The 70,048-nt window shown below is 37.1% G+C and overlaps 2 protein-coding genes across 2 annotated transcripts; both read left to right on the top strand.

Annotated features, from left to right (window-relative positions):
- Nucleotides 1–20,999: 20,999 nt before the first annotated feature.
- LOC117304530 (xanthine dehydrogenase/oxidase-like) lies at nucleotides 21,000–57,134 on the top strand. Its single transcript, XM_033789049.1, has 32 exons — nucleotides 21,000–21,291; nucleotides 24,416–24,473; nucleotides 24,931–25,027; nucleotides 26,254–26,362; nucleotides 27,258–27,446; nucleotides 28,364–28,432; nucleotides 29,988–30,068; nucleotides 30,346–30,490; nucleotides 31,114–31,281; nucleotides 31,585–31,661; nucleotides 32,277–32,373; nucleotides 33,482–33,588; nucleotides 38,401–38,585; nucleotides 40,967–41,132; nucleotides 41,953–42,045; nucleotides 43,045–43,162; nucleotides 43,398–43,449; nucleotides 44,137–44,266; nucleotides 45,295–45,414; nucleotides 46,664–46,882; nucleotides 47,990–48,123; nucleotides 48,706–48,880; nucleotides 49,417–49,608; nucleotides 50,583–50,728; nucleotides 51,353–51,434; nucleotides 52,349–52,573; nucleotides 53,162–53,236; nucleotides 54,074–54,126; nucleotides 54,718–54,898; nucleotides 55,185–55,373; nucleotides 55,862–56,029; nucleotides 56,599–57,134. The coding sequence occupies exons 1-32, from the start codon at nucleotides 21,202–21,204 to the stop codon at nucleotides 56,647–56,649; spliced, it is 4,041 nt and encodes a 1,346-aa protein (XP_033644940.1). The 5' UTR covers nucleotides 21,000–21,201; the 3' UTR covers nucleotides 56,650–57,134.
- A 1,706-nt stretch (nucleotides 57,135–58,840) lies between these two features.
- Nucleotides 58,841–64,621, top strand: LOC117304537 (carboxylesterase 5A-like). The gene is made up of 6 exons (XM_033789062.1): nucleotides 58,841–58,894; nucleotides 58,994–59,152; nucleotides 60,055–61,112; nucleotides 61,557–61,734; nucleotides 62,723–62,939; nucleotides 64,318–64,621. The coding sequence occupies exons 2-6, from the start codon at nucleotides 59,068–59,070 to the stop codon at nucleotides 64,517–64,519; spliced, it is 1,740 nt and encodes a 579-aa protein (XP_033644953.1). The 5' UTR covers nucleotides 58,841–58,894; nucleotides 58,994–59,067; the 3' UTR covers nucleotides 64,520–64,621.
- The last annotated feature ends 5,427 nt before the right edge of the window (nucleotides 64,622–70,048 follow it).

The following is a 70,048-nucleotide window of genomic DNA, read 5'->3' as shown; positions in this document are numbered from 1 at the left end:
GAAGAAAGTGTTTTCACAAGTTGCATTCTTAAGTATATGGCTACAGGTTTTGAGTTTACAGTTTTGTAAACATTGTTGTGAGATATGATAAATTGAATGTGTGAATGTCCAGTGTGAGAGAGTCTGGGCATTTTGAGGAAAATAAATTCAAGGTGTGCATGTTGAATGTCAAATATAGTCTACAGTCTTTCATCCTAGTTCAAATATAATGCATTTTCCATTATGATACCAGAGTATGAAAATGGAGAACTTGGTGTTCTGTCAAGAAATGAGAATTCCATTTTTGTTTGTTCATGCTCAAACATGCATGATACCATAGCATTTGCAAGAAAAATTATATTGATGTACTTTTGGACTATTGATGGTTGAATTGAATCAGACTACTGCTAGTGTCACTCTGTTTCTGACAAGTTTCTGAGGGTATTTTACATAAGTCTTTTTTACATCACATTTTAGAGGCAGGGTGTACTTTGGGTAAGACCAGTATCCTCACATGGTGTATCCCAACAAGCATAAAATAACAAACCTGTACAAATTGGGGCTCAATCATCCACCAAGGTTGCAAGAAAACAATGAAAGAAACAATTACTCTTTTTGCATAGATTTTTAGATGCCTCAGAAATGCTTTATGTGTAAAGCCTTTCTCAGATTCAAAACTATGGGTGAAAAATTACCTCTTTCTCTAAAACTACATTCTTCAAAGTGTGTAATTTCTAGCAGGGTTTATAACTTCAACAGTTCTCAAATGCTCTTTACCTACATGTCATGCACTCTTTTTTAGTCCTTACCTCGGAGTAACTACCAAAAGTACACCCTGCCCTAACACAATGCTCCGCTACCAACTTTTCTATTCATAGGCTCACTGTTCAGTCCAGCAGGATGACTGCATGATGCAGATATTCATCTATGCATCTTGTATAACCTTATCTGTTTGGGTCGAGATCTCTCTGTGATTTTGTACCTTTTCATTCGAATATAGGGCAATTATTTATGGTGTGGTGAAACTCCTGGTCAATACATGTAGCTAATGGTTCATCTGAAGGCCCCCTACCCCAAGTTTTTTTTTCATATCGGGCATGATATTTTTCCCACCCTAATCTAGTTTCTGCTTATTTTTCCAGTAAAAGTATAGCAGAAAGTACTAAGCCCCCCCCCCCCACCAGCGAAATCGGGCAAAACACTTTCTCAACCAACCTCTGGAATCTGGGTTTATATTTAAGATTGAATTATCTTAAAAATCTACATCCATATTAGACAATGTCATCATAAAAATTCAAATAAAACAGAGAAATATACACTGAGCTCCAGCAAGTCTTAAATGAATTTGGCAAATATTTTCACGACAGCTCTATTTGTAAACCAGCCTTGTACATGTGCTTCCATTCTGGGTTCAACTTATGAGATGGATCTGGGTTCTTAGTTTCCAATGTTTACTTGAAGGGAAAACTCTGTATATATTTTAATATCATAATGGTTTTGAAGTTTATATGTTTTTATTTGCTTCAGCAAAGTAGATGCATATACCTTTGAGCATTTATATGCAATCTTGTTGGTGTAAGGTATGACATCTGCACTACCATGCAGATTGTTGTGGGTTCGAGTCCCACCCAATTTGCCTATAGGTGCTAGAAGGCATTAAACATGCATAGACTGCTGAAGTTCAAAATTTACAGCATAAAAACCCCAAATAAAAAGCCATTCCATGTTTTTCACAAAAGCCTTACTTGTACACCAGCAACTCCTATACAATATGTACTTCATGTATAGCATAAAGTACTAAGCACCCTCCACCAGCATAATCCGGCAAAATACTTTCTCAACCAACCTCTGGAATCTGGGTTTATATTTTTATAAGTTTTAATAAAAAATTCAAATAAAACAGAGAAATGTACAGTCACCTCCTGCAAGTCTTAAATGAATTTGGCAAAATGTATGGTATTTCATTTTAAATGAAGGCGAAGAATTTGCGATGCAAAAGACAAGTGCATAAATCAATGCTATCCAATTTTCACTCAACTGACAGGGCTTCTCAGAAAAAGAGACCTCCAAATTTGATCAATGTTTTCAAATAATCTGAAATTTTTTTTTCTTCTCATATTTGAGTAACATATTCTTACACATATCGTCAGAAACAAAATCCTGACAAGTAATTCTTTTTGGATAACTTTGAAATTAAAAAATCAATATTTGTTAAAAAGGAACAGTAAAACAATTGGTCATTGAGTAAGCGAAGTGACAAAAAAAGAAGCAGTTTCTTGTTAACTTTTTGTTCATTTGCTTATTTTGTGGTACCATGCCAAGTATGTCCACAGAAGCCTAATTGGTACACCTGCAACTTGTACAAGTAGTTAAACTGAACATATTGAGTTAGTTCTGGGTTCAACTCCTCTCATAGTTTCCTAAATTGACTCTCTATATCTTTTAAAATCTGTATTTTCTTCTTCTTTTATGCATCAGCAACCAACATACAAAGCTCTTTTCATTAAATCATTGACAGACAATCTTGGTAAGCTAATGACATCTAAGACATCTGCACTACCATTCAGATTGTAGTGGGTTCAAGTCCCACCCCAATCTCTTTCCCAGGGATGATCAATCTAGCCGCACTTTTTGAAGGCATAGCCCTGGGTTGAGTGAGTACAAAATCATCAAAGCGTTGAAAAATGTTTGATGCCACACCACATCAAAGCATCGAAAAATGTTTGATGCTACACCAAGTATTCTCGCAACACCTCTATTTGTAAACCAGCCTTGTACATGTGCTTCCATTCTGGGTTCAACTTATGAGATGGTTCTGGGTTCAACGTCTGTCTTAGTTTTCAATGTTTACTTGAAGGAAAAACTCTGTATATATTTTACCATCATAATGGTTTTGATGCTTTTTTTTTGCTTCAGCAAAGTAGATGCATATACTTTTGAGCATTTATATGCAATCTTGTTGGTGTAAGGTTTGACATCTGCACTACCATGCAGATTGTTGTGGGTTCGAGTCCCACCCAATTTGCCTATAGGTGCTTGAAGACATTAAATATGCGTAGAGCTAGATTGCTGAAGTTTAAAATTTACAACACTTGAAATGCCTTCCAAGTACTTTCACAAAAGCCTTTTTTTACACCAGCAACTTATATATATACTTATATATGTACTTGCATTGAATGCACTCTAGATGACTCTGGGTTCAACTTATGCTCACCATAGAACTAATCAGAGCACGGTGTCTAACTCTACACTGAAACATGTGAACCGGTCTAAATAGGCCCACTTCTCTTATCTCTTCAGTCTCCTTACAATGAATAGAGCAGGCTATAGTCGAAAGGTTGAGACCAGTTAAGAACTCACTTCGTTAAGTTAATAAAATAACGATCTTATTGGGTAAAGTAGTAGTCCTGGTCGATTTTTTACCTTCCGCCAAGGTAGTAGTTGAAAAGCAGGACAGTTCTTTTCAGAACAGAAAAGTCTCCTGAAAATCTACCTCGTGCTATAGTAGAATATATAGCAAGAATGTTGTCTAAAGAGCGTAATCTACCTGGCAATAAGACACACACATGGTGTTACCACCTCACCATGCAATGCCTCAAATCCCATAGGAAAACATTCTTAAACACATTAAATGATTGAAATTCTATGTCAAAGTACTTTCACAAAGCCTTGTTTGTAAGTTTGTATGCATTATGTACTTCCATTGATCTCACTTGGATGGCTCTGGGTTCAACTTATGCTGAATTTTTCTCCTTTTACTTGGTTGAAAAACTTTTGACTATCAATATTGTTTTTTGGTTTTTATATTTTGTGCTTCAGCGACTTCCCTATGTGAAGCTACTGCAATACCTTTCAGCATTGATAGGCGTGACAAGGTGTGACATCTGCACAACTATGCAGATTGTTGTGGGTTCGAGTCCCACCCAAGTTGTCTATAAATGTTCTAAGGTATTATATAAGCATAGCTAGGTTCCTGAAGTACAAAACTTTCCACAAAATGTGATTGGTTGAATCAAACTAAAACAAAAATTCAAAAGCATAATTTGTTCCGCAAAGACAAACATAGTGTACTTCGTTGTCAGACTTTTTTCGCCAATAGCTTAGTTGTTGAAGGACAAAGTTTTCAGAGTTGTGGATGTATCACTGCATTAATGCTCTGTAAAAGATACTTATGATACTCAGGTTGTTTTCATGATTTAGTTGGTGAGAAACAAAGAGCAATTTTGTGTTTGCATGTTACGGGGTACAAAATGCTCTAAATAAATGTTAACGTTGATTGAACAATGTTAACACTTGCAAGCTAACCATTCTTTTGGTTGCACCTTTTGAGCTTACCTACCAAGCAAATAACTTGAACTAGGCTATGTCTGCCAAAATAACACTTGAGATATTTATTAGTCGAATAGAAGAAAACATTGAAAATTTGATGATTAAAATCATGTTAGAAGTTAATACTCAAGCAAGGAATTCCTCCAATGTTGCTCAATTTATTACCTTTAGTGGCCAAACAATTATTTTCATGTTGTTAGCCAGCAATAACTGTATCAGCTAGTAAAAATAAAAAACATTGTGAAAATGTATCACTCTTTTGAAAAAGACTAAAAGTTCATAAGTCCAAAGGCTCACTCTCTGTTATGAAACTCATAACCAGTTCCAATTCTCCAAAACAAAAAATTCATAAATAAAAAGAAGAAAAAACAAACAATGGAACCAAACAAACAACAAAAACAAAACCCTAAACACCCCACCAAAAATTCAAGTTATTGTTTGTTAAGGGCCTGGCAAAGGCTAAATGACAACACAAAGTGCATTGCAGCAGAAGCAGTCACTGTTCCATTAAATCCTTCTTGCTGTGAAGGAGTTTCCAACAGCTCATTTTATTTTTACAACAACAACAAAAACACAGTCAAAACAAACAACTCAGTTTTTAACAGTTTCCTTTCTAAATTTCAATGATATGTCACCTTTTTACAACTGAATTAAAAAAACTGTTGATGTATATTTACTGTTAACGTTGCTGGAGAAACAGAAACCAACTGTGCTATCATTGGCTTCATGGTGCCTACTTTTGCTAAAGTTGTTTTGAAAACTATTCACTATTGTGTATCTGATTTTTAAAGCTTCTTACTTCTAATGAATTTCTTTTGAATTGCAATGCAGTATGCCAAGGTGGTCTTGCAGCAGCAGTGCTTGATGGAACCCCTCTTGGACGCCATCGTGCATGGGGTTGGACGACCAAAACTCTGCTGGATCAATAGACTCACCAGGTAGACATACAAGGACTGGCGAGTTCTGAAAGTGTCACTTTGGATGGATGTTGGATGCCATTGTTGGATGCTGATGGGGGCTTTGTGGCAACAGCTCCCCATGGACCTGGATCCTGCCATTGGGGGACATTTTCAAGAACAAGACTGAGGAGGACATCATAATTCGGGCATATTCCTCGGGTGGGATTCGAACCCACGACCCTTGCAATTCTAGAACAGTGTCTTACCAACTAGACTACTGAGATCGCTTGGTAGCAAGAGACAGTAGGTAGCTGATATGAAACTGCACGGTAGAAGTTTGACTATTAAGAGAGGTTTTCCGTAAAACCATGTTAAAATCTAGTCTGAGTGTAGTGTTGGTTCTAAAAAGAACCGCTGGATAATGACTCCACAATCAGTAGCCTACGAGGACTGACAATGATGATGAAGGAAGGAAATCAGAAGGAGTTTTGAAAGTGTCACTTTGGATGGATGTTTGATGCTGGCCACAGTTCCTCCTGGACCTGGATCCTGCCATTGGTGGACATTTTTAAGAACAAGACTGAGCAGGACATCTCAAGTGATTGCTGAAGAGTAAAGCACAATGCTTTCTTCTGTGAAGGTACAGAACAATTTGTTTATAAACATTATTGTAAACATCTGAGTTATGACCCATTTTTTGTTCCCCATTGCAAATCTGTAATTTTTGTAATCAGATATGACTTCTTGTGACAGCTGTACTATCATATCAATCTCAATTATTGAGTAATTACTCAATTAGGCACCAAGGCATACTCGCATAACTCATTGAGACTTTACTCAATGAGGCATTACTCTTGGAAAATAAGCTTCATTCCTGAGTAAACAGTTCTAGGGGTTTGTAACTTTTGACTTTGCAAAACAAAGGTTCACAATGTATCTTGATTTGGCTGTGTTCCCTATACCCACAATTCTTTGTTGTCTTTAAACCACTATTGCATCATGCAGCAGCAGCTCCGTGTAATAAATGCGCTCGTGAATCGAAACATGCTACGGTTACAAATTGCGCAGCCGGGTTTCCCATGTAACTCTTTGCGTATAGGTCGCCATTATTCAAGTATGTATTGACTCCCGAGGTCAGGATAACATACTAATATAAGGACCCCTTTTCACTGCTGTTGGTCAGACCATGTCTCTGACCAAAACCAGATTGGTTTGAGACTTGCCCTCATTATGGCCATCGCGTGCCGGACCAACGGGTCTGGCAAATGGATTTAGCAACATTTTACCATAGGTGTAGCAGGCATTATTTAAAACAATGCTTTTGCCATTGTGATTACATTTAATGTTGATTGGCAAGAACCAAAGGAAGAGGGAAATAATGTGACTGTGTGAATGGCATGTAGCAATATGTTGTCTTTTTGTTAATTGGACAACTGAATACCTAGATTTATAATATCTGATGCTGTATCAATATTCTCCATAAGTTATACATATTCAGACTTTAAAGGCATTGGACATTTTGGTAGTTTTAAAGACAAGTGTTCTCACTTGGTGTATCTCATCATATGCACAAAATAACAAACCTGTGAAAATTTGGACTCAATTGGTCGTTGAAGTTGGGGGAGAATAATGGAAGGAAAAAACACCCTTGTCCCACAAGTTGTGTGCTTTCAGATGCTTGAATTCAAGACCTCAGCTGAGGTCTCAAATTCAATTCAAATATTTTACCGAGGAACTACTTCCCACAATGTTTCTCACAATGTTTCATACTATCAACAACTCTCCATTGCTCATTAATGAGTAAGGTTTTTATGCTAACAACTATTTTCAGTAATTACCAGTAGTGTCCAGTGCCTTAATGTACAACTCATAAACAATTGAAATTATTATCAGGGAGGGATTTTGTTTAAAGTAAATTACTTTTACCAAATAAATTTTTTTCACATGAATGGTAATATATCGGGTATAAAAATTATGATTTTTAGTGGCGACTGATCTATTTTGTGTAGCAATTTGCAACATCGTTTACTGATTGTAGCACACTTTGATATGACTTTTGTAAAACAAGTGTGAAGTTATGAAACTCACATATTATTTGGTAGAGAGAATGTGAGACATTGGTTTATGGAAATATTTTTTTCAAATCATAAATAGGGAGGATTTGAAACTTTGCATGGGTAAAGTGTAATGTAGAGAGGTTTTTGGTTAAACCATGTGAAAATCTGTTCTGAGTTGTGTTGGCTCTCAAAAGAACCGATGGTTAGTGACTACATAATCATAACTTTGCAAACATATGTATTATTTGATGGAACAACAGTTTACAAATATTGAAATTAACGAGCCAGTAGTGAAACTTGTGTCCTAAAGCAAGACACTTAACCATTGCTTAGTCTTTCAGATGGGACATTAAGCCCTTGATCGATGTCATAAGACTTTGATATTGTTGTTTATTATTATTATTAATTATTGTCAATTGTCAAAGAAAGCTGGAAGTTGGAAATTAAGTTTTTAGTCTGGATTTCTCCATCTGATCTATTTCAAGGAGGTATGCATGAAGTGTAAAATGTGTTAACTAGTGAATACTAAATTGAAAACCTCTTTCATCCAAACAGTTGTTTTTACGTTTATCTAATACCAAACCTGATGTTTGGGGTCATCTGTTATTATATATTGCAAAGTTCAATTTCACACACACTTGTAAAAATGGTTAGCATGGTTGTATTCTAAAACGCAAATGATGCTGAGCAACTTTAAATGAAACGTGGCCCAAGGTGGATCAAAATGGATCAGCGGCCGATGATTCGATTCAGGGCCCAATTTCATAGAGCAAACAAAATGCAGCGTTTTAGCCAAATCTGTTTCTTTACCTGAGTAACAAGCCAAAGTACCATTCCACATGAACTGTTTCTGACTTGTTTCCTGCTAATTTGTGCCAAAAACACACTTTTGTGTTTAAGACATTTTCATAAAATTGTACTCTGCAGCTCTTTCATAGAGCTGCTTTAAAGCACAAACAGCAGTTGATCACAAAACAAATTTTGCTTAACAGAATAAGGTTACCTGTCAAATCACCATGTCACGTGTACAATACTAATTTTTGTTAAGCAGTTATAAATGTTGAGAGCAAACTCATTTTTGCTCATGCAGCTCTATGAAACTGGTCCTAGATCATACTTTGACAGTTTTCGTGCTTAGCAAAAATAACCCCAGAATGCTCAGGTCTTTTCAGCTATGGGAGGATGTGGGTTAACATCAGAAGTTTAGTACAAACAACCTACTTTTGATCACTTAAAGATCAAAAGAAGGCATTCAAGTCTTAATCATTTATTGACTTTGAGAACACGTTACCCTTCATTATTACCTCTTAAATGATCTTTGTCTAAAAACAATTAAAGTTTATAGTTATTCTCCTCTAAATCTTATTTCAGGTTTTATTACAACCTCTGAAAAAAACTATTAACTGTACACCTGTAAGGTAAATGTAGGTAAACCTTGTACTTGACATATTTTTGTTTTCCAAGTTCCAAATATCACAAGTGTTAAAAATTAGCACCATTTATCATGGTGTCTTTATGGTTTGTATCAGTAACTACTACTATGTCAAACTTGACGTATCCCCCTCCCCCTCCAACCCCAACTGCTGATTCACCAATGAAAAGGGCTACTAAAAGAAACCTGCACATGTATTTTGATACTGCAATATCTTCTGCTGCATTTAACCATCAATAAGACCATTTTATGTCAGACAAGGCATCTGGACATCTTCTCCATCTTCTTCAGGATGTTCAGGTAAATAGAAGATATCTCTGCAAGACATGGACTGATGAAAGTGTGTATAACCTGAGAAACATTCAAGGAAATAACAACATGGCATGCCAGCTTTGGTCCTCATCCTATGTTACATTAAGAATCTCAGTCAGATGAAGGCAATCAGATTTCAAGCATAGTCTATCATGCTCTGGGAACTGTCTCATCTTCATTGTAATAAAACCTGCTTGAACTACTGAGGTATCAGTCTCCACATCTTAACCATAGATAGCCAGAAGATGCTGCCATCAGAGAGGGCATTTGTTTGTACTTACTTCATATCATGTGAAGACATTCCAGAAGTTATCTGTTCTCAAAAGTTGTATCTTTGGTATGACAGGATGCTAATCACAATCCATCTAATAAGTGGAGAATCCAGATGGAAGTAGATGCAAGAATTGGTTGTTTATTTCATGAAGTCCAGTCACAGAGTGGACTGTATGTCATGATTGTTTGATACTGATGGAGGACTGTCATATCTAATAAGAACAGCGATGGGCACCAGGATACCAGTATGAGTTGATGATGAAATGTAATTTGAGACTCCAGACTCAAGTATAGATGCAAGAACTTCATAATTGATACCAACATCGGTTGTTTATTTCATGAAGTCCAGTCACAGAGTGGATTGTGTGTCATGTTTGATACTGATGGAGGACTCTCATTTACTACTGTAGTTTCAGAGCAACAAGGATACCATGGTGAAATAGTCGAGAAACATTTACATTGGCAACACTTCTTCGAAAGAATTATAGATGCAAGAACTGGATATTTGCCTCCAACGTCTGTTGTTTATTTCATGAAGTCCAGTCACAGAGTGGTCTGTATGTCATGTTTGATACTGATGGAGGACTGCCTGATCTAATGTAGCTCAAGTCAAATAATGAGCAACCAAGATATCAATACATAATGATAGTGAAATAGTTATTAGAAACATGTATAAGTGGAGACTCAAGACTGAAGTATAGAAGCAAGAACTTCATAATTGACACCAACATCATGTATATGTCATGAAGTCCAGTCACAGAGTGGTCTGTATGTCATGTTTGATACTGATGGAGGACCGTCTTATCTAATGTAGCTCAAGAGCAATAATGAGCAACCAAGATATCAATAACTGTTGATGGTGAAATAGTTACGGGAAACATGTATAATTGGAGACTCAAGACTGAAGTATAGAAGCAAGAACTTCATAATTGACACCAACATCAATTGTTTATGTCATGAAGTCCAGTCACAGAGTGGTCTGTATGTCATGTTTGATACTGATGAGGACTGTCTTAATCTAATGTTGTTCAAGAGCAATAATGAGCAACGAAGATACAAATAAGTGTTAACTTGATTTTGTTTTAAACTTTTTTAACCTTTTTTTAAACCTTTTTAAAAACTGTTTAACTGTTTAAAATGTTCAATCTGTGCCAAATTTGTCAGATCGGCTTTAAGCACTCAAAAAGTAGCTATGCACAATGAAATTGTGTTTTCCAGTTTACAAGCAAAAGTGTCATGTGACAATGTTTAACATTTTTAACTTTTCAAAATTGTAATTTAAGATTATATGTAAGTGTATACAGTGCATTTGGGGGGGGGGGATTAAGCTTGGTTTTTTGTTTGTTACCTTGGGTCAATTCCTGATGGCGAAGTCTTGGGATGTGACTCAAGATCCAATGTCATACTAAGGCGTGTGGCGAACTTTAATGTGTAGGAGATGTGTTTGTAAATGGTAAAGTTATGTTGGCTCTAGTTCTGAAGGCGGAATTGTAGAGTGTGGGTCAAGATCCATAGTCATGGTTAGGACTGAGGTGAACTTTAAAGCTTAGAAGGGTTGATTGTAAATGGTCAGGTTATCTTGGCTCAAGTCATGATGGCCGAATCATAGAATGTGGGTCAAGATCCATAGTCATGGTTAGGACTGAGGTGAACTTTAAAGCTTAGAAGGGTTGATTGTAAATGGTCAGGTTATCTTGGCTCAAGTCATGATGGCCGAATCATAGAATGTGGGTCAAGATCCACAGTCATGGTTAGGACCGTAGTGAACTTTAAAGCTTAGAAGGGTTGATTGTAAATGGTCAGGTTATCTTGGCTCAAGTCATGATGGCCGAATCATAGAATGTGGGTCAAGATCCATAGTCATGGTTAGGACTGAGGTGAACTTTAAAGCTTAGAAGGGTTGATTGTAAATGGTCAAGTTATGTTGGCTCTAGTTCTGAAGGCGGAATTGTAGAATGTGGGTCAAGATCCATAGTCATGGTTAGGACCGTAGTGAACTTTAAAGCTTAGAAGGGTTGATTGTAAATGGTCAGGTTATCTTGGCTCAAGTCATGATGGCCGAATCATAGAATGTGGGTCAAGATTCATAGTCATGGTCAAGCCTGTGGTAAACAGTAATGTTAATAGAAGCGTTGATTGTAAATGGTCATCTTGGCTCAAGTTCTGATGGCCGAATCTTAGAATATGGGTCAAGATCCACACAATTTACAATTAACGCTTCTATTAAGATTAAAGTTTACCACAGGCTTAACTATGACTATGGATCTTGACCTGCATTCTACGATTCAGCCGTCAGAATTTGAGCTAAGAAAACTTTACCACTAAAGGATCAATGCTTCTAAGCATCAAAGTTCAACACATGCTTAACTATGACTATGGATCTTCACCCACATTTTCTGGCTCAGATTCTGATGGCTGAGTCATAAATGTTGGTAAAAATTCAATGTTATAAGCAAGTGTTGAATTCAAATTGTTAGAAGAAATGATTTTAAATTGTCAAGTTATCTTCCAGTATTGGGGCTGGAAGTAGCTAAATCAATGGGTGTACCTCAGATGCATGTGTGTGACGGAATGTCTTACATGAAGTCCAGTCGCAGAGTGGTCTGTATGTCATGTTTGATACTGATGGAGGACTGTCTTATCTAATGTAGCTCAAGTGCAATAATGAGCAACCAAAATATCAATATGTCTTGATGGTGAAATAGTTATGTGTTACTAATGTATAAGTGGAGACTCAAGACTCAAGTGTAGAAGCAAGAACTGCATAATTAACACCAACACTGGGTGTTCATTTCATGAAGTCCAGTCACAGAGTGGTCTTTATGTCATGTTTGATACTGGTGAGGATTGTCGTATCTAATGTTGTTCAAGAGCAACAAAGATCAACCAAGATACCACTAAGTGTTAACTTAATTTTGTTTTTAATTTTTGTAAATCTTTTTAAAACTTTGTAAAACTTTTTTTTTACTTTTTAACTTTTAAAATGTTCAATCTGTGCCCAGTTTTTCAGATCTACTTTAAGCACTGAAAAAGTAGCTATGCACAATGAAATTGTGTTTATCAGTTCACAGCTTGTGCATTTCCTGTTTTTTGCTTAAGCTGTGTTTTTTTTTTTACCTTGGCTCATTTCCTGATGGCCAAGTCTTGGGATGTGACTCAAGATCCACTGTCATACTAAAGCCTGTGGCGAACTTTGATGTGAAGGAGATGTGTTTGTAAATGGTCAAGTTATGTTGGCTCTAGTTCTGAAGGCCGAATCATAGAATGTGGGTCACGATCCATAGTCATGGTTAGGACTGTGGTGAACTTTAAAGCTTAGAAGGGTTGATTGTAAATGGTCAGGTTATCTTGGCTCAAGTCCTGATGGCCGAATCATAGAATGTGGGTCAAGATCCATAGTCATGGTTAGGACTGTGGTGAACTTTAAAGCTTAGAAGGGTTGATTGTAAACGGTCAGGTTATCTTGGCTCAAGTCATGATGGCCAAATCATAGAATGTGGGTCAAGATTCATAGTCATGGTTAAGCCTGTGGTGAACGTTGATGTTAATAGAAGCGTTGATTGTAAATGGTCATCTTGGCTCAAGTTCTGATGGCCGAATCTTAGAATGTGGGTCAAGATCCACACAATTTACAATTAACGCTTCTATTAAGATTAAAAATTACCACAGGCTTAACTATGACTATGGATCTTGACCCGCATTCTGCGATTCAGCCGTCAGAATTTGAGCCAAGAAAACTTGACCATTTACAATCAATGCTTCTAAGCATCAAAGTTCACCACATGCTTAACTATGACTATGGAACTTCACCCACATTCTCTGACTTAAGTTCTGATGGCTGAGTCAAAGAATATGGGTCAAAATCCAATATTACAAGCAAGTGTTGAATTGAATGGTTAGAAGCATTGATTGTAAATTGTCAAGTTATCTTCCAGCTTTGGAGCTGAAAGTAGCTTAATCAATGGGTGTGCCTCAGATGCATGTGTGTGACGCAATGTCTTGCATGAAGTCCAGTCACAGAGTGGTCTGTATGTCATGTTTGATACTGATGGAGGACTGTCTTATCTAATGTAGCTCAAGAGCAATACTGAGCAACCAAGATATCAATAAGTCTTGATGGTGAAATAGTTATGGGAAACATGTATAAGTGGAGACTCAAGACTGAAGTAAAGAAACAAGAACTGCATAATTTACACCAAAAATCTATTGCTTGTGCCATGAAGTCCAGTCACAGAGTGGTCTGTATGTCATGTTTGATACTGATGAGAACTGTCATATCTAATGTTGCTCAAGAGCAATAATGAGCAACCAAGATACCAATTAGTGTGAACTTAATATGGTTTTTAACTTTTTATATTTTTTTATATATATTTTAAACTTTTTAAAACCTTTTTAAAAAAACTTTTTAACGTTTTAACATGTTCAGTTTGTGCCAAATTTTTCAGATCTGCTTTAAGCACCGAAAAAGTAGCTATGCTCAATGAAATTGTGTTTACCAGTTCACAAGCAAAAGTGTCATGCCACAATGTTTAACATTTTTACCTTTACAAAATTGTCCATGAACTAATGTACATGTATACAGTGTTACAACTTGTGCATTTCATATTTTTTGCTTAAGCTGTGTTTTTTGTTTGAATGTTACCTTGGCTCATTTCCTGATGGCCAAGTCTATGGATGTGAGTCAAAATTCACTGTCATAGTAAAGCCTGTGGCGAACTTTAATGTGTAGGAGATGTGTTTGTAAATGGTCAAGTTATCTTGGCTCTAGTTCTGAAGGCGGAATTGTAGAATGTGGGTCAAGATCCATAGTCATGGTTAGGACTGAGGTGAACTTTAAAGCTTAGAAGGGTTGATTGTAAATGGTCAAGTTATCTTGGCTCAAGTCATGATGGCCGAATCATAGAATGTGGGTCAAGATCCATAGTCATGGTTAGGACCGTAGTGAACTTTAAAGCTTAGAAGGGTTGATTGTAAATGGTCAGGTTATCTTGGCTCAAGTCCTGATGGCCAAATCATAGAATGTGGGTCAAGATCCATAGTCATGGTTAGTACTGAGGTGAACTTTAAAGCTTAGAAGGGTTGATTGTAAATGGTCAAGTTATCTTGGCTCAAGTTCTGATGGCCGAATCATAGAATGTGGGTCAAGATTCATAGTCATGGTCAAGCCTGTGGTAAACAGTAATGTTAATAGAAGCGTTGATGTAAATGGTCATCTTGGCTCAAGTTCTGATGGCCGAATCTTAGAATATGGGTCAAGATCTACACCATTTACAATTAACGCTGCTATTAAGATTAAAGTTAACCACTGGCCAAATTATGACTGTGGATATTGACACCGCATTCAACGATTCAGCCATCAGAATTGAGCTAAGAAAACTTGACCACTAAACGATCAATGCTTCTAAGCATCAAAGTTCACCACATGCTTAACTATGACTATGGATCTTCACCCACATTTTCTTCAGATTCTGATGGCTGAGTCATAAATGTTGGTAAAAATTCAATGTTATAAGCAAGTGTTGAATTCAAATTGTTAGAAGAAATGATTTTAAATTGTCAATTTATCTTCCAGCTTTGGGGCTGGAAGTAGCTAAATCAATGGGTGTACCTCAGATGCATGTGTGTAACGGAATGTCTTACATGAAGTCCAGTCGCAGAGTGGTCTGTATGTCATGTTTGATACTGATGCAATAATGAGCAACCAAGATATCAATATGTCTTGATGGTGCAATAGTTATGTGTTACTAATGTATAAGTGGAGACTCAAGACTCAAGTGTTGAAGCAAGAACTGCATAATTAACACCAACATTGGGTGTTCATTTCATGAAGTCCAGTCACAGAGTGGTCTTTATGTCATGTTTGATACTGGTGAGGACTGTCTTATCTAATACTGTTCAAGAGCAATAATGAGCAACCAAGATACTAATAAGTGTTGACTTAATTTTGTTTTTTACTATTTTTAACCTATTTTAACTTTTTAATTTTTTTAATTCCTTTTTTTTACTTTTTACTTTTTCAAAATGTTCAATCTGTGCCCAATTTTTCAGATCAGCTTATAGCAACCGAAAAGTAGCTATGCACAATGAAATTGTGTTAACCAGTTCACAAGCAAAAGTGTCATGTCACAATATTTAACATTTTTAACTTTTAAAAATTGTCCATGAAGCAAATAATTGTACATGTGCAAAGTGTTACTACAACTTGTGCATTACATTGCTTTTAAGCTATGTTTTTTGTTTGAACCATAATCATAGTTCTGGTGAAGTACAGTTTAGAATGTGTAATGGCCATGTCATCTGAGCATCTGATCTCATGTTCTGATGTTCGAGTTGTCAAATTGTGAGTTTAGATGAAGACATTGATGTAGCTAGGTGGTGGGGGCAAGGGGTGAGGAAATGTGCCACAGGATTTGTTGTGTTTATTTTTTGCTCTAAGTTTTATTGGGGGGGGGTTAAAGTTTATGACATGGCACCATCCTCTCATCTTGCCCCCAGGCGCCACGAACCTTATCTACTTCACTGGATGCATAAATCTATAAAAAAAAAACATATACAAATTTACACAATGCTAACATTTTTAAACGTGTCACTTGTACAAATTTAATGACAACTCTTTGTACTTCCAAGGTAGTTAATAGCAGACTGTTGATAATGTTATGTGTTAAGGAGTTAAATGTTTATGGCAATCATATTATTAGATGTTTTTTTAATAAAGTTTTGTAGTTGCCCTTACTAAGTAAATAAACACAAGTTGGAACCTGCAATTGGCGGTTGTACATCTGCCTAGAATGCATGTATGGAACTTCTATATAAAATTTGCTTGCCACCTTGGACTTCATGTGTGTACAGCCACTGGTCATAGTTAAAGACTGGTTTATTGGTTGACAAGGATATTTATCAAACACTGATGATCGTCAACATCCTCTGCGACTACTCACTGTGCCACAGTGTTTTGTTTGTGAACATGTGTCAATTTCTCAGTTTATTCTGTCAAAGAAAAAGTCTATCTTCAGTGAATGTTCCTAACAAAACTTCAGAGAGGACAACATTGATGTACATGTATGAGCTTCTTCATCTAAGGAGACTTGAATGAGGCAATGGTGCTTGTGAATCAATACTCACTGTGTGGGGAAACAGCACTGTCTCTACCAAGCTTCTCCCAGTAGTTGACTGGATTGCTGCTCATAAGATGCTACCTCTTTCTTCTGATGACGCTATCTCTGATATTAAGATGCTGACTCTCTCTTCATCATCATGATCATGTTGCTTGCGCAGTGGTGTTTTTGAATCAGTTAAAATCACTGTTTGGGGGTGACAGCCTTTTTGTTAATTGGTGGAAAGTTAATTTGATGAACAACACATTGTTTTCTTAGTTTACAAAGTTTGCACTTAAAAGCAGGTTGTTAAAGCCCTGAATCCTTCAATATCCTCCAGATAGTTAACTGGGAGTAGTCAAATGGGATTGAGGGCATGATGGTTTATAATTGTTTGTTCATGCAGTAACTTTAAGACAAGAGACAGTAAGGCAAGAAATGCTTGTTCATCATTGGAAATTGTATACAGATACTTAAAATATGTGCTGTGCTTGGCATGATCTTTCATTTTTTAAAATTTTGGTGCAGAACACATAGCGCACAAAGCATGATGACACAGCAAGCAAATTTCCTGCCTTAAAGTATGCTGACAATCTTTCGCTCAAAAAATGTTTTAAATGACTTAAATTTTGGAATGCCCTCAAACCTCAAAAATGCTCCACTAAAAGCTACATTTTGGAGGCTGAGAGTATTCAAATTAATACAGCAACTATAAAGGTCTTCTAAATTGAAATGTTATATCGCCATTCATACTGTTATGTTGGAAATTTTGTTTAAAACTTTGAACAAAATGTTTTTTTTTAAATATTTTTTTGTAAAGACTGTCTGTCCTCAGTGGTGAAATGTTGTTCAAGAGTCCACGTCCATATTGAGTGCTGTTAAATCGTTGCGGTTGTCGTTATGCTCGGTTTTCGTGCCAATTCGTGTTAGGCGGGGCTGCGTTCAACTTATTCACTGTTGTTCTTCAATGCACTTTTTGCTCTTGCATTATTTCGGCTAAGTTGTGTCTGATTTGCGACACCTACATACAAACTACCAAACTAGGATTGCATCATGATGTATAGCTGTGCGAATTTAGGCAGAGGAATTAGTATTTAAACTAGTTTAACACAGAAACCCAATTGCCGTTCGCATAACGTTGCTCACCTGCTCGTAATATTGCTGCTTGTACATAGTGTGGGTATAGGAACACAAGCCACATTTATATGTTTTCTTCATCAACTTTGATTTTCAGAACTTGATCAATCAGCTGTCACAATTAAGAAGTCAGGTTTGAGTTTGAGTCCCCCTTGGTGTTTGATAATGCGCATATTGTGTACCAATTGTAGTTTTTATTAAGTATTAGTAGAAGTATGCCCACTGCATCTATGCATACAATAAAAGCATTTATTTATTCAATCATGCCTCCTCGTTAAAAACATCGGCAGTACAAAGCCGAGTTATGTGACTTCTTCAGAATCCATTAAAAGATGTGTATTTTTTGTGAAAGTTATTTGTGGGTGTATTGTGATTACTCTCAAATGTATACAATAAAAAAAAACTCTCCTTTACAAACAATTTACTTCTTTTAAGATTAATATTATGCATTTATTTATTTATTCAGTCATCCCTCCTTATTAAAAACCAACAGCAGCTCAAAGCTGAGTTATGTGACATTAAGAGGTAAAAAGACTCATTAGAGTTGCACAGACAATGACATAAAATAGCAACACTGCAGTATTGGGGGTACATACATACATTTGAACTAAGATGACAATAAACAGAAATATAAGTTGGATAAACCATTGAAAGGGCATTATGAGAATGCACAGGGTGTTGTGGGAACCCTCTTATACATGCAAGATATACTTATAGACATGGTTTTAAATCATCTCTACCAATGATCCACAAACTATTTGACATGAAACAAAAATAGGTCGCATAGAGTAACATTCGAGTGTTGCCAAACTTCTTCAGAATCCATTAAAAGATTCATTAAAAGATGTTGTATTTTGTTCTGAAAGTTATTTGTGAGCTTAATGTGATTACTATCAAATTATACAATAAAAAAACTCTCCTTTATAAACAATTTACTGCTGTTAATTTTAACCTGTGTACTTGAAGTGAACTCTGCAGCGGGTTAAGCACATTTGGGTTTCGGCTTTTTTAATAGTGCACGCCATTTCATGGCCTAAAACTTTGAGGATCACTGATTCATCTTAAGTTTTGCTCGCTTTCTGAGGGAGAGAACAAAATATACTTGACAAAATATAGATTTAGCTGTTTCCAACCTGCTTACCAACCAAAAGGACCTTCGCTATAAATGCAAACATTTTTAATGGTCTGACATTTCGACCCTATAGGGTCAAAACATTTGAATAGTTTTTTTAAAATTACACTTTTTAAATTATTCTTAAATGTTCTCCTTGCTCTTGAACACTTTACCAAGAAAATTTCCTGAGAAACAGATTTTTCTTTTTAAGTAAATGGTAACACATAATTTAAGTTGCTTTTATCTTTATGTGAACTCTGACCTGAGGAAGGCCTGTTACTAGACAAGCAATATTAAACAAATAAGATTCAATTACTAAATGTATAACGCAATCAGCAACAAGAAATATTCCTAAAACGGGATACACCTAAGAAAGAGAAAGAGATATTTTTGTCTTTGCTCTTTGAAATTTGGAATAAATCATCACAAGTAAAAAAAAAATATTTAAAAAAATCAAGATTTGACAACTAAATAATATTAAGTAACCTTTGACTACATGTAGATTGCGCTTATATTTGTCGTCTTTTAACAGGTTGCAGCAAATAGACCCTCTTGCAATGGCCGCCATATTTGATGACATGCTGCTAAAGACTTTTAGCCAATGGCTCTGTAACTCTTCGGACACATTTCATCAGCTATAGTGGCCATTGCAAGGTGTCTGTTGAGTGGAATCCATAATGCAAACTATTCTAACATCCTTTAACTCTGGTCAATTGAATGCCAAGTGTTGTTGCAGCTTTTGTTCGTTTGTTCGTTTGTTCGTTTGTTCTTTTGTTCGTTTGTTCGTTTGTTCGTTTGTTCGTTTGTTCGTTTGTTCGTTTGTGCGTTTGTTCGTTTGTTCGTTTGTTCGTTTGTTCGTTTGTTCTTTTGTTCATTTGTTCGTTTGTTCGTTTGTCCGTTTGTTCGTTTGTTCGTTTGTTTGAGTTTCTTTGTTTTAGTGTCTGCTTTTAGTCTTGTTAGAGTTTTTTTGTTCTTGTATCTGTGTGCTTGTTTTGTAAGTGTTTGTTGTCTAGTTAGAGGGGATGTTTGTTTGTTGTTGGAGTTTCTGTGTGTTTGTTTTAGTGTCTTTGTCTAGTTAGAGTTTTGTTCTTGTATCTGTGTGCTTGTTTAGTTAGTGTTCATTGTCTTGTTAGAGTATTTGTTTGTTTGCTTGCTTGTTTGTTTGTTTGTTTGTTTGTTTGTTTGTTTGTTTGTTTGTTTGTTTGTTTGTTTGTTTGTTTTTGTTTTTGCTTTGTTTTTATTTGTGTTTTAGTGTCTGCTTTTAGTCTAGTTAGAGTTTGTTTGTTCTTGTATCTTTGTGCTTTTTTGTAAGTGTTCGTTGTTTAGTTAGAGGGTATGTTTGTTTGTTTGTTTGTTTATTGTTGGAGGTTCTGATTGTTTGTTTGTTTAGTGTCTGTGTTCAGTCTAGTTAGAGTTTGTTTGTTCTTGTATCTGTGTGCTTGTTTTTTAATGCTCATTGTCTAGTTAGAGGGGATGTTTGTTTGTTTGTTTGTTTGTGGAGTTTTGTAAGTGTTTAAGTGTCTGTTTTTAGTCTAGTTAGACTTTATTTGTTCTTGTATCTGTGTGCTTGTTTTGTAGTGTTCTCTGTCTAGTTAGAGGGGATGTTTGTTTGTTTGTTTGTTTGTTTAATTATTTGTTTGTTTGTTTGTTTGTTTGTTTGTTTAAGTTTCTGAGGTTTGTTTTAGTGTCTGCTTTTAGTCTAGTTAGAGTTTGTTCTTGTATCTGTGTGCTTGTTTTGTAGTGTTCTCTGTCTAGTTAGAGGGGATGTTTGTTTGTTTGTTGGAGTTTCTGAGGTTTGTTTTAGTGTCTGCTTTTAGTCTAGTTAGAGTTCATTGTCTATAGTTAGAGGGGGTGTATTGTTGGAGTTACTAAACTAAACTAAACTAAACTAAATTAAATTGAATTGATTAGAGTTAGATTAAGTTCAATGCAGTGGATAATTACTCAAAATAGTTATTAGCATAAAACTTCACTTGATAACAAGTAATGGGGAGAGGTTGATAGTATAAAACACTGAGAAACGGCTTCCTCTGAAGTGACATAGTTTTTGAGAAAAAGTAATTTTCCACGAATTTGATTTCGAGACCTCACGTTTAGAATTTGAGGTCTTGAAATAAACCATCTAAACGCACACAACTTCCCGTGACAAGTATGTTTTTTTATGTATTATTATCTCGCAACTTCGACGATCAATTGAGTTCAAATTTTCAGTTTTTTTTTTATGCATATGATGAGATACACCAAGTGAGAAGACTGGTCTTTGTCAATTACCAATAGTGTCCACTGTCTTTAAGGAAAATTGAATTAAATTGAATTTAATTATTTAAATCAAGGTACCTGTCTTTATCTTTGCAGATAAAGACAGGGCCCAGTCTATGGTTTAAACAGCTTTGATACACAAGAGGGCGCCATACCCTCACACTGATGTATGTACATGTATGAGCATTGTTTGTATTACCTTGTGCAAGCAAGCTTATCCTCCATGGTGCAAAGGTGATTGTAAAAGGCTCCTGTCACTGAAGGTGTCATGCATGTCAATCACTCTTTAGAGTAGAGCCTTCAGCCACTGACTAAGATGGAGGGAACTGGAGGAATTCGTTTTAGTGACCATCGAGGTAGACCATCATGCAGTGACATTCTTGTATTCTTTTGCAATGGAAAAAAGGCAAGTGTTGATTTGTTGTGTTTTTTTCTATGGCCAGGAACTTGTGTGTAGTAGAAATGATAACACTGAGTAACACCCCCTATAGCATGATGTCCTTTTTGTATCATTATTTGTTTTTGTATCACAATTATTTGTTTGGGAAAAACTACTGTATCCTGCTTAACTTTTTCATTCTTAATGAAAGAAAATAGACCTACTCAAAGGAGATTTTCTTTTCGGTAAACTGTAGTGAAAAAAGGTGGCAGGATACGGAAATCCTTTCTCCCCTTTGCAACAGAACTTTAGCAGAAATATGTTCATCCGGCCGTCCGCACTAAAGTCTTTGAGTTGAGTTGTTTTGGTATGAACAAGCCCAAGTGAGATTGTTATATATAATTGCCAGTCATTTTTGGGTAATTTTCAGCTATGTTTTCAAATAATGTTGAAGTTTTTGGATTAAAAAAATGTTATAGTTTTTGGAATAAAAAAAAATGTTAAAGTTTTTGAAATAACAACAAGTTTTTTTCAGGCTCAAACATTGACATTTGGATAATAAAAAAAACTCAAATTATAATCTTAAAGTTTTAAACACAAATCAAACTCTCTGTCACTTGTTCCAGTTAAATAAGCTGAACATATGGAAAACTTTGACCCCATTTCGGACAGAAAATAAGCCCCTGCTCTCTCACACACCGCGTGTGTGCACCCACACACATTCATGAATATGCAGTGCGGTCGCAGCAGCAGCAGTGCACACGATCAAACCATTCCAGACAAAGGGGGTAAATACAACTGGAGCGGAGAATGATCTCGCATACAGCCATGCATGTACAGAGCAAGTAGCCTGATAATTATTTCCAAACTGGAAAATAAATAAATGTAACTTTAGTAATTGTCATGCTTGTTGTGATACCGAATAATATAGTTTAATACGTGCATGTAAAATCACATGACAGTTTTTCATGAAAAGTGCATGTCAATCTTGTGTAAGTGTTGCTTCTGATTAATCTTCATTTTTTTTTGTCACTCAAATTTATTAAAACAGCACAATAATGGAACAAAGAAAACCACCGTTCTTCCTTCGATCATCTTATCGAAACCATCCATCTCTGGATCGGGCTCATACAGTCGATAATGCACACATACACCATCACAAACTGTTACCCCTCTAAAACATAATGAAGTGATCCAACGCAAAGACGTCAATTTTACACTTATTACTGGATATTTAGACAGATTTAACTTATGGCAGTGATCAAAAGAGGAACCGGAACATAAATACTTCTATAAAATCTCTTTACTTGTAAACAAATATGAGATTCAAGCAGTACATTTCGCGATTTCACCGACGAAAAAACAGAGCCACTCGCTTTGTCTTTCACGTGGACGGAAGCATGATTCTATTGGGCTAGTTCCCAGTACAACAAGTGCGTTCGTTGCCTGTGTCTGGGAAACCAATGGAGCCTGACTATACGAACTACTGCATATTCATTGCGGGGTCACGTCTTCAGATATAAAAGGAGCTCAACAATTGGATCGAAAAAGGCCCTATATTCCTCTAGACCAATCAAACTTATTCGTATATCACCAGAAAGAGAATTTTCTCTAGTTTATTTAGACATGCGATCCAGTTGTGTAAGATGAATGCAACAGCTTTGCCGTTCAATTTAGTGAGCGAACTCCGTAAAAACTGAGTTGACCTCCATAGGGATCGACGCTTTTGAGCATTTTTAGCAAGTTTTTAATCAAAAAAGGCCCTATGTTCTCGAGTTGCATGAATTAAGAAAATATATTGTACCGAAAGAAGATGTTATATACTTTCAAATACTGAGCGATCTGGTTTGATACATAACAACACTTTTTGCTAGCAGGGGGAAGTTCGCGTGGAGGGCCGTTTTTGGCCATGTGTTTCACGTGTTTTAACCACGCGTGCAGGGCTTCCGTGAGCAAATGTCCGGAAGTTTTCTATATGCAATTTAAAACATAAACAGTCATAACCCCTGATTGCAATGATGTACTGACTTGAAACTTATGTCAAATATTGCCTCATCCATGGAGATTCATGGATAGATAAAACTCAAAGAATTAATCAATGGTTTCAGTTGAGTGAGCTAAAACAATGAAAAACTTGAATAGGCATAACTCCTTATTTCCATGACCTACTGACTTGAAACTAAAATCAAGTATTGCTTCTTACATAAAGATGCATATGAAAAGATAAAACTCAAAGAGTGCACCACTGGTTCCAGTTGAATGAGCTGAAACAATGAAAACCTTTAATGGCTACACCTTCTTACTGTAACAAATTACCAATTTAAAACTTAAACCAAATATTGCTGCTAACATTGTATAATAATCTATATTAATATATAATAATAATATTGTAGCGGCAGTGCCGATCGACTGCTTGGGGGCACCAGCACGACTCCCCTTCGGAGCACTGCTTTTGGCCCAAGCCGGTCGATTTGTGAGTCTGCTCGCCAGAGAGGGCGCTCTCTGGCTTAGGCCTTCTCTCTCGTGTAATTTCAGTGAATTGTTGAGTGTTTAATAAAGCTCCGAAACAATGACAGAATAGCCAGTTTATTGTACCTTTCTCGTGTCATTAAACTGTGTGCATTGCAACCACCGGTTGACGCTACAATATGAAAAGATAGTCATCATCAAAGATTTTATCACTGATTTCAGTTGAATGAGCTTAAACAATGAAAACCTTATATGGTCATAAAACCTTTTTGCAATGATGTATCGATTAAAAACTGTAATCAAATATTGCTGCTTACATGTATGTAATATAAAAAGATCACTGGTTCCAGTTGAATGAGCTAAATCAATGAAAACCTTAAATGGTCATTATACTTCATATTTGTCAATGTCCCCACCCCTTTGACCATCAGTTGATCAAAAGATTGGATTTTCTCTCAGTCATTGGTTCTATCTGGTGATCGGCAGCTCGCCAATTGCAGCTTCGCTGTTCTAGTTTATGTATGGGATACACCAAGTGAGAATACTGGTCTTTGATAATTACCAATGTTTCCCAGTGCCTTTAAGTAGAAACTGCCAAACATTGTAAACTTGTACAAGTTTTGAGAATTTCGTGGTAAGAACAACAATGACCAATGACCAATGACCATCCTCTATTGAACAGGTTATAGATCACCATGCTGATCCTTCGATGACATTGCTCTCTTATCTTCGAACCAAATGTATCCTTTTTAAGCTTTAAAAGTTTGTTTGTTTTCAAGTTTTGTACTTTTTAGTGTTCTCAATCTCTGCATTGCTCAGGAAAACAGATGCTCCCTCTGTTATTTTAAAATTGGTATAAGTGTTGTTAAAATATGATAGCTTCCCTTGTGATGATATGTGATATCTTAAATCAAAAGTTGCATCCCCCTGGCTGCCGCTTCCCACGTGGTTGTACCCCAAACTTTGGTGTGATCCCTGTTCAAATGCTCGTATGGCTTCTGGCTATAGCACCCCAGACAAAGATATATTAACAGAGATAAAGAGACTGTCAACATAGGGCGAAATAGCTCAGTTGGTAGTCCGGATGTCATTCAAATCCCGCTTAAGTTGTCTTTATTCATTCCCAAAATGATTTTGCTTGCAAATCATTTTTGAATTTGAAGGAATACTCTATATTTCTTAATGAGTTGGTAACAGTGCGTTTAACAGGAAGTAAACTAGGATGCGGAGAGGGTGGGTGCGGTGCCTGCACGGTCATGGTATCCAAATACTCGCCAGAGGACAAGTCCATCAGGTATGATTAGGTAATCTCGGGCTTAATTGTATAGAGCTGCCTGAGCTGAAAATTAACCTTTGTAACTTTCTGCTAACAAACAAAATTAGACCAGTCCAGATGGTACGCATGGAATGAAACTAATTCTGGAATTAAATTATAACTATTTTGTGCTGCTAGCTACTTTAGTACTTAAAGGCAGTGGAAGAAACTATTGGTAATTACCCAAAATAATTATCAGCATAAAACCTTTCTTGGAAACGAGTAATGGGCAGAGGTTGATTATGTAAAACATTGTGAGAAAGGGCTTCCCTCTGAAGTAAAGTAGTTTTCGAGAAAGAAGTAATTTTCCACGAATTTGATTTCGAGACCTCAGATTTAGAATTTGAGGTCTCGAAATCAAACATCTGAAAGCACACAACTTTGTGTGTCAAGGTGTTTTTTCTTTCATAATTATCTCGCAACTTCGACGACAAATTGAGCTCAAATTTTCACAGGTTTATTATTTTTATGCATATGTTGAGATACACCAAGTGAGAAGACTGGTCTTTGACAATTACATATAGTGTCCAGGGGTCGATTTCACAAAGAGTTAGGACTAGTCCTAACTTAGGACTAGTCCTAAGAGATATTAAAAATGTACAGCTAGTCCTAAGTTAGGACGAGTACTCTTCCTAACTCGAGATAAGACTAGTCCTAACTCTTTGTGAAATCCACCCCTGGGTCTTTAATCCTCTTGTAAAAACAGGTTTGTTAGCCACATACAAACGATTTTGCATTTGAAAATGTCCGTAACACAGTCATGCAAAAACAGTTTTGTTTTTGGTTTTGAAACAACATTTTCTATCAAAATTCTTTCATAGAAAAGAAATTTAAGCGAAAAGGAAAACATTTTGGCGAAAATCAAGCCATGAAAATGACAAGGGCCATGTCACACGATGCAATTGTCTGGCAACACTTTCAGGCAGTCTCCAAGAAGAGAATCTATTCACATTTGAAAGTTCACATATTTTTCTTGAGGATTGTAAGACGGTGTTTGAACGATGTTTAAGAAAAAACTCATATTTTTCACCAAAGTGGTCCTCTAATACATTTGAGCATGCACTGCAGTTGGTTGCCTGTAAAAATTGCCTTGTGTGATAAGGCCTTAACCATCGTAATACATGAAGGTCAATATTCGTTATATTGGACCAAAATTGATGTTGAAACATAAACAAAGAGAAGATGGATTTTTGTTTTATTGATAGCCATCTTGCAGTGAATGCATGCCTGACTCCCATCTGTTCTGTACACTGTATGGCAGTCACCACTGTAGAAGGAATTGGAAATACAAAGACCAGACTCCATCCTGTACAGGTATGTACGTCATATACTTTATAACTAAACATCCCATTAATGGACAGGACGCACATCCCACTACGCCACTTAACAATGTATCCAAATGTTTTGTCCTCAATGCTCTTTTAACTGCCTCATCCAGCTCATCATTATAAGTTATCACACAAGCGCGAGTGTAATACGGAAAAATATAGCGCTTCTGCGTCCCATATCCAACGAGGCCGAAGGCCGAGTTGGTTATGAGTTGCAGACGTGCTATATTTTCCGTATTTCCACGAGCGCGCGTGTGATAACGTACTTATCTTCAAGCAAACTTGGCGCGTGACATAGAACACACAAGACGCATGGTAGTGATATTAGCCGTGCAATATAGGTTTTTATCACCACTCCATTCTGCCAATCTGATTGGAGGATTAGCGCGTACTTGAAGATAAAAAAACATATCGTGTGGACTTAAATTAAGTGCTAGGTGTCCTAGATTTTCTATGGTAGACCTCCTTAGTAGTTGTCTACCAAGGTTGGAAAACTATGGGGGGGGGAAGCAATAGACCTAAATTCAAAGAAAAAACAGATAGCCACAGTTTTCAACAGTGTTTACACAAATATTCAAAAATAGTGTTGAATTGAATCGAATTGATTCAATTATGGAATATGGGATGTCATTTGCAGAACTGTTGAATTTTCAACAATCGGACGTCTACAGTATGTCAACTAGCGCAGCTCGTTTATCGTAATTTTCATATAATAGGTGTGGAGTTCCTCTGTATCAAGATGTCATAGGTCAAGTGTTAATGGCCATTGATCCTAGAACTATGGATTGGGGACTTGTTATGGCAATGTCATGCTGTAGTTTTTGTTTGTTTTTTTGTTTGTTTGTTTTTTCCCCAACTGTTTGTTTTTCACCGTTTTGTAGGAGCGTCTCGCAAAGGCTCATGGGTCTCAGTGTGGTTTCTGCACTCCAGGCATTGTTATGTCCATGTACACCCTACTCAGGAACAGACCACATCCTACCATGGGGGAGATAGAGGGTGCCTTGGAGGGGAACCTGTGTCGATGTACGGGGTACCGGCCGATTCTACAAGGCTTTAAAACATTCACAAAGGTATACTTATCATCTTAAACAATCGCGCCTATTAAACTCAAACAGGGCTAAATTTCATAAAGTTAAATAACGGTTGGTCATCAAAGTTGCAAGAGAATCCCCTGTTGCACAAATTTGTGTGCGTTCAGATGCCCAAAAAAGGCTTCAGACTTTGTTTTAATCGTTGTTATTTATTTCTTCATTACCCTGGGGAAACCTCTCAGTAAAACAGTGTTTTCCAGAGGTGCCCAGCAACTACATACACATTACAATTTTGAAGACCTGAAGTGCTAATATTTAAGTGAGAAATTACCTCTTTCTAAAATATGTTACTTCAGAGGGAGCCATTTCTCACAATGTTTAATACTATCAACAGCTCTCCATTGCTCATTACCAAGTAAGTTTTTGTGCTAAAAATGCTTTCGAGTGTACCAATAGTGTCCAGTGCCTTTAAAGGCAGTGGACACTATTGGTAATTGTCACACACCTGTCTTCTCAATTGCTGTGTTTCAACATATGCACAAAATAACCAACCTGTGACAATTTGAGCTCAATCGGTTATCAAAGTTGCGAGATAATAGTGAAAGAAAAAACACCTTTGTCACATGGAGTTGTGTGCTCTCAGATGCTTGATTTCGAGACCTCAAATTCTAAATCTGAGTTCTCAACATCCAATTTGTGCCAAATTACTTCTTTCTCGAAAACTACTCCACTTCAGAGGGAGCCGTTTCAAACAATGTTTCATACTATCAACAGCTCTCCAATACTCATTACCAAGTAAGTTTTTGTGCTAAAAATACTTTTGAGTGTACCAATAGTGTCCAGTGCCTTTAAAAGGTAATACGTTTCTTAAAAAGTTTACTCGCACTATAAGTCTTGTTGTCTTTCCTTTCTGTTTGCAATACTTTTGAATTGATCTTTATGGTTCCAATGTCTAGGAAGGATGCTGTGGAAAAAATGGCAAGAACTGCTGTATGAGTTCGTCGTCGAATAATATAGACCTCGGGGTGAGTATATCAAGTAATGTAGCTTTAAAAAAAAGCAAAAAAACAATAATAGTTGGTTCTTATATCAACACTTCTCACATCAAAGGATTCACCCAAAATGCACATTATGGGCTTTGTTAACGGGGAAACATTAGCGATGCTGGAAAATATAATATGCATGTTCAGTAATGTACCACATTGTTACATTTTACAAGGTCCCATGCAAGAAGCACAAGGGCAAACCCTTTCTACTGTGTTCTTTATATAACAATAATAATGATCGGTTTTATATATTCCATGACACTCAAAGGGCATCTCATGAATCCTGTGCTGCCAAATATGTAGTGAAATAAGTTCTATCCCTGGGTGGAGAGAACTGCAATTATAGTTAAGTGTCTTGCTCCAGGACACAAGTGTTGAGACCAAGCCCCAAACTCTGCTGAACAGAAACACCAGAGCTTTAGTTCGGTACTCCTACAGATCTACGGATCATAGTATGTATTTGCTTTTGTTTTCCCTTGCCCATCTCGGGGTATATTGTCAATGTATTTTGTTTTTTACTGTTATGGCAAATAAAATGATAATAATAATAATTACACTACACACCGAACCTAATATTATGGCTTGACACCTCATCTGTAGGAAGAAGCAATAATGGTGACGAGTTTTGCTCGTAAGGATACAATTAGTGTCATGATCGGGACTCAAACCCACACTCTCCTCATCAGAAACACCAGTGCTTTAGTCTGGTATTCTTATCCCTTCAGCCACGACACGTATACCACAATCAGAAAACACAGAGTATAATAGAGTTCACTGCGTTTTGCCTTTTCAGTCAGTGACGCGCTGTTAATGATGATGATATTCATGCTATTTCAGTTGGGTTTAAAAAAATTTAAAGTCACCTGGAAATAAATAAAAAATTCTTTCAAACATAAGAGTATATGCTTACGAACAATAAAACAATTTTTTTAGTAATTGTTTGTCACGATTTATATGTTTAAAAAAAATATAAAGTTGTTTGGGGGCTGACTCCGCCTACCCCTTATGTGACGTCAATCGAGGCAGACTTTGCCTGCAATGCGTATAGTAAACACACGTGCAAAGTACATGTACGTCCAAGTCGTGAGTTGGTACATTTCAAAAAATGTTTTTCTGCATTCAGCAGCAATACACCTGGGCGGCATTGCCGGAAAAAATCATTTTTTTTTTTTTTGAAACGTACAAACTCACGACTTGGTCCGTACATGTACTTTGCAATTGTGTTTACTCTACGCATACAGGCAAAGTCTGCCTCGATTGACGTCACGAACAGCGCCCTCTCGGGTCGGGGTCTACTCTTAAATTTGTAAATAACATAAGAACTGATTTTTTAAAATCTTAGTTAACTGTTTATTCACATTCCACTAATCAAAACACATATATTAGTGACAAAAGCTTTATTTTGAAAAAATACCGCTTCCAGGTGACTTTAAAAAAGTCGTAATTTTGATTGTGACATTGACCTTTGAATCAACAAATCCCAAAGTTGTTACTTTTTCCCAATCTGTATAAAGATCAAGTGTTTTGTTTTCAGGTTTCAACCAAACTTTTTGACCCGACCAAGTTCGTGCCCTATGATCCTACACAAGAACCGATCTTTCCTCCAGAGCTGATGGTAATTGTATGATCTGATAAATATACTATTTGTAGTCCCATAGGGTTTGTTTGTTTGTTTGTTTGTTTGTTTTGTTCCCGACTCAAAACAAAAGGGAACAGGTGTCTTGGGGAAACCAGAAAGCCAGATTTGACCGAGTTATATAAAAATGCATGAATGAAATGTATTTGTTTTTTTATCAAACCTACCCACAGATCCTTCTCATGGGATATTCTTTTAAGCTTTACATAATTAACACAGTCTTGGAATTATGATTTTTAATTTTCAATTTTCAAAGATGATGGTAACAGAGAAGACACCTGTACTAAAGACCTTCTGTAGTGATAAAGTGACATGGTTTCGTCCAGTCACTTTAGAACAACTCCTGAAGCTAAAGTCTAAACACCCACAGGCTAAGATGGTTGTTGGAAACTCTGAAGTTGGTAGGTGAAACATTCAATCACGCACCCCCCACCCCCCTGCAACGATGCGACCTGGTCCCTTAAGGCTAGTCTGGTGCCCTTTTGAAACTCGGGTCTTGTTTCGGTATAGCCCCACCCCAACCCTCCCTACTCGGAAACCGGCCTCCCCCCCCCATGAGATCCATTAAAAAATGCATTAAAAGCCTCAAAAAGTAACTTGTTACACCCGCTTGTCCCTCCCCCCTCAATGCCAAATTAGATCACTGGTGTGGGTCCAAGTGTAAACCGTGCTCCCAAAAATCAAAGGACAGTCTCAAAAGTCTCTTGATGTAATTTAAATAATCGACACACATGTTGAAAGGTTACACATTAGCTTAAAGGTCACAAGATAACCAAACTGCCAATAACCATTCTGAGTCTATTGTGTTGCACATTGGGGGGGGGGGGGTCCTATCACTCTCTTTATCTCTCTCTAGTCGACCGAGGTCAGAATCACAGTGAGATACGGCTATTCGTTGTCTATCCCTCATTAAGTTTGGGAGATCACCTGGAAGCACCCCGAAGTCCAAAGATATCTCAAAGATAATTCGCATTCATAAATGTTTGTTACAATTTGTCTATCACTTTCACTCTTGTTTTGACAGGTGTGGAGGTAAAGTTTAAGAATCAGCATTATTCTACTCTGATTGATGTCAATCACGTACCAGAGCTAAAACGAATTGAAGACACGCCCACTGGGGTCAGAGTAGGGGGGTCAGTATCTCTGACGTCACTGGGGGATCATCTGAAGAAGCTTATAGGCGCAGAACCAGGTATATATTTTTGTTGATTTATCTCTTCACTAGTGCGTTCGGTGGAGAAATAGTTGAATAACTCATTATTTGGGTAAATCGGTAAAAGATTAACCTGTGGTAATGACCTAGTTAAAATGACACAATAAAGATCAGTCCAACTGACCCAGATTGCAATAAATTTTTTAAAACAGCAGATATTGATCATTAAATCTAAAGTCTCTATGTAAATTACATGAAATAATCACTATAATTGATAGGCTTACATCGTTAAAGTTGTTTTGAAAATGTCTAATTGCCTTTTATATTGTGTTGATATTCTAGAACACAAGACGAGGGTGTTCAGTGCGATCGTAGAGATGTTGCGATGGTTTGCTGGACGTCAAATCAGGAATGTTGCCGTAAGTTGCTGCTGACCATCTCATTCGAGCCGTTATAATTTTCTTGGTTGCTTCGTTTTGGGTTTTTTTTTCTGCATTTTTGTTGTTGTGTCATTGCTTGCTATTGATTTGCTTTTTTAATTCCGACGTTACTGATTTCTCTTATGTATGTGTCATTGTCAGGCATGATATATCCCTACTTTAGTCTGTTTTCTAATTTTTGTTTGCCCTCGGAAAATCTTGACAGTTGTGATTAAAGACACTGGACACTAATGGTAGTTGTCAAATTACTATTACTCATTACCAAGTAAGGTTTTATGCTAATAACTATTTGGAATTATTATCAATAGTGTCCACTGCCTTTAACTAACATTCGTCTTGAACTCAATCAAATATTCCTACCATATATCCTTCCTGCATTGTATTGTTGATGGTTATTCAGCAGGCCTGGAATTTCATCTTTAAAAGGCGAGGCCATTTTTATTTTGCAAAGGGCACTTCCATTAAAAGATCTTAAAGTCAATGGGGAACTTTGAAGGGGCACCAAGGCCAAGATGAGGTGCACTGAAGGCCATGGTCTCCGTGACCTATGTGTAATTCCAGGCCTGATTCAGTTTTCTTTCTCCTTTTTTATAGTGCCTCGCTGGTAACATAACGACCGGCAGCCCAGTGTCTGATCTCAATCCTTTATTAATGGCAGCTTTGTGCACAGTTGAACTGATGTCAAGCAAAGGTATTGTGCACTTACTGTAGATTTTCCCCCCCCAATTTCAAAAAGGATTTTTTTTTAGTTTCACTAACACGCATTCAAATTCATGCATTTCCCCCAATCAAACTATAAAGGTTTCTTTAACTATGATGAATGGATCATTGTCGATTTCTTGAACGCATGATTTCCTTTTTCAGCAAAAAAAGGTACCCTACTTCTTTTACACAACCACATACCGTAGCATTCACAAACAGACACAATAGAAAATTACTGTGTGTCCCCCTAGATGAGGCCAACTTTGGGGATTCAAGTTTGTCGATACACTTTTATTTGGATTATTTAATCAATGTGGGTACTTCAGACAATCAATCAAGCAATCATAAATAAATAATGTGTCTAGCGCCTAAATCAAAAGTTTGCTCAAAGGCGCTGAGGCACAGAATAGATAAAAAGTCATTGATGGTAGGCCTCCTGAAACAAGTGGGCTTTCAGAAGGCCTTGAATGTGTTGAAGGATATTGTGTCCCTGAATGGGCAGTTTATTCCAGAGTTTGGGTCCATAATGTCGGAGAAGGATCTTTCGGCAAAAGTGATGTGACCACATTTTGCAGCATTTTTTTTTTAATGGGGGGGGGGGGGGGGGTCATTACCAAAGTATGCAGTACCTTTAAGTGAAAGGCACTGGATTCCCACTTGGTTTATCCCAAAATATGCATAGATTAACAAACCTGGGGAAATTTGGACTCCATTATTTGGTCAGCGAGAGAATAATGAGGAAAAAACACCCCTGTTGTGCTCAATGTTTGTGCTTTCAGATGCCGAACAAAAGGCTTCAGGCCTGAAGTGTTTTGATGTTTGAGTGGGAAATTACCTCTTCCTAAAAATTTACATTACTTCGGAGGGAGCCGTTTCCATTGCTCATTACCAAGTATTTTTTATACAAACAACTTTGTTGAGTATCTATACCAAAAATGTCCAGTGCCTTTAAGTTAAGTAAATTTTAAGGTTATTTACAACTTATGTATACAATAACAAGAACATCTTAAAACATTAATGTAATTTTGTTCCCTTCTGAGCAGCCTTATAGTATTGTTTTGGAGTCGACATAAACTTAATTTTTATTTTTATTTAAGGTGGGCGCACGGTAACCTTGGACGGTAGTTTCTTTACTGGCTATAGAAAGAACATCATTGAACCAGAGGAGATCATTATCAACATCAGTATTCCATTCTCGTCACAGGTAAAGAATACCATTTTACTCATTTTTTTCTTGAGTTGTCCTGCGTACGAATCCCATCCGAGCAATATGCCTGTGACTTTTTTTTCACAGAACTCTGAAAAGTACTATGGGTGAACAGTGGTAACACACATCTCTTACAGGGTGGCTGCAGTGTTTTTTTTAAAATTCATTTAAACGATTTAACATGACTTTTTAAACATACAATTTTTTAAATTTTTTTTTATTAAATGCGCAAGTATTTTAAAAATGGTTTTAAAGAGGTTAGGGGAACCCACCCCACCCCTTAAAAGGGAGCCTTCATTTGTATAAACGTGACGTCATGGCGGTATACCGAGCCGCCGGGCCCCCTGGCTGTGTATATTATAGAGACGTGTGGACTGTGTGGCCTGCCGTTGATTTCACAAAGAGTTAGGACTCGTCTTATCTCGAGTAGTAACTCTTCCTAACTTAGGATTAACCTTAAGGTCTGCATGCTACAGTGCAGGGTTGTGACTCGTCCTAAGTCCTAAGATAAGTCTTAAGTTAGGAAGAGTGAAATCAACGGCAGGTACCTAGGCACGTGTAGTTAGGGACCAGACTCTTTTTGCCGACGATATGTTTAATTCGTGACGTGACGTCGATGGGAGGAGGGCGGTTACAATCCACAAAAGGGGGGGGCATGACTTATTCGCTAATTACGCAAGTCAGATATGTCGGGAATAAGCAAAACACATTTTATTGATGTTCAATACATATATCAGAAATAAATGACAGCAAAATTAACTGTTTTATTTGAATTCACTGCAGCATCCCTTTAAATATCAGTTTAGTTCCATGATATGCCAAATGATAATTTTTCATCGGGGATGAAGGGTAATATGTATATTTACCCTAAAACCAAATTTATATTAAGCACTGTATACTCACTAGGATTTTAAACTTTGCGTGGTGGAGGTTTACCTATATAAAAGAGAGGTTTGTGGTAACACCATGTGAATATCTCTTTTGTATTGAATTTCCCTCATTGTATTCCAAGGTTAAACCTCAACTAAGCAGAGCTCTTTAAATAAACAGTCATGTTTGCATTTGGTTTATTCCTTTTTTTATAAAAAGTTGTTTGTTTGGCTGGAAGGAGCTCGATAAAGCAGAGGTCAGACTTTTACATTTTAGACTATTCTATGCTTAACACATAGAAAAAAACAGTTGTTTGAGTGTGAATTCTGTTCAATCATGGAGCTGTAGCTTAAGGGTTCAATTGAACCTCTGGCAGTTAATGGGGTCGATTTCACAAAGGTAGTCCTAACTAATTGGACAAGTCCTGTAGGACTCTTTAGGAGTTAGGACCAGTAACTCGTCCTAACTCAAGATATAACTTAACAGGACAATTACCAGACATGTCCATGGGTGGATTTCAAAAAGAGTTAAAGGCAGTGGACACTATTGGTAATTGTCAAAGACTAGCCTTCACTGTTGGTGTGTCTCAACATATGCATAAAATAACTAACCTGTGAAAATTTGAGCTCAATCGGTCATCGAAGTTGCAAGATAATAATGAAAGAAAAAACACCCTTGTCACACAAAGTTGTGTGCGTTTAGATGGTTGATTTCGAGACCTCAAGTTCTAAATCTGAGGTCTCGAAATCAAATTTGTGGAAAATTACTTCTTTCTCGAAAACTATGGCACTTTAGAGGGAGCTGTTTCTCACAATGTTTTATACCATCAACCTCTCCCCATTACTCGTCACCAAGAAAGGTTTTATGCTAATAATTATTTTGAGTAATTACCAATAGTGTCCACTGCCTTTAAATCTCTCTGTAAAATCCACCCATGGACACGTTGGGCATTTCACAAAGCAATAAAATTCATCGCAAGACAATTTTTCAGTATCACCATAGTAAGTTGTATTGTGACATCACCATTTTCATAGCAACTACGATTGATTTGCAGTTATGCTCAATCTTAGATCTTTGTGAAATCGGCCCCAGGGCCCAATTTCATAGAGCTGCTAAGCACAAAAATGTGCTTAGCATGAAATTTCTTCCTTGATAAAAACAGGTTTACCAACCAAATGTCCATGTGATTTTCAGGATTAAGCAAACAAAAGCTGAATACCAGTAACAAGCACTATGTAACAAATGGAAATTTGGCTGGTAATACTGATTTTATCGGGGAAGATAAGCAGCTCTATGAAAGTTGGCCCTGTATTCTCGCTAGGTGTATCTCTACACAATGCATAAATTAACCTGTGATAATTTGGACTCAATTGGTAGACAAAATTGCAAGAGAATAATGTGTTGCACAAATTTGTGTGCTTTCAGTAGATGCCTTAAAGGCAGTGGACACTATTGGTAGTTGTCAAAGACTAGCCTTCATAGTTGGTGTATCTCAACATATACATAAAATAACCAACCTGTGAAAATTTGAGCTCAATCGGTTGTCGAACTTGCGAGATATGAATGAAAGAAAAAAACACCCTTGTCACACGAAGTTGTGTGTGTTTAGATGGTTGATTTCGAGACCTCAAGTTCTAAATCTGAGGTCTCGAAATCAAATTCGTGGAAAATTACTTCTTTCTCAGAAACTATGGCACTTCAGAGGGTGCCGTTTCTCACAATGTTTTATACCATCAACCTCTCCCTATTACTTGTCACCAAGAAAGGTTTTATGCTAATAATTATTTTGAGTAATTACCAATAGTGTCCACTGCCTAAAGCTTAAAAAGGCTTCAGTCTTTAAATATATTAGTTGAAAATTACTTCTTTCCCCAAGAACTATGTTACTTCAGAGAGAGCTGTTTCTCACAATGTGATACTATCAACAGCTCTCCGAGTTTTTAAGCTAATAATTTGTTTGAGTAATTATGAATATAGTGTCCTTAGTACCTTTACAAATTGAATTGCACTAAAAAATAGATCTGTATATATTTTTTTCAAGATTCTGTGATTCTCTGGAATTATTTAGAGGATCATGCATATGGCATGCATATATGTGTAATCACCTCAACTGCCATGGTGAGAGTAAAAGTATACTTAGGGCACTCCTCTTCCACATATCTGACAAGTAGGCCCATGTCAGACGCAATTGTGTCCGCCTTGCAGTACTGACCGCTCCGGACACTTTTGCATATGCATCGTGTCCGGGGCTGCAGCACATGTACATGAGTGCAGTACATGTATATGCGCGCGTAAGCACTGATTACCTACGTATTTTTATGCAGCATATATATTCACGTATTTTATGAGCAGCGAATACCCAACGGCCGAACATTTCCCATGTCATTAATGACATGCACTTAGCTTGTAAAAAATGGCGAACGCGTTCCATATACCAAGGGCGTTTAATTTACTGTAAGGATGGTTTCGCACGGGGGCGGACACAACTGCATATGCAAATGTGTCCGGACGGACACAATTGCATTTTGCAGCAGGGTCCGGTCGGACATTATTGGATATGCAAAACCGTCCGGCAGATATGCAATAATGTCCTCCGGATAGTATTGCATAGAGGACATAATTGCATGCGACACCCAACTAAATAACCATAAACTCATTTGGTTTGTGGTGATGCAATGGCACAAGTTCAGAGGGGAATAGTTAGTTTTATCTAGTGGGATATTGCCAGACTGGAGGTCGATCATCAATCAAGATCTCCCATCAATGTTTCAATTGTGTTTTTTACAGATATCTCTCCGTTCTTATCAGTTGGATGGAATACAAATATATTATCCATCCAAAAATAACTTCTGTTCAAATCAGCTCAAACAATTTGTTTGTATAACGGATTCGTCCTTAGAAGTGACCATTATGACGCTTATTATGCAGACATGTGTTGAGTTGTTGACTGTTTGGTAATCCAACATACAAGTTATGAATCCTGTAAATGTTATAGATTTTTAGGGCCTCTCAAACAATCAGAAAAAAGGATGCATTTTAGGGTCAACTGATCTAACAATTTGCCTATTTTGAGGAACAAAAATAAAATGATTGGTCAAGAGGCCCTGAAAACCTATAACACTTACCTGGCTATATCCACTATACATTCTAAACACTTTCACTGTGACATAATTACCCCTGAGTTTGGTCAAACCCATGCAGAATCCAGTTTCCGGGCAGCCTGATCTGAAATGGGTCATCCAGGCACATTGACCCAGAGTCCGGGTCAAATCTGACCCGTTTTTAGACCCTTTTTAGGTGTGACCCAGAATGGGTGTCAAAATAACCCAGAGTTTGTTCAAACTGACGCAAAATTCAGGCAAAAATACAAAAGTTTCAGTTTCTGGCTAAGCCTGATCTACAAATGCGTCAGGCTTGTTGGGTACGCCAGTAACTGGTCTCAGAAGTCTGACCCATTTTAGAGTGTATCTGCCACTTTTTGAGTCAATGTTTCATGCACGAAACAAGCGGCACGCTAATGCTCCTAGTTCTCTGACCACAAAATGGCTCCTCCAAGAAATGGGTCAATTACATAGACCTTTGTACTGTTAAAAACTGACAACGATATGGTTTGTCAGTGACTATGATATGGAGCACCATGTGTCAATCTTATATAAAGTCTTAAAAAAACATGTTTAGTGTCCTGCCTTTGTTTTAAGTATTTTTTTTTTTTTAAATGGCCACCTGACACATTTTTAAAGACAGCCGACTGGTATTTAATATAGAAAAAAAAAAATCAATTTTAAATTGTTAAAATGTCTCCTTTTTGGGGGTCAAAAAAATAAATAAAAAGGAAATTGGCGGCGGGAACGGTAAACATGATTTGTTTTTTTGCTTAAACAATTTTACATGGAAATTAAGGACTTTCTCTTAGTATGTTTCTACATTTTCTTGTTTCAGAACGAGTATTTTTACGGGTATAAGCAATCCCCACGTCGTGAGGATGATATAGCAGTAGTCAATGCAGGGATGAGGGTTGCATTGATACCAGGGACTGATAAAGTACATGATTGTACTGTGGCCTATGGAGGAATGGCTCCCACCACTGTCTTAGCAACAAAGACAATGGAGAACATCAAAGGGAAGTAAGTCAAGTTGATGGGTTATGGTAAGGAGAATGGACGAGAAAGTGTAGATTGGTGGATAAAATGTATTAGCCGAATGTACACTTTAGTCACGAATCTACACTTATAATAACAATAATAATATTTATTCGGGCAATCACATTTACAAGCACATGTACATCCATTAAAAATATTTAAGAAAACAAATGAAAAACTAGAAAGCACGGTAGCTGTATTTGAGCAAATACGGGTATCTCTGCCCGGCGGGGGGTGGAGCATAATATTCTGCATGGTTTATGTTGCACTTGGAGAAATGAAAATTGTGTGTGTTTTGGGGGTGATACAGAACAATATTCGCATACGTTACTCGCGAATACGAAATCCGACCATACGCAAGCACATACGTAAGCATGCGCACATATTCCCAAATATTTTCACGACATACATGTACGTATGCCGACAAGTTTACAGTTATGCGATGTGCTTTTGGGCCAGCGTACCTTTTTGATTGCATACGTTTGCGATGTCACAAATTTATTCGCAAATGTTTGCGCATACGTATGCGGTGTCAAGAAATTATTCGCGAATAAGTATGATGTCGCGATCAGACTGGATGCTAAAAATCCACAGATATATATTAGAAATTTTAATTAAACATATGCGACAAAGTATAATAAAATTTTCGACAACTCAAAACATATTCGCATACGTTACTCGCGAATATCTTAACGAAATCCCACCATACGCAAGCGCATACCTAAGCATGCGCACATATTCCCAAATATTTTCACGGCATACGTATGCCGACAAGTTTACAGTTACCGTACCTTTTTGATTAGGTAAAAGTCAGCTGCGCACGACATACATGTACGTATGCCGACAAGTTTACAGTTATGCGATGTGCTTTTGGGCCACCGTACCTTTTTGATTGCATACGTTTGCGATGTCACAAATTTATTCGCAAATGTTTGCGCATACGTATGCGGTGTCAAGAAATTATTCGCGAATAAGTATGATGTCGCGATCAGACTGGATGCTAAAAATCCACAGATATATATTAGAAATTTTACTTAAACATATGCGACAAAGTATAATAACATTTTCGACAACTCAAACATATTCGCATACGTTACTCGCGAATATCTTAACGAAATCCCACCATACGCAAGCGCATACGTAAGCATGCGCCCATATTCCCAAATATTTTCACGGCATACGTATGCCGACAAGTTTACAGTTACCGTACCTTTTTGATTAGGTAAAAGTCAGCTGCCTATTATTACATGGACAAGTGATAACACTATTAATATCAAGTGTCCAACTTTTACTAAGAAACACTTAAGTTTGGTACTGTTACCAACAGTATCATGCAGTTGTTTTACAACATATTTCATTGCAAAGACATTTGGCAAGGTAATGAATCTCACATAAATTCCAAAAACATTCAAAACCTTTTCTTAAGATGCACTGTGAAAAGAATAATTTGTAAAAGCTTATAAGCTAATTTAAAACAATTTTTCTATAAAAATGCTCCGTTATTGAATGACTATTGACTTATGGATTAACGGTGACGATTGCGAAGTTTCCTCACTCAAACTAAAGCTCATGTAACTAACAACCATACACGGTTAGCACGGTTAACATCCGTTGGCTCTCCGGGTTTTCACCGAACCCGTATGCCGTGAATAAGCTCCAGACCACGGCAGAGTGTTTTTAACGTTCACGGTGCAGGTCACACTGCGACCGGAAAATCCCCCATTGCAATAACGTGGGGAAAAGCTTCGGTGGTGATCGTCTCGCAGCGCAGCGTAGAGGATTCACTCATCACGTAAATAAAACAACCTCGTTATATTTTTACGTTGCAATTCTGATCGGCTTACAAGCTTTAGGTACGAGGTTGGAATTTTTGGTTCCGTTTTTTACGAAACCGCGGCTTTAGCTTGGGATGTCACTTGGGCTTCGGCTTGGGCTTCGTCTGCCTGTTTGAAGCCCCGTTAGAAAAGCACATGTTTTCTAAATAACTGACGGAGCCTAAGCCCAAGCCCAATATGTGGCCACGGTTTTGCAAATGCAAGCTGAAGAAGAAGAAGAAGGAGAAGAAGAAGAAGAAGAAGAAGAATATCCACCACAAGGACAATATCTCTGCCGTTGCACGGGCAGAGATAACAACAGTGGGGTGCCCAGGAGAGCATAAAAGTTAAAAAAATAACTATCGCCAAAAGGCGTATGTCTCCTAAATCCCCAAAAATACATTAAGGCAAGAGAGGGCACTCGTTTCCAAGTAAGGTTTTATGCTAATCACTATTTTTAGTAATTACCAATAGTGTCCAGGTCTTTAACAGTCTGTATACATGTAGTTAAGTTAACTTCACACAGATATTTTGTAATAATTCCTTGTTAAGAAATTGGAGCACTGGTTTGATGGAGCACATTACTCCGTTTCTGGTTGAGGATCTACCCCTGGCACCAGGAGCTCCAGGGGGTATGGAGAGCTATCGTCAATCACTGGCTCTCGGTTTCTTCTTTAAATTCTACTTGGCCGTCTTGGGACAAATCAATCGCGATGCGGTAAGAAATGAAGTTTCTTATTGAACTTCGTGAGCCTTTGAAATTGCACTTCCAGCTCAAGACCTTTAAAGCTTCTACAATGTCTTCCGTCCACACTTGACATCATCTCGCTTGAATGTTCCCCGAGCAAACAAAGTTTTAGGTCAGAAGGCTTTCAGTGTGGCAGTGGCTGGGCCCATGATTTGGAACAATCTCCCAACTGCCATTAGGGAATTTAATACTCTATCTGCTTTTCGTAAAGTCCTTAAGACTCACCTTTTTCCAAGTTAATTTCTTTCTAGTGCACTATGATCTTGATGGAATAGCGCCTTATAAGTTTTAATTGTTATGTTGTTAATTGTTATTATAGATGTAGTGTTAGTGGAGGCAATTGTAACCTTTGGTGATTGTCAAAGACTAGTATTTTCACTAGTTACTTGATGTATTCCAACATTACATGCTTAAAATACCAAACAATATGTTTAAATTTTGACTTTAATTGGTCATCAAAGTTACGAGAGAATATTGAAAGACAAAACAGATGCATAATAAAAGGTTTCAGCTGAAGTCTTTTAACATTATTTGAGTGAGAAATTACCTCTTTCTCAAAAATTGTGTTACTTCAGAGAAAGCCATTTCTCACAATGTTTTATACTATCAACAGCTAGCTCTCCATTGCTCTTTACAAAGTTAGTTTTTATGCTAACAATCATTTGGAGTATAAATCACCCAGTGCCTTTAATTTACCTTGTTAAATGTGATCCTGAATGACTAATTGTGAGGTGGTGCATCAACCATTAACATTCATTCCAACTTTCCTTGTTTGTTTTCTTTTATAAAGGTCAATATCATTGGTTCATCCATCCCAGAATCTTACAAATCAGCCAATCAGTCGTGGGATAAGAACTCTGCACGGGGTGTACAAATGTATCAGGTAATGTCATTTGGTAATAAACCTCACCTGGGTAAATTCTATATAATTTTGAGTTGAATCGCTATAGCGATTGATAAAGTTTGGGTACAATTTGTGTGAATACACCCAAACCAAACAGTAATAATAATATTGAAGTCTTATATAGCGCACGTATCTACCAAACAAGGTACTCAAGGCGCTGAGTATATACAGTACACTTTTCAAAATGATGGGTTATTGCAGTGATGGATTCATTCTGAGACCCAATTATGTAGCACCTTATAAGGGTTTACAAGGTGCTACGGCGCATACAGCAGCCACAGCCAGGAACAACGGGGCGAACCCCTTCTCTTTTTGAAAAGTGCACTTGGTTCTTTTACATGCGTTACACAACACGTAGGACCAACGGCTTTACGTCCCATCCGAAGGACGAAGCAATGGTTAAGTGTCTTGCTCAAGGACACAGTGTCACAGCTGGGGACACTCCTATCTGGTCCGCCACACCTCAAAAAGGCTTAAGGCTTCTGACTGGCACCCCCGACAATAGAGCTGGGTGAGCTCAGTTGATAGAGCACTGGCACGTTATTTTGGATGTTGCAGGTTCAAGTCTTGCTTTAGTCAATTTTTGTTTGTTCAGCCTAAAAAGGATTTGGTAACTGTTAATCTTGTAGCAACTTGTAAGATGTGTCTGGCTATACCTTACCCCCCCCCCCCCAAAAAAAAAGAATTTAAAAAAATGAAGAAATAGTTTGTTAACCTCAACCAACATGACTAAAAAGCACTCAGTTTATAATACATTTATACTCTCAGTATTAGATTGTTTTATAGTTTGTTGAGATAATTTTAAATGGATAAGTTTATAGGTTTCATCATGTAAAAGGGACCTTTTCTCTTTGGTTTTATCCACAAGTCCCCAACAGGAATTGCAGTCAAGTAATATTATTCATATAATCGTAAATTTAATTATTAATAACGTGTTAATTCATTCCACTGATATCCACTTGGTTGTCCCACCCACAGGAAGTGCCGTCGGGTCAGCCAGATTCAGACGCCGTAGGACGACCTCTGACCCATCTATCTGCCCTCAAGCAGACAACAGGAGAAGCAGTATATGTTGACGATATCCCTCACATGGATGGTAATGTTATTCATGCAAGTGAATTTATTCATAATATGCTAATTTATTCATACATTATCTAATGTTTATTTGGTTGACTTATAGAGGTACAAACAGTTGATTTAACTCATAATTATTCAAAGTTCCTCTGTATCCTCCCTTGAATTCATTGGGAAAAAGAAAGTGCAAACAAATAATTTAACCATTTATAAGTTTCTTTGACAGTTAAATTATTGTTATTTTTTTTCATTAACAGATGAGCTTTATCTAGGGTTGGTCATCAGTAAGAAGGCTCACGCTAACATAATGTAAGTCATTGTCTAATTTAATTAATAAAGATTTGGTTTGTAGTAACACTTTCTACTTGCCAGGTAGAGTTTGCTTTGAGAGAACTCTTGCTTTATTCTACACTGCGGAGTAGATTGTTTGGTAGTTCGGACAATCTACTCCGTGGTAGTAGAATAAAGCAAGAGAGTTCTCTTTGAACAAACTCTACCTGGCAAACCAAATATATATTGATACCTCACCATGCAATGCCTCAAATCCTATATTTAATTAGTTGAATATGCTGGACCAACTATTAGGAGTGCTCTACCACTGAACCTCAGACTAGTCGCCACTCTCTCCAGCTGCAAAACTAGCTTGAAAACACACTTGTTCAGTTAAAGCTTTAAGAAGTATAGTAATTAACTGATTTCTTTTCCCTTTGTGCCAGAAGTGGTTTTTGGCAGACACATGGTGCACTAAAATTCCCATTTATATTCTTATTAAATAATAAACCAAAAGGGAAATTAATAACTCGGTGAATTTTAAATGATTTTGGGTTAAACAAAGAAAAATTCGCATGAGCGTGATTTGAGCCAATGACGTCCAGAACGTGCAGGCGCTGTACCGACTGAGCTAACCATATGTAGGCAGTCTCCCTATTTTGTCAAAATAATATTATTGTTATTAAAACAACACCAAACAGAATTGTTTAAATGTTAATTTTACAGATCTGTTGACGCAACTAAAGCTTTGGCCGTTGATGGAGTTCATGCCTACGTAGACGTTAACGACGTACCAGGATGCAACAGGTTTGGGCCTTCATTGCTTTACGATGACGTCCTCTTTGCAGACTCAAAGGTACGGTCAATATTGTGATGTATGCTTTGAGACTGTCAAATTCCAGACCAATGGTAAACATTGTGCAAGTCCAACCACATAACTCTGTTATTTTTTGTAGAATTATATCGAGTCACGAGAGTTTGGTACATATTGGTGCTCAATTTGGGGCAGTAGCCCCCCCCCCCTCCCGCCACTTTCATACAAGAGGAAAATAGTGTTTTAAAAGAAACACTGCCCCATATTTGGCATAGCACCAGGGGTTTTCTTTTTTAAGTAAGTCTAGTCTATTTTGTTCACATTGCCCTGCGGAACAATCTTGTTGACATTGTTCCAACATTGGTACAGTTGTAACTATACGGCAGTATGAGTTTACCTCAGAGCTACACTCTAACATAAAAGTCTTGGGTCAAACTATTTTTTCGGAGAATGGCTTTCATAGCCGTAAAAACGTTTGAGTCAAACTGACCAGGATCCAATTTCATAGAGCTTCCTAAGCGAAAAAAGAAATTGCTTAACAAGTTTCTGCTCAGCAAAACTGAGCTGGCTACCAGTCAAAAACTGTACTTGTAATATTTTGGTTTCTAACAGTCATCTGTTATGCATATGTTGTTATGCTTAGCTGCTTGTTGTGCTAAGCAGAATTGTTGTGCTGATAGGCAGGATTTAGTCATAGGGTTTTTTGGACTGGGATACCAGATGTGGTCTCATTCGTTTATTTATTTAGTTATTTTCTTTTATTGTTTATCCTTACCTTATCTGTTATTTTTTACTTGTTTATTTGTTATTCTTATTAGATATTTATTATTTATTATTGCTTTGTGTACTTTGTTATGTAAAATCTATATTAACTTTATTGTGTACCCCAGATGTGCAGCAACAGATCTACGGATCATAGTATGTATTTGCTTTTGTTGTCCCTTGCCCATCTCGGGGTATATTGTCTTGTATTTTGTTTTGTACTGTTATGGCAAATAAAATAGTAATAACAATAATAATGAATAATAATATCTACTTTCTTCAACAATCTCTTGTGTCTTGTTTAATAGGTAACGTGTGTAGGTATGGTGATTGGTGTAGTAGTTGCTGACAATCAAGCTATAGCACAAGCAGCCGCAAAGATCGTCGACGTGAAGTATGAAGAACTACCTGTTGTGGTAACCATAGAGGTACGTCCCTAATCTAAAGACTAAGGTCAGACTTAAATGACAATCATCAATCATTATGTTGTGGTAACACTACATTTGCTGAAAGGTTAAAATTTGAATTTCATTCGAACTGATAAGAAAAGGTCATAATGTAAACAATTGTATAAACATTTGAACAAAATAATTCAAAATAAACAAAGAAAGGTTTTACCTAAAGAATGTATGTTTCTTTTTGCCAAATAAACACTTTGAAGACCACTCTAGTGATTAAAGCCATTGGACACTTTCTAAACAGAACAAAAATTAAAAGTTCACAGATTTACAAATAATTTACAGGGTTTACAGAAGGTAATGGTGAAAGACTTCCCTTGAAATATTATTCCATGAAATGCTTTACTTTTTGAGAAAACATTAAAACAATTATCAATTCTCGATATCAAGAATAACAGATTTATTTTAAACACATGTCATGACACGGCGAAACGTGTGGAAACAAGAGTGGGTTTTCCCGTTATTTTTTCCCGACTTCGATGACCGATTGAGCCTAAATTTTCACAGGTTTGTTTGCCTTGCTTTAAAAAAAAAACATTTACCAGGAGTTTAATATGCGAATTTAATTTCATAAACCCGTACAATAGACTTGATATAAATTGAATTGTGTGCTGGCTGAAGGATCAACTTCCAATGGCTTTTCGTCAATGTAAATTTTAAGGAAAGCTTAAGAGAACCTTTCCTGATGTTTTTTATTGGTTTGTTAGGGTGTTGGGGTCTTTGTGATTGTTTCTTGATTTGGTTTTGTTTATTTTTATCGGAGTGTTTGTTTGTTTGTGGAGTTGGGAAAAGGTCCGTTTGGAGTGTCAAGTTATCGTTGTGAGTCTTTTAGTCTTTTACACCAACATTCTGCCTCTGTAAAAAATTACTACACTTTAATTCTTGTCCCAGTCACCATCAATCAATTCAATTCAATAAAAACAAATTAAGTACAATTTTGTTAATCAAAGCGGTCAATTACTGGTCAAGAAAAAATAATTAAAATTAAATGAAAATAGTATGCAGGATTGGATACGGTGCAAACCAATAATGGTTCATTTACAGAAGCTGATGGAAAAGCTTGTTTTGAAATGCCTGACAAAATCAACAGAAAAATTGACATCAAAAACAAAAGCCACAAACAAACAAACAAACAAACACAAAATTAACAATCAAACTCAAATAGGACAAGAAAAAAATAATAATAAAACTAAAATGATCACATGATTGTTCTTGACAGGATGCCATTGAGAACAACTCATTCTTCCCAATCACCCGTGAGATTAAGACAGGGAACGTAGAAGACGGTCTCGAGGGCTCAGATGTTGTTATCGACGGGGAGATTAAGATCGGAGCACAAGAGCACTTCTACTTGGAGACTTTCACCACGTTGGTTATACCGAAGGATGGGGATGAGGTTGAAATCATATCAGCAACACAGTCACTCACCAGAACACAGGTACGAGTACGAGGGTGTTTCTACCTTAACATCCCCTTTAAAAATAGCTAGGCTAATTTCATTGGTTTAAGTATTTTCAATTCATTTCAATTCACATTATTAACTCTATAACACATTTCCACAAATTACAGATCTACACTGTAATGCATATACATAAAAGACAATGTAATTTCCAACAATGGCCACCATAACTTACTGGTAGGGCCTAAAACTTACTAATGTTGAGGAGCACTGCGGCTGTTGGTAGTATAATCTATTTTGAGAAAGAATTCCCTTTAAAGTTATATTATGGTTTAGATAACTTTTCACTCTAAGACTGTATACTCCCCAGAGTGCTGAGATGGTTTAAGGAAGGAATTAAGGCCCAGTGACCAAGTGTAATGATGTCAGAAATGCTTTTAGACGCCCTTGTCAGTTGTACAAAAGCGCTATATAAAAATTGGTTATTATTATTATAGTTGAAACATTTGAATCTGAGAAAAGATTAGTGCACGATCATTTCTCAGGTTTCTGAGGATTTGTGTCTCTTCAAAAATGATGCGGCCAGAGTTGCAGTTAACAACTTTGATGCTCTTATGAAAATACAGTTTCAATTTGCCGTTTGCTCAGCAAATAAAAGCTGCATTCAGCTGAAACTTTCACATGTAACTTTTATTGTATCTTTGTTTATTTGTCCCTATAGATCAGCATGACAATGACAGAAAATAAAACAAGCGATGACCCTCCTTTAAGGAAGGTCAAACCTAACAGTATTCCCTACATTTAAGCATATTAAATTCAAGCTCTCCGATATCTATTCTGACAATTAAATCTTAGACAAGTTCTAAAAATACCGCATACAGTCCTTGAGCACATTGTGTAGGATGGGAAGTAGACTAAAGGCCGGTTTATAATGGTCGCGTCGCGCTATGGACATCATGGCACGTGATCTTAAAATATAGTCATATTAACTGTGTTTTTTATGATCGCTGCGTCAAGATTTCTATCGCGGGACCATCGTCCGACCAACTGTAACCCGGCCTTAAAGAAACCTGACATACAACAACTTTAGTGTGTTTCATACAACCCCCTCCCCCCTTCCTGCCCTCTCCCTCTGCACCCTTACAGAGCCTTGTAGCTGAAGCTTTGGGTATCCCAATTCATAAGGTGATGTGTCACGTGAAGAGACTCGGAGGAGGGTTTGGAGGCAAGGAATCTAGGACCTGTCTTCATGCTGGTGTATGTGCTGTTGCTGCCAATAAGTAACTATGTCTTTAATACTTCCTTTTGGCCACTTTTTTCTTTTTCGTATTCGCTTCCAAAGTGCATTATTGATTGTATCCAGGAAGGTTGAAGATGCTGTAACTAAGTTTTTGCCGGTTTTAACCCACACTTTTTCTCCTGACCCACAAAACGGATTAAAGGCACTGGACACTGTTGATAGTTACTTCAAATAATTGTAAGCATCAAATCTTAATTGGTAGTGAGCAATGGAGAGCTGTTTATGGTAAAAAAAACGTTGTGAGAAACGGCTCCCTCTGAAGTAACATAGTTTTTGAGAAAGAGGGAATTTCTCACTCAAATAATAAAAGACTTCAGCTGAAGCCTTGTATTATGCATCTGAAAGCACACAAAGTTTAATTTATGAAACAAGGTTGTTTTTTCTTTCTCTCCTGCAACTTTGATGTCTATTTGAATTAAAATTGCCGCAGATTTGTTATTTATGCATATGCTGAGATACACCAAGTAAAAAAAGTGGTCTTTGACAATTACCAAAGGTGTCTATGTGCTTTTAACATAAACTTTAATTTTTGCATCTGACCGTGTTTTGTTTCTGTCCCCAGAGTTAATCGACCAGTGCGTTTAATGTTGGACCGTAATGAAGATATGCTGATCACAGGAACTAGACACCCTATCCTTGGCCGTTATAGAGCGGGAGTCTCAAAGAGTGGCCAGCTGAGGGCGCTTCACATCGATTTATATGCAAATTGTGGTCACACGTATGACTGCTCAGCGGCTGTAAGTATTAGCCAATCAGTCATTTGCTTTTCAACAGGGGGGTTAGCGGGATGGACCTTTCCTTTTTTTACAAATATTGACTCATTTTCTAGAGGCAGCCGTGGGTTGAACTGGATTTGCACAAATTGTGCCTAAAAAACATAAACACTCTGTAAAAAATAAATATACCTTTCGATTTTGTGTGGGTGTTAACCATAATTTCGTGAGTGATTTTGGCCAATTTAATAGAATCTGAATTACAAGTTATACTTTGTTGTACTTTTTTCTGTAACGCTGCCCATACTATTGCCATCAATGCTTTGCGGCTGTAATGGTTCAAAAGGATTGGTTTAAATCAATAGGGGTGGCTGCATGCCTCCATATTGACTTTAGTAGAAATAAATTAAAATATTAATTTTTTTTAAACCTTCATTCAAGGTTGGTTACCATCTTCGTGACTTTCCTATCTTGACTCTCGATAGTTTTAAATAAACTATTCTGAAAGGTTGTTACTATACCTTGAAAACATAAATGATACTCGTCTCTGTTGAATACAGGTACTAGAAAGAGCAATGCTTCATGCTGACAACTGTTACAAATGTACCAATGTCAGGGTGACCGGTCATTTGTGCAGGACGAACCTAGCTTCCAATACGGGCTTTCGTGGCTTTGGAAGCCCGCAAGCCATGCTGGTCGCAGAGACTGTTATGTCGGATATCGCAACCAAATGTGGCTTAAATCCACTCAAGGTAGGCTTAATCACATCTCCTAGAAAAAAAAAACGTTGCAAATTTAACATTTTTAAATCGTTTGCAGTATACCCGCTGCTAAAACATAGGATTTGAACTGCATCTAGCCACCGGGCAATCTCGGTGGTCTTGTTGGTATGACACTGCTCTAGAATTGCAAGGGTCGTGGGTTCGAATCCTACCCGAGTAATATGCCTGTGATGTTTTTCACAGAGCTCAGGTAAGTACTGAGTATACAGTGAAAAGGGCCTATGGGTAAATATCAAAATGAATACAAAAAATAACTTTCACATTTCATTGTTCACATATTTTTCTTTAGAGAATGAAATACATTATTTGAAGAATGACTCATGTGCTACCATAGTGTTCCTTTTGCATGCACTGCAGTTGGTTGCCTCCAAGTTGCCTGTAAAAGTTGCCTCGTGTGACAACGCCCTAAGATGCCCACTTCACGAGATAATGCCTCGGGGTGTCTACAACTTGTCGGATGACACTTCCATAGCTCTGTAAATAACAGTTAAAGTGGTATTCAAATTGCAAGTAATATAGCCTAAATGTTTTCTAAAAGGCACTGGAAACTATTGGTAATTACTCAAAGTAATTGTTGGCATAAAAACTTACTTGGTAACGAGTGATGGAGAGCTGTTGATAGTATAAAACATTGTGAAAACAGCTCCCTCTAGAAGTAGTAATAGTTTTTGAGAAAGAGATAATTTTTTACTCAAATTATTATTAAAAGTCTTGAGGCCTAAAGTACACGGCAATGGTGTTTTTCCTTTCATTGGGGCCTATTCTCTTGCAACTTTGATGACCAAATGCCTAGTCCAAATTTTCACAGATTTGTTATGTTATGCTTATGTTGGGATACAACAATTGAGAAGACTGGTCTTTGACAATGACCATGTGCTACACGAAACCACTGCTAATTAGTTTTTCTTGCAATGTTTTAGTTTGTGTTAATAATTGTTCCCAAGGTACGAGAACTAAATTTCTACCAGGAGGGTGACCGTACTCATTACGGTCAAGAGTTACAGAGTCTGTGTCTGGAACGATGCTGGGAGCAGTGCATTAACACCAGTAACTTTGTCAATCGAAGGCAAGACGTGGATGAGTATAACAGGTAAAAGATGGCTGAAGGAAGACGGGTCATCAGTAAGCAGTTAATTCTGTGAGTCTTGACTGGCGATGCTTTATTTTATTTTGTTTCTCAAATAAAAGTACTCAAAAAATAATTGTTGCCATGCAAACTTACTTGGTAATGAGCAATGGGGAGCTGTTGATAGTATAACACATTGTGAGAACTGGCTCCCTTTGAAGTAACCTAGCTTTTGAAAAAGAGGTAATTTCTCACTCAAATAATAAAATACCTAAGCTGAAGCCTTTTATTATGCATTTGAAAGCACAAAAAGTTGTGCAACAAGGGTGTTTTTTCATTCATTATTCTCTTGCAACTTTGATGAGTCCAAATTTTCACAGGTTTGATAATTATATGTTGGGATACACCAAGTGAGAACACTAGCCTTTGACAATTACAAAACATGTCCGGTACCTTTAAAGGGCAATTAACCTTCTGGTAATTGCTATATTTTTTTGAGAAAATGTGGATTGCTGTACTTTTTGAGAAAATGTTTTTTGGTGTCAGACACGGTTTGAAATATTTCTCTGGAAAGTTGATACTGGTTTCAAACTCAGATTGTTTAATTATTGTGTTAGTCATTTCTTTACTATTATTTATTTATTTCAGAGCTAATCGCTGGAGGAAGAGAGGTATTGCTGTGATACCAACAAAGTTCGGTATCTCTTTTAACTGCAAATCATATAATCAGGTAGTTCTTCAATCTTACATATCTACCGTCCTACATATCCCATTACAAATTATGTCAGAGTGTCTTTATCTGCAGGGATGTGATTTCTCCGTTTTCAACCAGAATTATGTTTTGGACCCCCCCCGAAAAAAAAGAAATGCAGAGTAGGGCCTTTAAAACCAAAGATAAATATTAGTATTGGGTTTCATGCTCACAAGTTTCCAAGCTCACATACTTTGCGCTCAAGAGTTCAGTTTTTTTTTTTTTAACAGCCTACATATCACATCCCTGTACCTGAAAACAAAGGAGAAGAGAAGCGCTCCTCCTCTGATAAATCCCTTCTCTGTGAGCAAAGGCCTTCTCGATCTGCCGGCTCCAAGTCTTTTTCTCTGGCTGGGCCGAAGGAATGGAACAAATTACCCAAACTCATCAGGGAATCATCTTCAACTGCCATTTTCAAAACAAAACTCAAAACCTACTTCTTCAATCAGCCACGTCATTAATCCTTTTTGTTGTTCTGTTTTTCTCTCCTTTCTCGCTTTGTTCTTGTTTTTTTCACTGTTCAGCGCTTTGATCCTTGTTAAAGGCGCTTTATAAATACCTATATTATTATTATTATTATTATTATTATTATTATGATTATTTTCATTTGTTAACTAAAAAGAACAGACAGTATATTATGACTGTTAGAATGCAAGATTGAGGGTGGAGGAGGGACTTGGTGGTTATGTAACTTTTACATATAATGACCGCAGCGACGTAGATAAATAGTGCACAAATCCAAATGACTGAGTTTTTTGTTTGTATATATTTATTATAATTGTTGTATTTGAGGAGAACTATTTTTTTATGATAGTAGTCCAATACTTTAATGTCCGGCTATTGTTTTTTATCTTTGTTTAATCAACCATTCTAATTTTAATCTAATCCAATAGGCTGGTGCCCTAGTTCATATTTACGGGGACGGATCGGTACTCATTGCACATGGTGGTACGGAGATGGGTCAAGGATTGCATACCAAAATGATTCAAGTTGCTAGCCGAATCTTGCGCATACCGGCAGACAAGATTCACATCAGTGAAACATCTACATCTACTGTGCCCAACACCTCTTCAACAGCAGCTAGCTTCAGCTCCGATTTAAACGGCATGGCAATAAAGGTATAAATCTTACAATCTGGACTCTGGTCCTAATAAGCTATCTTTCATAGGGTGTTGTGGCCGAGTGGATAAGAGCACCGAACTCAAGCTCTGGTGCTTCTGTTCAGCAGAGTGTGGGTTTGAATCCTGGCCGTGACACTTGTGTCCCTTAGCAAGACACTTAACTATAATTGCTTCTCTCCACCCAGGGGTAAATGGGCACCTGTGAGTGCAGAGATGGTTCTTGTGATTGATTTAGCCGAGTAGCGCATGTTAATGTTGCACAGGCTGCATACTCCCCACCAGGGAGCTGAGATGGTTTAAGGAGTAAATTAAGGCCCAGTGACCAGGGGTAATATATAATGTGAAGCGCTTTGGGACGCCCTCCAGGTGTGAAAAGCGCTATATAAAAATGGGTTATGATGCCCTCCAGGTGTGAAAAGCGCTATATAAAAATGGGTTATTATTATTATTATTGTTATTATTATTATTATTATTATTATTATTATTATTATTATTATTATTATTATTAAGTACTGTGTGGAGTGTCTGCTTGATGAACAATCTGAGATTAAGATTTGCTGTTTGTATTTTTCTATTTTTTACCAGGAAGCCTGTGAAACTCTCTTGCATCGCTTGGAACCCTTTATCCAGGACGATCCTAAAGGGACTTGGGAAAGCTGGGTAAGTGTTTCCGTGAAGCCAACACACTGGAGCTGTTCAAAAATAGACTAAAAACTTGTTTATTTGTTTAATCAGGCCATTTTGTTTTTGCTTATGCTGTTTTTTTGTGTTTTTGTCATTGCATTGTTTGTTTGTATGTAAACTGAAAGTGCTCCGATCTTTGTGGGGCCCTTTATAAATGCCTTCATTATTATTATTATTATTATTAAGTTTACACACAACATGTTAGATGTTGACTTATGGTTAGCCCGCTCAATACAGGGCCCATTTTCCTTAAAGCTGCTTCAGCACAAAGTTTGCTTCAGCTAAAAAAAAATCCTTGCTTAGTCAATTTAGATTACCGGCCAATAATCCACTCAATTGTTAGGCTAAAAGTAATTGGCAGCTAAATACCAGAGTCCCAAGCAATGTATACGGCATGGATTTTTGGTCAGATACATGCCGAAAATAAGCAAGCTGTTTTCGTGCTGAAGCAAATTTTGTGCTTCTTAAAAGCAGCTCTATGAAATCGGCCCCTGGTATTTACTCATTTGGGGGAGCACTGTCAATCATGAGGTCAGAGGTTCATGGCTTGTTCTAGTCAATTTTGTTATTTGTCCAAAAATAAATGTATTAGTACTTTACTATACTAATTTTATCGCATTTTAAATGCTCGATTGAATCTCAATACTATGTTTGATATGGGGTGAAAATAAACCATTCGGTACCAAGTTGTAGTGAATGATTTAATTTAATTTGAGGGTAGTGCTAAAGATTTATTTGTCAATTAGAACATTTAAAAAACAAGAAAATGAAACAAACTAGAAGTACACTCATGACAGTTTATCATCGTTTCAGGTAAATGCAGCATACATGAATCGTGTCAGTCTGTCTTCAACTGGTTTCTTCAAGTAAGTTTATTTTTCTTATCAGTATTTTTGTTTATATTCTGCAGATTTCAATCATTTGATAGTTACAAATCGTTTAATATAATTATTAAATTTGTCTAATTGATCTGCTTCCATATACAAATCTAATAGTTTCAAATCATTTGTGTTTCAAATACTTAAAAAAACCGTTAAAGGCAATGAACACTAATGGTATTACTCAAAATAGTTGTAAGCATAGCAACTTACTTGGTAACGAGCAATGGAGAGCTGTCAATAGCAACAAAAATTGTCGAGAAACGGCTGAAGTAGTTTTTTTTTAAGAGAGGTAATATCTCACTCTAATATAAAAAGCCTTCATGTCTGAAGCCTTTCATTAGTAGGCATCTGCAAGCACACAAATTTGTGCAAAAATGGTGTTTTTCTTTCATTATTCTCTTGCAGCTTTCGATGACCAATTGAGTGTCAAAGGTTTGTTATTTTATGCATGTGTTCAGATACAAAAAGTAAAAATACTGACAATTACCAATGGTGTCTAGTGCCTTTAAAATAAATCTTTTAGTGGGAAAAGGTAAGAAGATTTGTGTAACTTTTTTTACTGACACACACACACAGAGCAAGGGATCTTCACTTTGATTGGGAGACCGGCCAAGGAGAACCCTACAACTATTTTGTGTATGGTGTGGCTGTTTCTGAGGTTGAGATTGACTGCCTTACAGGTGGGCATCAGGTTCTAAGGACAGACATCGTTATGGATGTTGGAGATAGCCTAAATCCAGCCATAGACATTGGACAGGTAAAACGCAATATATTATTATTATAAAACTTTAGCTCACCAAAGATTAGTTTGATGTTGGGGGACCAGAACGACCTCGTGTTGGACCAACAAATTAACAAACCTGTGGCCTACAAACTAACTCTGTCTATTATATATAGTGCACATTGATATTATTTTGTCAGGAATCTGACTGCAATGGTTTAAATATCTTAGTTGGTATTTTGGATCCCCAAATTACTATAATTATTATTAATATAAGAAAGTTTTGTGATTTATGAATGCCCTTTGACGATTCAATCCACAGATTGAAGGAGCTTTCGTCCAGGGCTACGGTCTATTCGTCTTGGAGGATTACAGAGTGACCCCATCGGGTCATCTACTGACCATTGGTCCAGGATTCTACAAGATTCCTGGCTTTGGTGACATCCCCTCTGAGTTAAATGTCAGCCTATTGACGAGGGCACCCAACCCGTTCGCAATCTGCTCTTCTAAGGTTAGTGCTAATAGTTATAGACTGGTTCTTATTATGTAATATGCATGTAAGTCAAATTTAACTGGGAATCTCCAGAAACATGAAAACCATGAAATGATGCCAGGTCAAAGGTGATACAGCAAATCCCACCAGATTCTAAGTGTGACGTCAGATGTTCAGGCTAGTGCTAAATATGCATACTTAATCTTTTGGCAACTTTATAAGGTGTGGTCCCTAATGTCGACTCCACACCCAAGCTAACATAACAGTAGAACAAAATGCGAACCAACCAGACTACATTTCTTTCCAGCCCTCGGTATGATGGCATTGAGTTTGAATGATTCAAAACCCTCCATAGGCACATAAGCTGTTGCTATATACACCCCAGACCTAGATATTGCCATTTTGTTTAATGTTCAATTTTATACCATTTCATTTTGTGTTATTCTGTGATTTATGGTAGAATTGAAATAACCTTAAGTGTATTTATTTCTTGGATATTGTCTTAGGCTGTAGGAGAACCACCTCTGTTCCTTTCAGCATCAGTCTACTTTGCTATCAAGGATGCTATCCTATCAGCCAGGGAGGATGCTGGTATCAAGGGATCATTCCGCTTAGATAGTCCAGCCACTGCCGATAGAATCCGTATGGCTTGCCAAGACCAGTTCACTAAACAGGTAAGGTTGATTTACATTTAAGATAGATTGACTAAAAGAATCTTATAAGAATCTTTTAAAGTGTTTTATTAAAAACAGTTTACAAGATCTTATAGGTATCTTATCAAATCTTCCAAAATCCTGAGAGCATTTTTATAAACTTCTGATAAGATTCTTTTAAGTGTTTTATGGGAAACAGTTTACAAGATCTTATAAGAATCTTATAAGAGCATTCTTATAAGATTCATATAAGATTCTTATAAGTATTTTATATGAATAGTAATATCTTTTAAGAATCCTATGAGAATCTTGTAAGAATCTCATAAGAATCTAAATTAACTGACATTCAAGATAAAGTTTAATGAACACAATGAACATGAGGGAGCATTATTGGAGACTCAAATAAAATTGTATATAATTTCTCCCAGTTCATTATCGTCCACTCTTTCACATTGTCTACCCCCATGTCTTCTTATCTGGTCGCCCTCTAACAAAGTTATGTTACAGCAACTGTGTGGTTAGAAAATATAGGCCTAGTGTTTCAGTACTTTTTCTTTTTAAAAATTGGTTTGTAATTGTTTATTTTGCAGTTTCCATCGCCAGCGCCTGGTACATACAAACCATTCTTCGTTCGTCCTTAGGAAGGATAAATTGGACAAACGGCTGACTAAGTGGACAAAACTTGTTGGACAAAGCTCTATATGGCCTGCAAAAACGCCAGAAAATGCTTTATTTTTAAAGATAAAACCATATTCATGTATAGAAATGTTTAATACCTGAGATAAATTACAATCCTACGAGAGATAAATAATTTGAATCTTTTCATATAAAACTTGAAATGTTTGCAAGGCCAGGTTTGCTAGTCATGATCATTATTAATTTGTTTGTTTAATACCATCCATCTAACCACAATCATGTCTGGCGTCCTAACCCAGCAACTGTTATATCAATCAAACCAAATATTAATAGAATTTATTACCAAAGAAAATGGTGGACGTGACCTTTCTGGTCACCGCTAGTTACTAATCTATTCTTTGTTTAAAGATGCTACGTCAGATTTTTGGCCCCAAACATTGAAAAATATACTTTTTTTGAGTGAATGGTATTTCAAAGAGTATCACCCGCTCGAACAAAAAAAGTTTAACTTTTACTTTTAATGGTCAGGAATCATGACAAAAATTTAAAACGTTTCTTATAAAACACATAACAATTGGTCATGTGATATATTGTCGGGATCCCGACAAAAACTAATTTTGAGCACTTTATTTCACTGCTACTAATAATTGGCGGACTTTTTCGAGCAATGGCTCAAATGAAAGCTTGTAACTTTCTCGACCCCATCAAAATACCTATTGAATTTTACATCAAAATTGTTGGGTCAAATCGGCCAAAAATCTGACATAGCATCTTTAATGTTACAAAAACTGTCTTTCAACTCAACAAATACAAATAAATTATATAAAATTATATATTATTTCATGAATATTTTTGTACTTTGTTTTTAGTATTGTTGATGATCATCACCAGCAAGACCTTCAGTTGACTTACCATTACAGTTTAAAAACTCCTTGGGGTGGCCAGAATTGGCCTGGATTCCGTGTTTTCTGAGACCTAACTCATCTCTGGGTCGATAGCCTATGGTACCAGAAATGGGCCACATGTTTTCAATTTTACCCGCTGACAATTTGTAGTATTTTTGGTAAAAATACAATAAATCTATATGTTATTGATTGAATGTGTCACTGCAAACCAAATATTATTGATACCTTACCATGCAATGCCTCAAATCCTATTTAAAGGAGCACGTTGCCTTGGATCGGACGAGTTGGTCTTCAAAAAGCGCTTGAAACCGTTTGTCATGAAATGGATATGGTTGGAATAAAGTGTTTTAAAAGTAGAATACAATGATCCACATAAGTATCACTAAAAAATGCAAGGTTTTCATTTTACGTCGCGAACTAACCCGGTTGGCCCTTTTATGGGAGTTTGACTCCCATAAATGGCCGACCGTGTTAGTCGACGAGGTAAAAAGAAAACCACGCAATTGCGAGGCATGTTTTTGTGGATCATTGTATTCTACTTTTACAACATCTTTCTAACCATAACGATTTTATAACAAACGGTTACAGAACGCTTTTCAAGGACCAACTCGACCGATCCAGGGCAACGTGTTCCTTTAATAAAATATGCTATTTCATTGTTACCATAATATACGCGCTTGGATTTAATTTATTTCACTGGTGTAATTATAAGGAAACGGCCGGTTATGTGAAATAATAATGGTCAATTACGGTCAGACTGTTAGACTGTCAGTTTTGGTCATCAGATGGTCAATATGTTTGAATGTGAAAATTTTGCCAGAGACTTCGCTGCAAATATTGATCGATTCCCATAAGTCTTGTCAATCTTGTCGTTCTTGGAGTATTGTAGAAAGTTGGTGTTTAGGCTGGTTGTATGGTTTACTTATTGAATAATTAAATATGATTTTACAAATGGCTACGTTCGATTCGGATTAAGTTTGATTAATCATGGGGATGGGGGGGGGGAGTACTTCTAGAACTTATCTAGAAGTTGTGGGGGGGGGCTGATGAGTTGGGGAAACGGGCGGGGGAGGGGCAAGAAGAAGACAAAATAGACAGAGAAAGCAAACATACTTTTTATTAGAAATCGGCACAAAACTATGTTTCTGACAGAGTGTTTTTGGTGAAAACATTGTGCTTTGTTTTTTACATAAAAACAATAGCGAGCCGATGCCCCCTCCCCCCTCCCCAGTGCCCCTTATAAAAAAAAGTACCTGCCCCTTTCAAATATCGAACGTTAGAGGGCGCTCCATTTGAGTAACAAATACCACGACCACTCGCCGGCGGGACGGAACGAATGAGAAAGGTAATGATTTAATGACAAATAATTACACTTTTGTGAGTAAATAAAACGCAAGTAACATTTACTTACAGTTACTCTCCGACCCAACTCTGTTTGTTATAGACCCTTGGATTGTGATATCGTCTGCAGCGTCAAGAACACCACTCTTGAAGGTGAGGGACGACTGACCGGTGAAAATGGCGTTGATGGCAACAAGTTGCAGGTGGCAATCAATTATGTTGTTGGGCCTTGCCACCTTCATCATCTGCAGTTATTTTACAGGTACAATTTCGAGTCTTTGCATCATATCAATTTATCGTCAAGTGAAACAGGAAGTTTATCGATTACTTGATTGGTGGATACGTGGTGTTTTTGTTGTTGACATTTTGTTTACTTTGCTTGGGGGCGTATGCGCCTTTGCCTGTTTTTTTTTTCTCTTGTAAATCATGGAGTATATATAGCTCCATGCTGTAGAATATGTATTATGGCATGGAGCTAATTCACTGTAATTAAAGCCATAATGTTACTAGTTTTTTTCTGTATATAAATATCCATAGGGTGTATACTATAGTGCCAATTTGAATTTGAGTTCATAAATTCGTGTCTGTGGACTACTCTATTGAAAGATACTTTCATATTCGAATTGTTAGTGTAAATTCTGACATATACATTGTAGGCCTATGTAAACCCAGTAACTGGGGCGCTGTACTAATTTATTTTTTATTTTGTCATTATCGGTCGACTGAAAAAGGGAGTTCAGCGCCCCAGTTACTGGGTCTAATATGTATAATGTAATTGTGAGGGAACTGCAGTCCGTTTTATTCTACACATTATCACTGTAGTAATCACTTTTGGGGATATATAACATTTTTAGTAGAATTAAATTTTGTAATTATAGTAGGCCCAATCACTTAAGAAAAGTTGTTGTTGGAATGACTTATCATTTGGTTGCATGGTCGATAAAATACCCTCACATAAACGTAGGCCTACATATTCTGTTTAAGAGGAACTGTGTTGATGCTGTTATTTCAACCCACCTCCTTCACTCTGTATTACCCAATCTATGATTCTATAATTGCTTGTCAAATGTTGGTGTTTACTGTTTAGGTCAGACCGAAGAATTATTCTTAATTGCAATTGTTACCTCAAGTATTTAAACTGTTGTTTCCTTTTACTTTTTTAAGGAGTGAATGGTGCAGATGGAGATGAAGCGCCTATTGTTAAGTTGGGTAAATCATCATCCGTACAGGGACTGATCTTGAAGGCATTAGAGTCCCCAACGCCCGTCTATAACTTCCGTGGTATCTATTACGCTGCACCTCCAACCGGCAAACGTCGCTTTGGACCCCCTGCAAGAAGAAAACCTTTCGAGGGACTCTCAGACGGCACCAGGTTTGGACCTCTCTGTCCGCAAAACCTTGAAACAACAGAAAGAGTCTTCAGAGGCATGCCGTTCCCGACGCGGGAAATGAACGAAGACTGTTTGCATCTTAATATCTATACTCCTGATCTGGACGAGAAGGCCAAGTTGGCCGTCATGGTGCACTTCTCGGGAGGTGCGTTCGCTAATGGGGGAGGAGGTTTCTATGATGGAACAGCCTTAGCGGCTCATCACCAAGTAGTGGTGGTCACCGTCAATACACGTCTCGGTGCTTTAGGATTCTTGAGTACCAGTGATGTCTCAGCTATGGGGAACTACGGGCTCTTGGATCAAGGTGTTGCACTACACTGGATCGGTTCTCATATCAAACAGTTTGGTGGTGACCCCGACAGAATCACCATCATGGGTGAGTCGTCCGGCGCCATGAGCGTCTGCCTCCAGCTCGTGTTTTCACTGAGCGAGGGGCTCTTCCATCAAGTGATCGCTCAGAGTGGTGTTGCCACCTCACCGATAGCCCTGGTTCGAGATCCTAGAGAGTTAGCGGAGAAGCTAGGTACCGCCCTCAAGTGTCCCACGGATAACTCCAGGATTCTTGTCGACTGCTTGAGACAGAAACCAGCCGATAAGATTGCGAGAGTGAAGCTGGTTAATCGACCCATTGAGTTTGGTCCGGTGGTGGATGGGATCTTCTTAAGAGACGACCCAAGAACAATCCAGACTCAAGGAAAAATACCCAGGAAGAATGTTCTTCTTGGATTCAACAGTGATGAGGGAGGTGGGTCGTTACTAGACACCAGAGTATCGAGTGACCTGCTAAAACTTCTCTCACAGAGTACCTTTAGTAAATTCCTTGAACAAATGGTAAGAACAAAATTAGAATGTACGATAATTTCAGCTTATTGCAAAATCCGATTGAATATAACTTGTTGTTCTTTCTACATAAAAAATGTATTGTGAGGAAAGAATATTCTGAGTTACCAAGTTATACATATAGTAAAAAATATATACAAAGAACACCGTAAAAGGATCCCAGAACTCAGAGATAAACAAATGATTTTACATCTCAAAGAGTCAGACGTAAGTGGTCAGGCGTAAGAAGTTGAATTCTAAAGAGTTGAAAATTTAGCCTTCAGGGAATTGTTCCAGGGAAAACCCACGCAGTCAGGTAGGGACTGAAAACCCAATCCACATAATGCCCCCTGGTGGGAGTCGAACCAGGGAAAGTCAAAGATAATTACCTGCCACTGATGTGTTTTGTTGGGTTGGGAATGTTTAATCATCTTGACTTTATTCTTTTATTTGCAGCTGTATCTGGTGATCCCTAAAAGTTTACCAGCCATGCCGCTAGTGAGGGCCATCACCAATATGTACGTAGACACTGAGGGTACATGGGACGATGATCAGGCCCAACAGTACTTCAGCGACATCATCACTGACTGTGTGTATGTAGCTCCGGCAGTCGGTACAGCTGATGCTCTGAGTGGTTAGTACCTCACCTCAGTCAGTGATAATTACACTATACATTTTGCACCACCCTATAAATGAATTGACCAAGTTGTGATTAAGGCTGTGTTTGAATTTGCGGCTATGGCTATGGCTACAGCTGTTGCTAAGGATGTTGCTATGGGCCTTGTATGCTTCAGTGCATGTTGTTGTGACGATCAATCTGCAGCCACAGCCGGTAAATCGACTTATTCAGACCGCCAAAGTATGAAAATTGCATGTTTCTGTTGCTTTCAAGGCTAGTGTTTAACTGCTTGTTTGTTTAGAGGTTTTTTTCACAGTTCTTGTTTGGTTCTTTTTTTTCAGAGAAATTGTATGAATAAAAATGATATTATCAAGTATTAAAACACAATACATTATTGGGGTTGAACGAAGACAAATTTACCAGAGTGGGACTTGAACCAACGACCAGATTATCATGCCAGCGCTCTACCAACTTGGCTATCTTGCCCGGTAGGTTTAAGTGCTGTGTAGCCAAGGATCACACTCAAGTTTACAACACAACATGTGAAGCGGCAGCAAAGAGATCACTTTAATGTGATGCAACTTTTTACACCCAGTCAATTTCCCTTGGAGTTTATTACTTGATGTTTTGTTCAACCTTTGGTTGCTCAACCCCAACCTATTTAAAATTATTATCTGCAAAAGTTAGAAGGTTACATGATCATTGTTGGTTAAAGTCTACAAATTTAACAAAAGTAAATTTGCTTTGAATTTAGATAGATTTTATTATTTAAAGTTTAAGACAATATCATTCTTTGCTCAGTGCCTGGCTCTATGGGCTAATGGACGTTTTTAATAATTATGTTTGTGAGTACATGTAGGTTATTTGAATCCAATTTTGTAACCTTTTCTATCGTAACTTTTCCTCTTTTCCAGTGAGAGTTTTTTTCTGTTTTCATGTATAAATTTGAACATCACTCTCATAATTAGACCTTTTCTCTCGTGACTTTTCCTTTTTTTTTCAGAGAGAGGTTTTTCTGTTTTCATGTATGAATTTGAACATCGCTCTCGAGATTCCACACTCCCGTCTTGGGCCAAAGCAGACCATGGAGATGAGGAGGCATATGTATGGGGCGAACCATTCATGGACAGGGGGTGGAAAGGACCAGAGGCCTTCACAGAAGAAGAGAAAGAATTGTCACAAAAGATGATGTTGTATTGGACAAACTTTGCGAAATATGGGTAAGACTCGAGTGTCTTTGAGAAAATTCTGACAATCTGGCCTATACATCAAAGATTATTTGGTTTGCGGTAACACCATGATATCTACTTTACTGTTTAGATATTGTTCTTTGAGATTTTGTGTTGGTATTATTATATTCTACTGTCGTTAAGTAGATTTTTGGAATTCAGGAGACTACTTGGTTCTTAAAAGAACTGTCCCCTGCTTATTAACAACTACCTGCCTGGGCTGAAGGTAGGAAATCGGCCAGGACTACTAATTCTTTATTAGCTGTGGATCGTATTAATTTCTTTTTACAAATTTTTTGTTTGCCACGGAGTGAGTTTACAATTGGTTTCAATGTTTTGACCACTAGCCGGCTCTAGTCATCTTAAGGAAACTGAAGAGAGTGAGACATGTTGGTCTATTTATAAGGATTCAGAGGTTGTAGTGTAGAGTCGGTCGTTGCTCGGATTGGTTCTTCTGAAGGGATACCTGTAGTTGGAGGGCCCGGAGCTATTATGCCTTTACATCTTTGTTAATATTGTCTTAATTCAATAGTTTAGTTCATTTCGACTCAATCAACCAATGATAGTTACAGGAGTAAAGTAAGAATAGAGGTTGATTAAAGGCAGTGGACACTATTGGTAATTACTCAAAATAATGTTTAGCATAAAAACTTACTTTGTAACAAGTAATGGAGAGCTGTTGATAGTAAAAAACATTGTGAGAATTGGCTCCCTCTGAGGTAATGTAGTTTTTCGAGAAAGAAGTAATTTTCCACGAATTTGATTTTGAGACCTCAGATTTTGATTTTGAGGTCTCGAAATCAAGCATCTGAAAGCACACAACTTTGTGTGACAAGGGTGTTTTTTATTTCATTCACATCTCGCAACTTCAATGACCAATTGAGCTCAAATTTTCACAGGTTTGTTATTTTATGCATATGTGGGGATATACCAAGTGGGGAGACTGGTTTTTGACAATTATCAATAGTGTCCAGTGTCTTTAAGTTGTGTGGGTCTCCTAAAAATGCAGCTGGTTGTTTAGTAGAGACATCCATGCTGTGTAGCTAAGAACAAGGTTTTAGGCAGAATTTGGTAAATAAAAATTAACTTACAGTACATTTACACGTGAATGTCATCATGTAAAAAAAACCATTCAAATTTAAAACACATGTCCAAGAGAAACCTAGACACCCCTCTGGCTAACACTTTGGCTTAAATGTATAAGTTGTATACTGAATGTTTATATTGTTACTACAAACTGAATTAATAATAAATATAATGGAGAATGACTTTTCAAAAGCATGAAACAACACATCATTCGTAACTCAAACAGATTTAAGCAGCAGAAGTTCATTTGAAAATGTAAAAATTTGTCTTCCTTCCTATCCAGCAACCCCAATGGTGTTTCCAAGCCGCAGGACAGCAATCTCTCCGCACCCTACTGGTCGAAGTACACCCGGGCTGACAAGAAATACATGCAGCTTGATAACACCCCACAAGAAGCTCAGAATATCAAATCTGAGAAAGTCGTCTTCTGGAATAAACTCTTTTCCTTCTGGAAGCTCGGGAAGCGAAGGAAGGAGGAGCTGTAAGTTCTACCACAGATACTGTTTCTTGAGACACGGTCAGGCATGATATTCTTTCTACTTAAAGGAACATGACAGAATTGGTAAGTAGAAAAATCATGAAGATCACAGATTAACATAAAACTTATACGGTCTAATGATGATGATAGTAGAAAACATCCCTTGAAATATTTCTGTCTGAAATGTCATATTTGATGAGAAATAACTAAAACTAGTTTCCCATTTGAAGTTTATCGCTCAGTGAGCGTTTCATTCTTCCTTTTTTAATCAATGTCATGCTAAATGTGTATCGGCTTTTTCACTATGCTCTCGTGACCCAGATGTCCAGATCTTAAACCTCTACAGGTTTGTCAGTTTATGTATATGGTGGATTGCATAAAGTGCTTACACTGTCAGCAAATGTTTTGTTAGCAAAACCAAATTCTGTAATGTTCCTTAAGTCTGATTTCCCATTAGTTTGACCTCGGGGGGGAAAATCAGAGATACTGAATAGCCTGGAAAATGTAATATTGCTAGTTTGCAAGTCAAATATTCAGCTGGTGTCCATGTACATCATGATTGGAAATAGCTTCCATCAAACTGCATGAAAAAGGAAGAAAAAATGTCATTGTTATGTCACTCCATCCTTATATTTGGTATTTTCAATATAATCCACTACACATACTTCCCCCCTAACCCATCTCCACCTCTTAAATAATAGATGCACCACCTTTTGAATGTCTAGTGCCCCTTGTTCCAAAAAAACAACGAAAAAAAAAATGTGTACCTCCACCCTTAAAACTTTCGGCGGCTGTTTAAAGTATTGGCCTGATTTCAGGAATTCTCAGGGAAATTGTATCATAACAAACGGACATACCAGAGACATGTAATAGGGTTGGCATTAGTGGACTAACTCTACATACAATCCTGATACATGTATGTTTATCAGTATTCATGTCTAACACAGCAATAGGTACACATCATGTGCAATATCTACAGTGGATTTTGGAAAATAACTTGACATTGGTGTTGAATTTTCCAACAGCATATTGTGCCAATCAAAGTATTTCATTGATGTATATGTATACAACAAGAAAGGTAGTTGTAGCACTGGACACTATTGGTAATTACTCAAAATAACAGTTGGCATAAAACCTACTTGGTAACAAGCAACGGAGAGCTGTTGATAGTATAAAACGTTGTGAGAAACGGCCCCCTTTGAAGAGAAAGAAGTAATTTTCCATAAATTTGATTTGGAGAGTAGATTTTGAGGTCTCGAAATCAAGCATCTGAAAGCACACAACTTCGTGTGAGAGGGCTGTTTTTTTCTTCCATCATTATCTCGCAGCTGTTTTTTTTTAATGTAATACTTGATATCTAAGTGCTAACATTACCTTCCTTGTTTTATCTATCAGAATAAAAAAGCTTTTGTTTTATATTACTTTAATATATGATTTTTGGGGTTGAACAAAGAATTGACTAGAGTGGGATTCGAACCAACGACCTCCGGATTAACGTGCCGGCGCTCTACCAACTGAGCTATCTAGCCCTATATTGGCGGTGTCCCTATTTTGTCAATATCTTTGTTCGGGGGTGCCAGTCAGAAGCCATACAACCGTTAACTGCCATGTAGCCAGGGATCACACCCAAATTACCATACAACCTGGGAAGCGGCAGCTATGGGATCACCTTAAGGGGATGCGACTTTTTGTTTCGGATATCAATATAAACCACAAGGGATACTTTAATATATAACACAATTATATTTGCACTATTTCAGATTAAGGCCTTATTATTGAGGGAAAGTTTAATTGAGTATTTAACACAAGTTGGTATTAGATTCAGAAAATTCTATGTCATTTATCCGACACTGTTTTTCAGTACATGATTTGCACAGGGAGATAGTAACCAAATTAATCCCACCCAAGTTTTCTTAGATCATGATTGTAAATATTGTTTGTACCCATATTTTTTCATACAATTGTGCTTGAAGCAATAGAGGCTTTTTTTTTGTATACCACAGCTGCATTAAAAAATTAGTGTTTTCCGATTTTATTTGCAGGATGTGATGAAAGAAAATTTTAGAAATATAATTAATTAAGTGTCAGATCATTTTTACTATTTAAATATATACAGCATTAATTTGATGTTGTTGTTTTAATTGATGGATATTAAATATAATATAAATTTTCAAGATTGAACTCGGCCAGTAATACGGGAGTTACAGCCCCATGGCTGCTTGGAGATTTGTTTGTATGTATTCAAAAGAGACTGGACACTCGCTTGCTGTGCTGAAGTATTTTTTAGTAAATTTCAAAAAAAAAAAAACTTAATATTTATGTGTGTGCAATTTCTTGACAATATTAGATTACAGATTATGTGTAGTTGTAGCTATGCAATAATTTCTGTGCTATGTTTTTGCACATTGTTTCAGTTTTGTAACACATTTGTTTTATGAAATTATTGATTTACAATGTTTATGAATAAATCAATATTACTCTTAGTATTCAAATAACTTTTACTATTATTTGTCTTTTTATGTGCACAAAGGCTCTTTATATTTATTTTTTATTTGGGATACGTGTTCTTTAGGTCAAAAACCTTTTTGTTTATTTCCTCTCTGTAGAACAAATTTGTAATATTTATTTTATTACAAAAAAAGTTCCTGGTAAAATGAATGCATACAGTAAGACATACTCCTGCCTCCCATATTTAATTTCTCTTCCTCGCCAGCTGGAAATAATAAAACTCTTTCTTCACGTTCCGATGAGAGCCTCAGACTAGCCAACCAGTCGGCAGGTTCCACAACTCTCTACTCATACCACGCTATACATAGTTAATAGTTGCCGAGAAGTGACTTGTTTGTAAGTCTATTCTCTTGGTTGAATTCTTGCCAATATCTGTGAGCACGTTCCTAGCAAACTTGGCCACATGATCGGACCGCAGCTATGCTAGGCATCTAACCGACGTGTGCAGCTCTCCCCCAGCCCACTAATGGCAAACCAGCGCGTTTTAACCAACGGGGAAATATAATCTGACATAGGATGGACATATTTGGTAGTAGAGCTTGTTAAAGCAAAGTGTACATTATTATAAGATGTAGTCTTGCCCTATTACTCTCTCATGACAGCAACACAAATTAGGAGTGAAATTGATGGAGGATACTGTATGTATAAACTGACCGTGCTTTCCGCTGGAATGAAAAATAAAGATTCCTCGTGTGTTACCCGAGTCGTAATTAAAACTTTCCGTAGTAAGGAGGTTATATTGTTTTAAAGACTTAAACAAGTTCCATTTGAGAATATTTCGAAAGATGCCCTGCCGTATACGTGACAACCTCGCGAAGACAAAGGGATGTATAGCCCCTTCCTGACCGAAGCCCCCTGTCTTTGCCCTTTCGAGGTATCGGGTATTTACGTGTCAGATATTGAACTTTGTGCTACTATACCCATTAATGAATAATTTTACTTTATGTAAGAATTGCTCTACGATTTAAATGTACTTGCTTTATTGATGATTAAGAGATGTAATGGCAAACCAGCGCGATCTCTTATATCGTTGCGGTACCCGCTGCCAAAACATAGGATTCGAACTGCCTCTAGCTACTGGGCAACCTCGGTAGTCTAGTTGGTAAGACACTGCTCTAGAATTGCAAGGGTCGTGGGTTCGAATCCCACCCGAGTAACATGCCTGTAACATGTCTGGGATATATTTTTTTCACAGGAAAGTACTGAGCATACAGTGCTAACACACATCCGTGTATATTGGGTAAAAAAACAAAAGTAATACTCATTGTGGATGTTGACATTGTTTGAGGGTCACACCTAGCCGAGTCACCGACATGCCTGAACATCCAAGTGGCAACACAAAAAGGGGGATCTAATTTAGGGGGCTACCTGTATTTTTCACCCGTGTGAGAACATCAACAAATAAGAGGCAGAGATATTTGTCAGCAACTTTTTAATATTGTGCAAATCAACTTTACAATAAAAAAACAATTGGAGGTGTGTCAAATTTACAGACAATAATAACAATATGGTATTAAACAGATCAAGGTAAGCTTATCAAAAACCTAGCCATATACTCAAATAATATTCATTAAAAACAACATTTTACAAACAATATTTGGATGGTAAATCATGGTTAAAGCAAAGTTTTCCCCATCAAATATATATCAATTTCTTGAAGTGTATCTTTCTCAGTCAATTTCTTATGATCTTGTAAATATTATGCAAATGTTATGCAATATATGCAAATTTATGCCAAATGTTCATGCAGTCAAAACAATTTTTATCTCGGGAAATCACTGGCTATACATCACAGCGAATAAATAAATAAATAAATATGTTAATATAGCCCGGATCTACTATCAAAAGGATTGACATTCATTTTGTTTGTCATGCTTGGATTTAGATCATAAGTTACTGTTTTTTGGTTTCGAATTTACAACTCGGATATCCTTTTTACTTCTATAATTCAAATGACCCCTTTTTCTGCGTGAGTGAAACTGAAGTAGCACTATTCTGCCTGGAGTTTGTTTTGAAAACATTTCCTGCTTGTCTTGCAAAAAGATGGCTGTCGATTCTAATTTTGTCCAATAAATATTCTCAACCATCCCCAGGGGGTTCCAAACTATCTTCCAATATTATTTCTTCCGGTTTTGTTGGGCACATCTATAGCTCAAGGCTTTATTTTTGTTTTATTCTGGGCTTGGATAAAATCAATTTAAAGAGGTTTGAGGAGAAACACATGCAAAAAGGTTGTACAAAACACATGTATAAATAAACGGTTAAAGGGGCACATTGCTTTCGGATTTGGGGCACTTTTGGTCTACGCAAAGCGTTCGTGTAGTTGAAATGAATAAATGTGGAAATATTTTGTTTAAAGTATATTCACATCCGTTGAAATTGTGTGGAATTTAATGACAGAACACAGTCCGACATTTTTGAATAAAAGTTCTGAGTCCACAAAATGGCAGACAGTATGTTCCGCTGGTGGTGTAGGCTTATTTCATTTCCAGGAGTCAAATGTATAGTTTGTTTTGAATCACTTCTCACCTAAACAAACTGTAGGTGTTTTAGTGCATGAGTAATTTCTTGAAAGGATGATATTACAGACAGCAGAATTTTAAGAGCTTTGTAGGCAATGCGCCCCTATGATATTGAAGTTATAGAAAATATATAATTTATATCACTGAATGGTTAAATTTGTGCCTGAAATAAAGTTATCACACAGGAAAGGACACACTCTAAACAAAAATGACCTGGGTCCAAACATTGACTTCGAAAAGGATCAATATCTGCGTTGGTCGTAATAAACTATTTCAACGTTTGACCTAAAAACCATAAGTATTTCCGGGTCAACACTTGACTTGAAATCCAAGCCAGGTACACATCACTGATTCGAATTCCATCACAGTGCGATCTGGAAATGGTTCGTGCTGACCCGGAAATGGCTCGCGTTGACCCAGAAATGGTTCGTGCTTACCCGGAAATAAGTTCGGCCCATGGTGGGGGGCTGATCCAGTTTGTGACCCGGAAGCATTAAGAGTGCATA

Source organism: Asterias rubens, chromosome 2 (assembly GCF_902459465.1).
Source record: "Asterias rubens chromosome 2, eAstRub1.3, whole genome shotgun sequence".
Taxonomy (NCBI): domain Eukaryota; kingdom Metazoa; phylum Echinodermata; class Asteroidea; order Forcipulatida; family Asteriidae; genus Asterias; species Asterias rubens.
Note: the sequence above shows the minus strand (reverse complement) of the source record. Positions and strands in the feature narration are given on the sequence as shown.

Excerpts from the sequence above, each read along its gene's own strand:
- LOC117304530 (XM_033789049.1), top strand. The coding sequence starts at position 21,202 with ATGGAGGGAACTGGAGGAATTCGTTTTAGTGACCATCGAGGTAGACCA. Across the intron at positions 38,586-40,966 it reads ATGGAGAACATCAAAGGGAA|AAATTGGAGCACTGGTTTGA; the intron begins GTAAGTCAAGTT and ends TTCCTTGTTAAG. Across the intron at positions 41,133-41,952 it reads GACAAATCAATCGCGATGCG|GTCAATATCATTGGTTCATC; the intron begins GTAAGAAATGAA and ends TCTTTTATAAAG.
- LOC117304537 (XM_033789062.1), top strand. The coding sequence starts at position 59,068 with ATGGCGTTGATGGCAACAAGTTGCAGGTGGCAATCAATTATGTTGTTG. Across the intron at positions 59,153-60,054 it reads CATCTGCAGTTATTTTACAG|GAGTGAATGGTGCAGATGGA; the intron begins GTACAATTTCGA and ends TACTTTTTTAAG. Across the intron at positions 61,735-62,722 it reads TACAGCTGATGCTCTGAGTG|AGAGAGGTTTTTCTGTTTTC; the intron begins GTTAGTACCTCA and ends TTTTTTTTTCAG.